Source organism: Microtus pennsylvanicus, chromosome 11, assembly GCF_037038515.1.
Source record: "Microtus pennsylvanicus isolate mMicPen1 chromosome 11, mMicPen1.hap1, whole genome shotgun sequence".
Taxonomy (NCBI): domain Eukaryota; kingdom Metazoa; phylum Chordata; class Mammalia; order Rodentia; family Cricetidae; genus Microtus; species Microtus pennsylvanicus.
The window spans coordinates 93,124,142-93,194,484 of NC_134589.1; the positions used below are offsets into that span (position 1 = coordinate 93,124,142).

At 49.0% G+C, this 70,343-nt stretch overlaps 3 protein-coding genes and 1 pseudogene across 8 annotated transcripts in view; 3 read left to right on the forward strand and 1 right to left on the reverse strand.

The window, feature by feature from the left end:
• The first annotated feature begins 987 nt into the window (after window positions 1-987).
• Window positions 988-1,824, forward strand: LOC142831635 (myosin regulatory light chain 12B pseudogene; annotated as a pseudogene).
• Window positions 1,825-9,894: 8,070 nt separating this feature from the next.
• Window positions 9,895-11,739, forward strand: LOC142831652 (large ribosomal subunit protein uL15-like). The gene is made up of 3 exons (XM_075941855.1): window positions 9,895-10,030; window positions 11,125-11,410; window positions 11,580-11,739. Exons 1-3 carry the CDS (start codon window positions 9,895-9,897, stop codon window positions 11,737-11,739), a joined length of 582 nt encoding a protein of 193 aa, XP_075797970.1.
• Window positions 11,740-12,301: 562 nt separating this feature from the next.
• On the reverse strand, window positions 12,302-28,937 carry Tfap4 (transcription factor AP-4). 5 transcript variants are annotated; one of them, XM_075941844.1, is made up of 7 exons: window positions 28,324-28,937; window positions 18,971-19,136; window positions 18,730-18,828; window positions 18,187-18,357; window positions 16,988-17,128; window positions 15,618-15,767; window positions 12,302-13,359 (listed from the first exon to the last, which is right to left on the reverse strand). In XM_075941844.1, the coding sequence occupies exons 1-7, from the start codon at window positions 28,410-28,412 to the stop codon at window positions 13,165-13,167; spliced, it is 1,011 nt and encodes a 336-aa protein (XP_075797959.1). In that variant the 5' UTR covers window positions 28,413-28,937; the 3' UTR covers window positions 12,302-13,164. The 5 variants fall into 5 exon arrangements, with proteins under 5 accessions (XP_075797959.1, XP_075797961.1, XP_075797958.1 ...); XM_075941846.1 differs by having other exon boundaries at window positions 18,730-18,780; window positions 28,324-28,730; XM_075941843.1 differs by having other exon boundaries at window positions 18,187-18,613; window positions 28,324-28,730.
• A 37,682-nt stretch (window positions 28,938-66,619) lies between these two features.
• Glis2 (GLIS family zinc finger 2) overlaps window positions 66,620-70,343 on the forward strand; it is a 22,204-nt gene continuing 18,480 nt past the window's right edge. Inside the window, exon 1 of one of the 2 annotated variants that reach the window (XM_075941888.1) lies at window positions 66,620-67,055. The gene's annotated coding sequence lies outside the window, so the exon portion shown is untranslated. The remainder of the gene's footprint in view (window positions 67,056-70,343) is intronic. The other variant, XM_075941889.1, reaches the window with a different exon arrangement.

Below are 70,343 nucleotides of genomic sequence, written 5' to 3' on the forward strand. Positions count from 1 at the left end.
ACCTCACTTTACCCTCACTGCTTCTTTATCAGCCCTATCTCCAAACACAATCGCATGCTAAGGTGCTAGGGGCTGGGGTTCAGCACATGACGTAAGGGTGTGAGACAACAGACATTGAAGACCTCCGTTTATACAAGGAACCTTCAGTAGTCAGATTCATAGATGAGAACTAAGTAGATGATGCGCACGAGGGACTGAGAGGGCAGCTCAGTGTTCAGCACTTGTCTGGCATTCGTGAAACCCAGAATTCAAGCAATGCTGGAAAAACATACTCATACACTTTGAAAACACTGCCACAGAACTGTGTATTATTAAAAATTATTAAGCCAGATGTAATGGCACATACCTATAATCCTATCACATGGGGGTAAAGGGCAAGGAGCTAAGAGTTCATAGTGAGCTATAGGCCAGTCTGAGCCCAAAGACCCTCTTTCAAAAATCAGGCAAGGCAGACAAGATGGTTCAGTGGGTAGGGGTACTTGGAACTGAGTTCAAGCCCCCAAAACCACATGGTATTAGGAGAAAACTTCTGTAAGTTGTTCTCTGACTGTCACATGCGCACCCCAAACAGAAATAAATTAAGATTTTTTAAAATCAAAATTATAAAACAATCTTCTAAAAAATTCAAAATAGTAAAAGTCTATCATCTATGCTTCCACAATTTTTTAAAGAGGCAATGGGGTGCCCTGTTTGGAAAAAAGAGACCAAAGGGGAAACTCAGCGGAAAATAAACTCTTAAATCTCAAATTCTCAAACAGACGTCATGTGGTCACAAGACATCCGACATGTCACGTCACCCACCACTGCCACTATCTCCAAACTCAGAACCTCCAGGGCCTGCTCAGCCTTTGAGAATCCTTGATCATGGCGATTTCAGCCCCGTTTTCACAGGCTGCCGGTCCCCATGTACACCTGCTCCTGACAGTCTCGGGCTGACATTCCAGACATGGAAAGGGGAGAAGTGTGCTTAAGAACAGGATGCGTGGTCCCTCCGCAGCCCTCCGCCGGTTGCAGTAGCCGTTCTGGTCGTCTCGTGCGTGTGTCCTCGGATCTGATTTAAACCACCACCATGTCCAGCAAAAAGGCCAAGACCAAGACCACCAAGAAGCGCCCTCAGCGCGCAACATCCAATGTGTTCGCCATGTTTGACCAGTCCCAGATCCAAGAGTTCAAAGAGGCCTTCAACATGATCGACCAGAACCGGGATGGCTTCATCGACAAGGAGGACTTGCATGACATGCTGGCTTCTCTAGGCAAGAATCCCACCGATGCCTACCTGGATGCCATGATGAATGAGGCCCCGGACCCCATCAATTTCACCATGTTCCTCACCATGTTTGGAGAGAAGTTGAATGGCACAGATCCCGAGGATGTCATCAGACACGCCTTCGCCTGCTTTGATGAGGAAGCAACAGGCACCATCCAGGAGGACTACCTGAGGGAGCTGCTGACCACCATGGGCGACCGCTTCACAGATGAGGAAGTGGATGAGCTCTACAGGGAGGCCCCCATTGACAAGAAGGGCAATTTCAACTACATCGAGTTCACGTGCATCCTCAAGCACGGAGCAAAAGACAAAGACGACTGAAGAACTCCAGCGGGAGCTCCTGTCACGTAACCCTACTCACTTCCTTTTCAGCTCCTTCCCCCACCTGTAGGACCTTCTGCATGCCACTTAGTTCACAGCTTTGCCTCTTTTGTAATGTATTTATTTCAGACTTTTCTGTCATTTAGCACTTGTATAATCAGACTGGAAATGGGGACAATGCTGTAAATTGTGTTGGAAATACCATGCGAATAAAAATCAACAATGTGAAAGCCCAGGAAAATATATATAAAAAAAAAAAAGAACAGGATGCGTGTGAGCCGGGTGCTGGTGGTGCACCCCTCTAATCCCACACTTGGGTGGCGGAGGCTGGCTGACGAGGCCAGCCTGGTCTACAGAGGGAGTTCCAGGACAGCTAGGGTCACACAGAGAAACCCTGTCTCAAACATCCACAATAAATAAATAAGAACATGATACGAGGGCCAGCGAGACGCCACCGAGCCTGACAACCGTAGAACCACATGGTGGAAGGAGAGAACCAGATCCTGCACGCTCTCTCCTCTCACCTCTACAGCGCTAACGTGCCCACCCACGTACACACATTAACACAAAATAAAAATGTAAAACTCAACAAAAAGAATGTGAGGTGAGGCTACTATGTTCTGGGGTCACTCAAGTCCCACTTCTAGTGCCCTGGAACAGGGATTAGCAGCCTCTCCTGTAAAGGGTCAGAGATCAAAAGGTTAAAGTTTTTCAAAAGCAGCCAGAGATAACAAAAACAAATGGATGGATCCCCAAAAGGACTCATCTGTGAAAACAGTCTGTGAACTAGTTTGAGGCTGTGATTTGTTAGCAATCATTTGGTAAGTTACCTGACAAAATACAAAGTCTGTATCTGTGATTACAGATCTGGGGCTTCTTGGCTTAGGCTGCCTCACTTTGGGGTTCAGAATCTGTAAGAGGGGGGTCAGTGAGAAGGTTCAGCAGGTTAAGAAAGGTACTTGCCAAAAAAACCTGACAACCTGAATTCAATGCCCAGATCCCACAGCGGAAGGAGGGAACAGACTCCTAAAGTTGTCCTCTGACCCCCACGGACACACCATAGAACCCACACAGACACAGCACACACAGAATAATAACATATAAAGTAAAAACTCATTTTAGGGCTCAATGACTAAGAGTACTTATTACTCTTGAGAAGACTTGAATTCAGTTCCCAGCAGCAAATCAAGTGACATCAAGTGACCTGTAACTTCAGCTCCAGGGGACCCAACACCTCTGACCTCCTGTGGCACACACAGACATGTGCATTCCCACCAGAGACATATAATCAAAAATAATAAAAGAAATGAATTGGGCATTGTGGCACATGCCATTAATCCCAGCACTCAGAGGGAAGAAGATCTCTGAGTTTGAGGCTAGCTGGTCTACAGAGTGAGTTCCAGGATAGCCAGGGCTACATAGAAAAACCCTGTCATACAAAAAAAGAATCATCATCTTCATTTTTTGGGTTTTTTTTTAAGATTTATTTATTTATTATGTATACAACATTCTGCCTCCATGTATGCCTGCAGGCCAGAAGAGGGTCAGATCTCATTACAGATGGTTGTGAGCCACCATGTGGTTGCTGAGAATTGAACTCAGGACCTCTGGAAGAGCAGCCAGTGCTCTTATCCTCTGAGCCATCTCTCTAGTCCATATCATCTTCATTTTCTTAAATTAATCTTAAAAAAAAAAGGCATGGTGGCACGCTCCTTTAATCCCAGTACCTGGGAGGCAGAGGCAGGTAGATTTCTATGAGGCCAGCCTGGTCTACACAGTGAATTTCAGGACAGTTAGGACTACATAGAGAAACCCTGTTTAGTTGATATCCATGGGAGGCCTGTCCTTTTCTGATGAGAAGAGGAGGAAGAATAAATGGGGGTACAGAGGGAAGGTGGGGAGAGAGAGACTAGGAAAAGAGAAGGGAGGAAAAACAGCAGTCAGGATGTAAAAAAATTAAAAAGAAACAAAAGAGCCGGGCGGTGGTGGCGCACGCCTTTAATCCCAGCACTTGGGAGGCAGAGGCAGACAGATCTCTGTGAGTTCGAGACCAGCCTGGTCTACAAGAGCTAGTTCCAGGACAGACTCCAAAACCACAGAGAAACTCTGTCTCGAAAAACCAAAAAAAAAGAAAAAGAAAAAAGAAACAAAAGAAAAAAGAACACGGGTCATGAATGCAGCACACAGAATTAACACCTAGTGATCAGAACAATGGATGAGAAGCAGGGTATAGAAACAATGGGAAAGGCCACACAATGCAGCAAGACGCACGCTAGAACTGTATGGTCCCTGGCACAATGTCTGTAGCTTGGTCTATCTTGAGCAGCTGACTTGGTAGACTGTCAGGCTCGAACATTCCTCAAGGATCCAGGAAATTGTCAGACCTTAACTTGGGCAGCATCTGCGTTTGCATCTGTTGCACATTCCAGGGGGGAGGGGCTGGGTAGAAGGGGGTGAGACAGGGTCTCAAGTATCCAGGCTAGTCTCAAACTGTATAACTCCTAGTCCTACTGTCTCCAAAACCCAAGTCCTGAGATTATAAGTGTCAGCCACCAAGGCCATCTTTGGCATCTGTTAGTATTTTATTTTCTGTATGTGTACAGGATGCTCTGACACAAATGTAGAGGTCAGTAGACAACTCTGGTGAATCAGTTCTCGCCTCTCCCCGAGCCCTGAGGGCTAAATTTAGGTCATCGGGTTTAATGCAACACTTTAACTCACTAAGCTATCTCATTCAAGTTGGGTTTTTATTATTATTATTATTATTATTATTAGTCTCATTGGCCACGTGTGGTGGAGCATACCTCTAATCCTGGCACTCATGAGGTAGAGGGTGGATCTCTATGAGCTCCATAATTGACAGGAAGACATAAAATTGGATGGATGGGAGGGGGGTCTCATACTGTATCCTAGACCAGTCTAAAACTATGTAGTCCAAGTCGCCTCAAACTTCTAGCACACTCCTGCCTCAGTCTCTGAGTATTGAGATTACAAGTGTGAACCACATCTGGCTAAAAGCACTCACTAAAAGGACTACTCCATTTTTCTTGGTAATTATAGGTTATCAATCTTAGAAGAATTCAAATTCCCGCCCAATAGGGGAACTATTTCCATAAAAACCTGACATATTCATTCAGCCTATTTGAATACCTGCTGTGAGAGATGTTTAACATTACAAAAAAAAATGGCTCCACTGTTAAATACAGTGAGGACTTAGAACCAGTCAATGCTGCAACTCCTTCCCACCTGTCATCTCAGTGTCTTACAGAAAAAGCACAGGGCCATTCCCTTGATGGCAAGGAACACCTTACCTGTCCAGCCTCGGTGGCATTTCCTTTTCTTTTTCTTTTTTTTTTCTTTGAGACAGGGTTTATCTGTTTAACAGTCCTAGCTGTCCTAGAACTAGCTCTTGTAGACCAGGCTGACCTTGAACTCACGGAGATCCAACTGCCTCTGCTCTGAGTGCTGGGATTAAAGGTGAGCACCACCACCACCTAGCACATTTCCTCTTCTTACAAAAGAACAGTACATTTTTGTCAATTCTTTATGCAGCCACGATTTTCAGAACATTATCACCAACACCACAAGGCAGATGTTACCAGGAGACACTTGTTGAAAAAAAACCTCTGTTCTTCAAAGAGTACACAGTCTCCATCCACTCTGAGAATGTCCGTCCACCAGCTAGGCTGTGCCCTGGAGTTAGCCTTGATTTGGGGCACATAATTCAAGAAACAATGTTGCAGCTGTCAGTCCTGGTTCCTTTTTCAGCAGCAGGGGTGTGTAGAAGGAGAGCCAATTTGAGGAGTTCATTCCTTTGCACAGTTGCCAAATTCAGTGCCAGCCTTGCCTACAGCCCCCAGTCCCACCCTCTTCTCTCAATCAGCACATGTTCTTGTCAATCAACAGAAAAAACCTGCAATTCATGAGGGCAACAAAAGAGAAGGGATAAAGCAGAATGGGGTCTGACTCCCATCTCCACCCAGGACTAAAGGACAAGGCAGGCAAGCAGAAGTACCTGTGAAAAAGACAAATGTCACACATTCAACAGCACTGATGAAAGCAGAGACGCTTGGGTTCAGGGGGATCGTAGGATGGCAGGGTGAAGCCAGGACCAACGTCTGCCGCTAAAGACACCATGGCCAGATGGCTGACTCCGAGAGGCTGCTCTACACACCATCTGGGGCCAGGGAGTCACTACTGAAGAGGTCAAGACCAGGGAAAGGCCCGCCTCTACCACTAGATGATCCTTCAAACATCTATGGAACCGAGGCATTAACCATGGCACAAGGGACACATATTTATTATGTGCCATTCTATACCAGAAAAGCACTAAAACAGTTGCCACTGGGTGGTGGTGGCACACGCCTTAAATCCCAGCATTCAGAAGACAGAGGCAGGCGGATCTCTGTGAGTTCAAGACCAGCCTGACAGTCTGGTCTATAGAGCGAGTTCCAGGACAGCCACGGATGTTACACAGAGAAACCCTGTATTAGAAAACAAACAAACAAACAACAACAACAACAACAAAAAACAACTTGGCACTAATTCATATAGCAGAATGCACCACATAGAAGAGAAGCAGGAAAAAACACAATATGGAAGGCTAAAAGGGGGAGTAAGGCTATATATTTAAATCCTAACATGTGTGTAACCACATGCCCAATTCAGTGTCTTTAAAATGAGATCAAACCACATGCTAGGAAGAAATGATAATATTCCTGCTACTAAGAGTCAACAGGAATTTTTTTAATATTTATTTATTTATTATGTATACAGTGTTAGTTTTCATGTCTGCCTACATGACAGAAGAGGGCATCAGACCTCATTATAGATGACTGTAAGCCACCATGTGGTTGCTGGGAATTGAACTCAGGACCTCTGGACGAACAGTTGGTGTTCTTAACCTCTGAGCCATCTCTCCAGCCCTCAACAGGAATTTTCTTGAGAACATCATAAAGCCAACAAGGGACAATGCAGTGATCCCTAACAACACTCTTACAGAAGAAACAGCACATTTCCCATGAGGCTTATTCCTAATGGAGACTCAAAATAGGGTCAGTGAGGGAACCAGGGACTGAGAATAACCAGCCCTGATCTCAAAGAAACAGCCACCAAAGAAGGCATCAATCACAGTTAGGACAAATCTGAATTATCACTTACTTGTGGGTATTTAGGGGGCAGTGTCTGTAAAAATGAACTTACAGAGCCCGAGAGATGGCTAAGCAGTTCAAGAGGTTCCAGAGGTTCAACTCCCAGCGACCATATGGGCTGGCTCACAGCCACCTATGATGGGATCTGATGCCGTCTTCTGGCATGCAGGCATACATGCAGATAAGAGCATTCATACACATAAAATAAACAATTTTTTTCCAAAAAATGATTTTACAATAGCTATGAATTAGAAACAATCTAGATGTCCACTTCCAAGTAAATGGATAAATAAATTATGGAATATTCATACAAAGAATTAGTGTTTAGCAATAAAAATTAACAAACTCATGCTGGTGGGCAGGTATAGGGCCGGTCCAGCTGCTTGCTGTTCAGTGAGACCTTGGAGTAGACACCTGTCATAGCCAGGACAAGCTAAGAGGCAGCAGAATGGGTACCCAGCCAGCCTGCAGTTACAGCTGCATCTCAGCGACCCCATTGTAGAGATGTCTGAAGAGAGGCCTGGGAAGATGAATCTGACAGAGCCAGTTAAGGACAAGATGGGTGTGCTGTTCAGAGTTGCTGGGACATTTACCCCTCCACGGGTATGTAGGCAGTAGCATGTCTGAGTGTTAATTATGTCTTTGTGACCAAAACGTGTCATCAAACCCACAAAACAGAATGCAAAACCCCTGACTGATATCACTGGAGCCTTTAGGAAGAAGATGGACTTATTACTAAATGATTCCTCAGTTTCCAGCTTAGGGAATTGCAGGCTCAAGAGGTTGTCTGTGGCGATAGAGGACAGGAAGGCGCTGTACTGCACTTATGTACAGACACATAGACACACACACACAAAAAAAGTTTTTTAAGGCCAGGCAGTGGTGGTGCACACCTTTAATCCCTGCACTCAGAAGGTAGAGACAGGTGGATCTCTGTGAGTTCGAGGCCAGCCTGGTCTATATAGCTAGTTCCAGGACAGGCTCCAAAACTACAAAGAAACCTGTCTTGATAAACCAAAATTGAAAAAGAAAAAAGAACTATTTTTTAACTAAATAAAGTAGAGCGAGTAAGACAGCTCAGTGGTAAAAGTACCTGCTGGAAAGCCTGATGACCTGAGTTCCATTCCCAGGCCTGCACAATAAATAATTGTAATTTTTAAAATTTATTTAATCAATTTAATTTGATTAACTGGATTTAATTAAGGTAAAGTAACATTCACAAGATGGTGGTGATGCATACCTTTAATCGCAGCATTTGGTTGGCAGAGGCAGGAAGTCTCTGAGTTTGAGCCCATCCTGGTCTACAGAGTTCCAGGACAGCCAGGGCTACCCAGAGAAACCCTGTCTCAATAAACAGATGGAGAGAGAGAGAGAGAGAGAGAGAGAGAGAGAGAGAGAGAGAGAGAGAGAGAGAATAGATAGATGATAGATAAGCAAAAACAAAATTAATAACAAAAGTAGCATTAGCTCTTATTTCCTTCTTGTTTTGTTTTTGTTTTTTAATTTTTTAAGACAGGGTTTCTCTGTGTGTAACAGCCCTAGCTGTCCTAGAACTACCTCTTGTAGACCAGGCCTGCCTCTGCCTCCTGAGTGCTGGGACTAAAGGCATGCACCATCACTGTCCGGCTCACTCTGTTTCTTGGCACAGGGTCTAATGTATTCCACGCTGGCCTGAAACATACTACATGGCTGAGGATAATCAATTCCTGATCCCCCTGCTTCCACCCAAGTGTTGAAACTAGGTGTGTTCACATGTAATAAACACGAAACAGGAGCTGGAAGAGATGGTTCGGCAAGCAATTAAAAGCAGAGGACTAGGTTCAGCTCTCAGCACCCACAGAAAGCTCACAATGGTCTTGAATTTCAGTTCCAAGGGATCCGATGCCCTCCTCTGGACTGCAGGCACCGTGCATGCACTTGGAGCATGCACATACATACATGTGAGCAAACTCAAACACATAAAATAAAAATAAGCAACTATTATAGATATAATAAAGCCTAAAAGTAAAAACAGATGTTGGCTAAACGGGCAAGGGCAGGGGCAGAGCTTGCCTAACATCCCAGCGTCCACCCGCAAAAGCACAGATGTTAAAGGTGTCACTCGCGCTCCGCTCCATTGTCCCTACACAAGAGAATACAGTCCAGTCCAGAGCGGCACCGTCGTCTCGCTCTGCGTCCGGGTTCGTCCAGCCGACCGGGCATCAGCGGCGCCCCGCCTTGGCTCCAGCGGAACAATGGAGGACACCCTGAGGTGACAATGCTCCAGGCATAATTAGCAGGAAGACGTGTGTCACCTATTTCTCGGCTGGACATTGAAAGTCACGCGTAAAGAGAAGTCGCGGCACCACCACCTGCTGGACTAAAACGGTCTCGAGCCGCCCACGTCCGCCTGTGGGCGGGGCCGGCAGAGCCTCCCGGCGGGAACGCCCCCGACCCTCCGAGACGCCACGAGGTGTGCGCGCTGAGAGGGCGTGGCTAAACCCGGAAGGGGCAGGACTCGAACGCGCGAGGACTTCCGCAGCCTCCTGAAGAGCCCGCCTACCACCGCGGGGCGCCAATGCGTTTCCAGAGTCGGGCTATTTTTCTTGGCTCCGCCCCAAGTCCCGTCTCTGGCCTATGGGACTAGAGCAGAGACCGGAAGGAGGCGGAGCCTCCGTCCCGCCAGAAACAAGCATCGTAGGCCCACAGCGCCCTCTGTTGATGCTATCAGGAGTTGCATGGAGCTAGTCCTGCCCACCACCTCATACCTAAGAGAAAATGAGGCAAAATGCTACCTAAAGTCACCAGACTCAAATGACTCTACATAACATTTTGCAAAAAGCAAAACTATAACAAAAATATACCAGAAAAACAACACAGACTGGGGAACACTGAAGAAGTACTAACTCCTATCTGATGGTGCATACTCAAAAAAACCAAACTCACAACCAACAAGTGTGAATTTCAGTTAATACAATTACAGTGTTGTGTGTGTGTGTGTGTGTGTGTGTTGTTTGTTTTGTATTTCGAGACAGGGTTTCCTGGCTGTCCTGGAACTCGCTCTGTAGACCAGGCAGGCCTCAAACTCAGAGATCCACCTGCCTCTGCCTCCTGAGTGCTGAGATTAAAGGTGTGCACCACCGCCGGTTTTTGTTTTGTTTTGTTTCTTTAGAGCCCATGTTGGCCCAGCTGCCGCCTGAGCCCTGGGATTTAAGTGTGCCATGGTCCGTGTGTGGAGACATGTACCTGGAAGACAACTTCCAGGAGTCAATTCTCTTCTTCCGCCCTGTGGTGGATCCCGGATCAAACCCAGGTAGGTTTGTAGCACCATCACCTGCTGATAGATCTTGCCAGCACCCACTATTTTGTTTTGAATACTAAATGAGTTTGGTGGCTACCAGGGATGGGGAGAATGAGAGCGACTGCTATAGGGAAAGGGCGCGTTTTGAAGCTGAGGAGATGTTTGGGATTAGATGAATTTATTAACATTGTGAGTGACCTAGGTTCACGTGTAAAATGAGCAACTTTATGTAGCCCAGGCCGGCCTCGAACTCAGAGATCCGCCTGCCTCTGCCTCCCGAGTGCTGGGATTAAAGGCGTGCACCACCACCGCCCGGCTCTAAAAGTATTTTTAAATGTTTAAATTTTTCCTGCCTTTTAATTGGATAAGTTCATGTCCAGAGACTTGCTGGGGGTAGAAATCGCCTCTTCTGCTCTGGTCTTAGTCCCACAGAGTGAGCATGAATGAGAAATGGGCCATGTTGTATAAAGTCACAAGGTAAAGAAACCTGAAGGGCAGTCTTCACTCCAAAAGAGACGGAAAGCCCTTGACCTACCATCATTTGCAATTTCCCAAGAAGGACACAGACTCAGAGGACGAGGCTGTGCTGTGTGAGGCTGAACTGAGCACTGGCAGGCCACAGCCGCTTACACAGCACGGAGAGAACACTGGCCTCAGCGGATGAGACTCGCCCTCCAAACCCTGGCCTGAGTAAGGCCATCTTGCAGCCAGCCTCCATGTTGCTGTTCCCTTGTGCCAGAACAGCAAAACCAACTCCTTCCCTGGTGGGGCAGTGTGTGCTGAGATCCGCATGCCCCCTTCCCCAACCCCCACTAAGAACAAGGAACAAATTTTCCTGGAGTCTGGGTTCTTTGGGGTGTTTTGTTTGGTCTTGACTGTCCTGGAACTCTCTGTAGACCAGGCTGGCCTCAAACTCCTGGAGATCCACCTGCCTCTGGCTGTGAGTGCTGGGATTAAAGGGGTGTGCCTCCACCTGGATTCTGGTTTATCTGAACCTGCAGTCACCTCTACGCTTAACGACTAGCCACTGCTCTGAATTAATTCTGCTGCATGTGGACAGAGAGCCACATAAAATGGGCATTGCCCTCTTTCTGCCACCGCCATACCATCCAGACTGAGGAAGATCCGGAAACTCCGGGGCCACGTGAGCCACAACCATGGCCGCATCGGTCAACACTGCAAGCATCCAGGAGGACGCAGGAACGCCGGAGGCATGCATCATCACAGGATCAGCTTCGACCAATATCATCCAGGTTACTTCGGGAAAGTTGGGATGAGGCATTACCACTTAAAGAACCAGAGCTTCTGCCCGACTGCCACCCTGGATAAACTGTGGACGCTGGTCAGTGAGCAGACCCAGGTCAATGCTGCCAAGAACAAGACTGGAGTTGTGTGGACACTGGTCAGTGAGCAGACCCAGGTCAACGCTGCTAAGAACAAGACTGGAGTTGTGTGGACGCTGGTCAGTGAGCAGACCCGGGTCAACGCTGCCAAGAACAAGACTGGAGTTGTGTGGACGCTGGTCAGTGAGCAGACCCGGGTCAACGCTGCCAAGAACAAGAGCTGCTCCCATTGCTGATGTCGTGCGATCGGGCTACTACAACGTTCTGGGGAAGAGAAAGCTCCCTAAGCAGCCTGTCATCGTGAAAGCCAAATTTTTCAGCAGAAGAGCTGAAGAGAAGATTAAGGGTGTTGGAGGAGCCTGTGTTCTGATGGCTTGAAGCCACTCAGGGAGGCCAATTAAATGCTAGCATTTACAAAAAAAAAAAAAATGGGCATTCACATGGGATGAGAGGAAAACTCAGCCATCCCCAGTGAACTCGGTTACTCTGCGCTGGACTGCCATGGGTCAGTCTTTGCACTGCTGGTGCCACCGCAGCGTGGAAACAGGTCTTCACCCACATCTACAGGGGGATCTGTGGACTGGGGAGAAGAGGAACGCAGGGGCACACACTTAGGCAGCGGTAAGGCTCATAAACCTGGAGAGCCTGAGAGCATCTGCGCTCTTCCTCTAGTAGTTAAAACCGTGGCTTAGGCTCCTGCCCTCCAGTGACGGTTGAGCAGTTCCCTCCACCCCAGCAGACGTCCCATTGTTGAAGAATATTCCAAGCCCATGGACTGAGGGCCCCAATCTCGTCATTGCAACGTCACACACCATCAGAAGTGTCATTATGTTCACACGGTCCCCTCTGGATTTGGAAGTCCAGAGAATACCCCTTAGTCTAGGCCAAACAGCCCAGGCCAGGGTCCCCAGAGCAGTACATCCTCAAGAAATACAGAATCTAAAAAACAAAGTACAAATTTTATTTTGTTTCTTTACAAAGGCACAATGGCCTCTTGGTATTTTGTTCCCTACCCCCACTTTCTTAACAAAATATAATAGCTTCTCCTTGGACACAAAGACCTCAAAATTGTGTAAAAAAAAAAAGAAAAAGAAAAAAGAAAAATTTAAAAAATTACAGAAACCAAAACCAAAATAAAACCAACAACGAACAAAACAAAAAGAGAGACAAAGACATTTTTGGGGTCAATGATGGAAACCCTAGAGGGAAGGCGGGAGCAGAGAACGGTCAGTTCTGGTGCTGAGGGGGGGAGGGGGGAGAATGGCAGCAGCAACCCCCAACCGAGAAACAACGCAGAGCCCCAGGTCCCCAGAAAGCCCCAACCCAGCCTGACCCCCAACCCATGTAAGTGCTTAAGAGAAAAAAGAAAACCAAACAGGAGGGAAGGGGGCTAAGACTGACAGTCTCGGGCTGGCCCTGGGGAGGGGGAAAACACCTTGGGGTTTTGTTTGATTTTCCCTGTTCTTAAAAACACGTTTAAATGGAAGGAAAACAAACAAACAAACAGAAAAAGCTTTTTGGCGGAGAGAGACCCGGCACCTCAGTGTCAGCTTCCCCGGCCCCAGGGCCGAGGCCCAGCCCTAGAGTCCCATGCTCCCACGCGTGCTATGCCACCCCAACCCTGGGACCTGGGCTTGGGTGGCTTCGATCAAAGGTCGACTTACAGTATTGAAAAAGAGGTCATAAAAGAGACCCAAATGACATCATAATTTTGTAAAAATTCCTCACTCATTCACCCATGTTTCTCCCTGTTGTTACCCCGGCCCCCTCTAACCCCAGAAGGGAGAGGAGGGCTGGGGGTGGTCAGGGAAGCTCCCCGTCCCCCAAAGGCTCCTCCCGGCTCTGGTCCATGGCGTCGCTGTCTGAGGCCTCAGAGTCGGAGGCGGTATCGGAGGTGTGAGCCTCTGCGCAGCTGCGGACGGACTTCACGATCACCGCTCGTCTCTGTTCCTCCTCCAGCTCCTGCTTGTCCTGGGTGCCCTCAATGTGCTGGATTGCCTGGACAGAAAGGGACAGTCCATTAGGTGACTCAGGAGGAGACTGGGCCAGCCAGTCAGAGTGGGGGCCCTTCGCCACTGCATTCTGTCCCCAAGACACCCCCCCCCAGAACTGTTCAAACTCAGTAAAGGTCTTTGCTGTTCGCGGTATTATTCAGTCCACTGGGCATATATACAGAAAGTTCTGGGAGCTGATAGTCTTTTTTTTCCTTGTTTCTGTTTTCTGGGTTGTTTTACTATTCACCAACTGATATTTTTTTTTTAATGTTGCTCACAGCACTGATAGGAGCCCAAGGACTACTACCCATATAAAGGCAAAAGGGGCTGGGGAGAAAATTCAGTCTGCAGAGTGAGGGCCTGGGTTCAGTCCCCAGACTCCAAAGTCAGGCATGTGGCAGGAACCGGTACCAAGCCAGACGGCCCTAACCGTGGCAAACAAACTCCAGCCACAGTCTCCTGTCTCTTGTTCCTGGGCTCCCCACCCCCACTTTCTTAACAAAATATAGTGGCTGCTCCTCGGACACAAATATCTCAAAATTACAAAATAAATAAATAAACCAAACCCAAAACAACCCCCCAAAAAGAGAGAGAGACAAAGACATTTGGAGGTCATTAATGTGAACCCTCATAATGAGAACATTGGGATCATATATATAAAATGTGAGACGTGCCGTACATATTTAAATACATCAACTGTATTTAGCAATATAAACAGAATAACTTGGCTTACAAAAAATGCATTGTCTTTTCTAGGAAGAAAGAAAATAAACATATATATGATTCTAATGTTCTCATATATGTGTGTGTATCATATATAGGCAGATATTCGCTCAAAAACGTAGACATCTTTCCTGTATTATGTATAGATAATTGTGTATGTATATACACACACAAACACACGCATGCAAGCACATGCATACAGATATATATACAAATCTTTTCTCAAAAATAAATAAATAAAACACTGGACATCTTTCCCCAGCGTCCAGTCCTCGCCCCTCATCAAGGAAACTTCTGTGCAACAGATAGAGACTGTTATAAAAACCACAATCGCCAGGCGTGGTGGCGCATGCCTTTAATTGGTGGCTGAGGCAGGCAGATCTCTTGTGAGTTTGAGGCCAGTCTGGTCTACAGAGTTCCAGGACAGCCAGGGCTACACAGAGAAACCCTGTCTCGAAAAAAAGAAAACCACAATCAATGTAAAGGCAGAGCTGTGGAGCCCGTCCCAAAGGACACAGCTCCACTAAAGCTCCCAAGCCAGGCTTGGGGATCATTGAAGAGGAGACGGGAAGACTGTTAGAGTCAGGATCAGGGAGCTTGCTAGGAAGTCTCACCAACGTGACCGCATAACCATGCGGTAAACAAAGACTACACCGACAAACACGCCAAAGTGGACAAGTAAGAACCCATGAGGCCTCACTCCTACACAAAGATTCACAGGCAACTAGGGAATCCTGAGAGCAGGAGAAACAGTCTTTCCAGGAAAGAACACCCCACTTGATTATCCAATACCAAATAGTCAGCCCGAAAACACATATACAAGTACCATTCTAGAGGCTGAGAAAGGTGTAATGTGTATGAAGGAAAATAATCATCCACATATATGTATTTCACAACAATTAATGAGAAAAAAGGCCATGAATTTGAAAGAAAGCAAGGGGAGTGTAAGAGTTTGGGGAGAAAAGGAAAGATAAAAGTGACGCAATTATAATCTCAAAATTAAAGAAGCAGGCAGTGGTGGCACGTGCCTTTAATCCCAGCACTCAGGACGTAGAGGCAGGTGGATCTGAGTTTGATGCCAGCCTGCATAAAGGTAAGAGAGAGAGTTCTAGACTGGCTCAGAGTTTCATCAGGAAGCTCTGAGAACAGATGCTTCTTCGAGCCACAAGAAGCACATGTGCCAACAAGCCTATAAACCTGAGTCTATAAGCCTTCTAACCCAAGTTCAATATGGTGGGGAGAGCCTGTTCCTCCTGTCCTCTGACCACTACACAGGTTCCATGGCATACATACACACATGATAAATAAATTTTAATTTTTTTAAAAAAGGAGCCTCAAGCTGGGCAGTGGTGGCACACACTTTTAATTCCGGCACTCGGGAGGCAGAGGCAGTAGATCCGTGAGTTCAAGGTCAGCCTGGTCTATAAGAGCTAGTTCCAGGATAGCTAGGGCAGAGAAACCGTGGGGTGGGGGTGGGGGTGGAGGAGCTTGTCCCCAGCAGTCAACTCCCATGAGCCACCCTCCCCTGAGCCCAAATACCTGCACAATGGTGTCCAGATTTTGCCGGGATGTAGAAACAGAATTGATGACTGAGGAGGGACCCATGGTGACAACATTGATGTGGTGGGAGGGTGGGGCTGGTGCAGGCACGATCACTGTGGGGTGATGGGTCGGGGCTGGAGGCAGAAGCTGCAAGACAGAATTCCTCAGTCTCTCTCTCCTGCCCACCAGCCTTCCTTACACATAGGGTATCTACGAGTGTGGATTTTACATGTCCCCCACAAAGTCCAGGAGGTACAGGCTTGGTCTCTGGCGTGGCAGTAACAGAAGACAGAAACCTGAGGGGTTGAGCCTAAGCTAGCGTGTGGTGTAATCACAGGAGTCAGGAAGCCGAGCAGGACAATGACAAGTTCAAGCCAATCTGGGATATAGTGAGTTCAAGGCCACATGGGAAACGTAGCAAGGCCCTCTCTTAGGAAAACAAAATAATAATAATGGAGCCTAGGGCTGGGTGATGATGGAGCGCGCCTTCAATCCCAGCACTCAGGAGGCAGAGAGAGGTGGAATTCAAAGCTAGCCTGGACTACAAAGTGAGTTCCAGGACTGCCAGGGCTGCCACACAGAGAAACCCTGTCTCAGAAAATAATGATAATAATGGAGCCAAGTAGAACTGGGCAGGAACATTCTGCTTCTTTCTCTTTTTCTCTCTTCAATTTCCTAGCCATGAGGTGAGAGGTTTGGCTCCTGCCATGATACAGCACCTCACCCCTGCTCCAATCAATCACAGTCTGAAGCCTTCAACACTTGAGCCAAAGTACCCTTTTTCTCTTTATAAATTGATTATTTCAGGAGCTTGTTACACTAATAGAGAGATGACAAGCAGGGGGGAGCTGCCAAGTCACAACCCCACCACACCTGGTGGCCCAGCGAGCAGCTTCGGTGCACCCTGGACCCTCTGGTCGCTCCACTTCCCTGTGTCAAGAAGCACTTCGGAATTTAGCAACTGTTCAAGGGTTTACATCCTGGCTGGGCATGGTGGGTGAGCTCTTAATCCCAGAACTCGGGAGGTAGAAGCAGACAGATCTCTGTGAGTCCAAGGGTAGCATGGTCTACATAGTGAGACCCTCTCTCAAAACAAACAAAAGGAGTATAGAGTCTGGTGCTGAGATGTAGCTCAGTGGTAGGATGCTTGCCTGACATGCACAAGGCCCTGAAGCCTATCACCACCATAAAAAAGAGCATAGTTCCTGGGTTGAGACAGAAAGGGTTCAAATTCCTGCTCCTGGGCAGGTTATCTGAACTTTCTCTGCCTCATTTTTCACAGCAATAAAACACTATTACAGTCCAAGCCTCAAAGGACCAGTGTGAGGATTCTGTTCTGTTCTAATGCACTCATGTCTCCCGCTAACCTGAGTCCGCAGATGCTGCTGTTCCCGCTCCAGCTTCTCCTGATGCAGCAGCCGCACCTGCTCCTGCTGCTGCTGCAGCTGCACCTGCTGTGCGATCACCTTGAGTTTTTCCGGGTACATGTGGGCCTCAAGGGAGCGCACCTGTAAGTGAATCGGCATAGCACTCAGAGGTGGGGCAAGACCACACCTGCCCAACCTGCTGCAAAGGCCACTTCTCACTAAAACTCCAATCCTGGGCACAGGGCGATCCTAAACCTAAAACCCTGGCAGAGAGCGCCCCCTTCAGGGCAGACCAAAGGCTCTTCCTACTTCACCTCTAAACTTCTGTCTCGACTGTTTCCCACCTTCTCCTTTCTTGTTTGATGGCCCGTTTGCTTTTGGAAGCCACAGAGCACAACCTGGGGAACCAGGTCAAACCCCTCCTGGAGCCTCAGCTCCTGTACAGTCTTTCTCAGCTGCAGTTTTTTGAGTGTGCATGCTGGGAGTCGGGACCAGAACTTACATACTAAGCACTCCACAACTGAGCCAAACAGCCCAGCCCTCCATTGCATTTACACCTTGCCAGGCTGTGATGGCGCACACCTTTAATCCCAGCAATCCAGAGGCAGAGGCAGGCATAAGATCTCTGTGAGTTCGAGGCCAGCCTGGTCTACAAGAGCTAGTTCCAGGACAGGCTCCAAAGCTACAGAGAAACCCTGTCTCGAAAATCAAAAAGAAGAAGAACAAGAACCCTTGCTGGGTGGTTGCACACTCCTTTAATCCCAACACTTGGGAGGCAGAGGCAGGCAGAGCTCTGTGAGTTTGAAGCCAGCCTGGTTTACAGAGTGAGTTCTAGGACAGCCTGTCTTGAAAAGGGGATGGAGAAATGCTCAGAAGTTAAGAACACTAGCTTCTCTTCCAGAGGTCCTGAGTTCAATTCCAGATCTGATGCCCTCTTCTGGTGTGCGTGAAGACAGAGCAGTCATATACATTAAATAAATAAGTATGTAAGTAAATAAATAAATAAATAAATACTAAAAAAGAAAGTCGTTGGCTAATGCTTTTCACTCCTATGCAGATGGAGACTGGAGAACAGAGCCTATTCCTAGGCCAAGTATAGAGTAAGCACTCTGGTAAAGAAATACTTGGAGGGAGGAACTGAACAGAATCCATCCTCTATGCCTGGGTATCACACTGGCCAGCAGAGGGCGCTGCCTCACCTGCTCTTCCAGCATCATCCGCACAGATCGCTCCTTGTCTAACTGTTGCCGAAGCTCAATCATTTCCCTCCTAAGGTCCTCAGCCTTCTCGTCCTCCCAGATGTCAGGGGAGCCAATGCCCTCGTCCTTGTCTTCTGCCCGTCGCCGCTTGGGGGATGAGCCACTCAGCTCCTGGGGACCCCAAGAGGTTGGTGAGTGAGTTAGTTGACACACCCATAACACATCCAGAGGTCCTGGAGCTCTCCAAAGCCACCCGAGACAGGTGGACTCAATACTGGAGAATCCATTCTGCAAATCCACCAAGTAGCCAAATGCCGGGAACAGAAGGATGGACTTGCTCTCCAGAACAGTCGCCTGCTTGCTCCAGAGCCTGCTCCTCTGTCCTTCACAGATGAAGAAACAGGCCCAGGCAAGGAGTAGGCGGGTTCTGTGGGCAAGATAAGAAGGATAGCCACCCATGCGTCCCGAGTTAGTGGTTTGGTTAGGATATGCACACACAGAAGAGAAAGGCAGGGTTTGCTGGGTGGGTTCTCCGTCCGGTACCTGGATGAAGCGCTTGAGCTGCGTGTTCTGTTGCAGAAGTCTCGTCTTCTCCTGCTCGAGAGAGAAGATGTATTCTGCCGTCTGCTGGAGAATGGCTGCCTGAGAGCAGGAGGGAAAGAATCACACGGCTGGTCCCCTCCCTGGGAGAGCGCGGCACCTCCTCCAAGAGAATCACACAGCTGGTCCCCTCCCCGCGAAAGCGCGGCACCTCCTCCAAGAGGCCCTCCCTGCCCCTGCCCACCTTGCTGAGTTTCTCGCCATCTGTGTGGGGAATGAGGGTCTTGAGGGACTGGAAGCCCGCGTTGATGCTCTGCATGCGCCTCCGCTCGTTGCTGTTGGCAATCTCCCGCCGGATCCGCCTTTCCTGGTCCCGCTGGGTCTCAGGAGTCAGAGGAATGTTGGCAAGGCTGCCAGGGAGAACAGGAGTAGATTCAGGATTGATGTCCTCTAAAGTTTACCCCCAGAGGGCCCTGGATATAACCTGCGTCACTTCTCTATGACAAACAGTGCCCGAGGGACTCTGGCAGGTCACCTCCACGATGATGTAGGGTTGTGCGTGCCCTGGGGTACCCAGGACTGAATCAGCTGTCCGTGGAAACGGGTGGTATGCTTAGAACCCATCCCTTCCCTGCTTTCTTTCCTCGAATTCTCTCCTCTAGAAGAGATTCTTAGCAATACCTGGGTTCCTAACATCTACCTAGTCGGGCCAGGAAGGCCCAGAAACCTGCAGGCTAATCCCTATGATTCTAATGCAAGAGGACCCCAGCCAGCAATCAGACACCCGCTCTCGGGACAGTTCAAAGCTCCTTGCAGTGTATCTGGACCACCTCCTTCAGAGCTCAGACTTTGCTACCGCAGTCTGAGAAGACTGCCTAATGGCACAGCTGCCTCCAGCCACCACCTCAGCCACTCTGAGCTGAGAATGTATGAAGGTCAAGACAGGCAGCACTCACTCCAGACTCCCTTGGGACGGGTCTGCTTTAACCTGACCCACTCCAAGGCACAGGGACTCTGCACAGAGAAGGGAGGCTCCCAGCATGCTGTGGAGGATGTCACTGCATGCTACAGAAGGCAGCCAGCAGTGGAGGGCCCAACGCCGCTGCTCCCGAGGGGTGGGCCTGTGTGTGGCCTAGAGGAGGTATACCCCCCTCCTCCTCAGCCCTCCCCTGCAACTCCCCCTCCCGCCCCTGGCCTGATGGCTTCCAGATGCTGTGCTCTCAGCAGAGGCCTTCAGCCCCACCCAAAGCCACAGTCCTGGCCTCTTCCTGAGGGGGCCCTCCCAGGGTGACCTGTTCCAGGCTAGAGCCAAGGGAGCATGTACCCCTGGGTCTGGGAAAAAAGGGCCTCCAACACCTCTCACCTCATTGATGTGGAGTCTGAGGCCAACGGGGTGCCAGATCTAACTCTCTTGCAGTGAGCTGGCTCCTGCCTCTATCCCCAGGGAAAATGGGCTGCTGTGCAGCCCGGCAGGGGACACATCTGCAGCAGCTGGAAACAGCTGAAGCCTGTCCAGCCCCACCCAGCCTACCCCATCTGTCCTGCCTCAGCTCCCTAAAGGACCCTAGCAGTATCCCTGCCCCTTCCAGGGCCTCAGCATCCTCTCCCAACAGAAAGGATGGACAGCTGGGAATGAGTTCCCTGTTGGCTACTGCAGGCGACTTGGAGGCAAAGCAGCTCCCTTCCCACTCCATCAAGCCAGGTCCCATCTGCCCAGGACCCCAGAGCACCCAGAATACATGGCCCCTTTTCCCTAGGTACATGTCCCCATAGGACCTAAAGGGGCCCAGGTCTCCCACAGATGAGACTTCCCTACTTAAAGCTTAGGGTGGGGAGAAACAGTGTTAGGGTGGAATAGCTGGAGGTCCAGCTTCCCTGCTTCTGGCCAGAATGCCTCCCTTCTCCTAGCCCCAAAAAGGGAGCAATGGGGCATCTGGAAGGAGACAAAGACTCCAAGCAGGACAAAGCCAGCAATGCTCCTCAGTCCTTGGGGTCTGGCCCTGACCACACCTCCTCTGGAGCCAGGGGGCCAGTGAGATGAAACACCACAGGACTTTGAAGGCAAGACTTTGAAGGATATGACGGCCCACGCATGAATGTCAGCACTTAGGACGCAGTGCTGAAAGAGTGTGTGTGTGGGGGGGGGGGGTTTGAGGCCAGCCTGGGCTACACAGGAAGACGCCTGTCTCAAAAAACAATGAAAGAGATGAGGCGTTTGGCACCATGGCAATATGCCAGTAATACCAGCACTAGGAAGGCAAGGGCAAAATTAAGTTCAAGTTTATCCTCACCTACATCGCAAGTTCAAAATCAGCCTGGGCTACATGAGACCCCGACTCAAATTTTAAAAGTGGTTGGTAGGAGGGAGGATGAAGAGATGGCTAAGCAGCTAAGAGTTCTTGCTGCTCTTCTACAGGACCTCAGTTCGGGTCCCAGAACCCACACCAGGTGGCTCCAAACTGCCTGCCCGTAACTGCAACTGTAGGGCATCGATACCCTGGCCTCTGTGGGCATCCTACACATAAACACTATAAATACATACGCATACACACATGAGAAGTCACAGAAACAAGTCACCCAGGGATTAGAATTCCCCACCCCACCCTAAGATTGATGCGGGAGTCTCCCCCTCAGCTCGCCCAGTCTCTGGGCCCCTGCTAGTGATGCCTCAAAGGCTAAAACTGATCTAAGACTGGGTCTCCAAACAGCGCTTATAACCAGCCTCAGGCTACCCAGAGGGCTAGCCTGTCTTAAGGGCCTCAGAATACCGGAGTGCAATTTTAAAAATAAATAAACGGGGTTAAGTCTGTGGTTCAGTTGATAAAGTGATTGCTTAACATGCTCAAAGTCCTAAATTCAATCCCCAGAACTCCATTAAAAAACAAAACAACAAAGCATAGTGTCACACATCTGTAATCCTAGAGCTGGGTATAGGCAGGAGGGTCCTGAGTTTGAGGACAATCTATGCTGTAGAATAAAACACTGTTGTCTCAGCCGGGAGGTGGTGGTGCACACCTTTAATCCCAGCACTTGGGAGGCAGAGGCAGGCGGATCTTTGTGAGTTTGAGGCCAGTCTGGTCTATAAGAGCTAGTTCCAGGACAGGCTCCAAAGACACAGAAAAACCAAAAGAAAAAAGAAAAAAAAAAAGACACTATTGTTTCAAAGAACCAGTGAGTAGACTTAAGGGCACTTGATTCCCAGGTAGAGGAAGGGACCAGCTCCAATAAAATGTGGCATTGGGACCCGAGAGCAAGGTGGAACAGGTTCTATACCATCCCCTAGACCAGCTGGCGAGCTTCCCCAGGAAAGGAGGGTCAGGCACCATGGAGAGTTAAGTGGTGACTCCTTTGTTGCTGCTCGTGTTTGTGACAAGGTTTCACTCTTACAGCACAGACTGGCCTCACAGCAATCCTCCTGCCTCAGCCTTCCGAGTGCTGGGATCACAGGTGCTATTATTGAGACCTCTTTCTCCCTGGCTTTCACTGCAGCGGTGAACCACAGACATGGTCCTGTGCTGTGTACAGTAGGGCAGAGCTGGCTCCAACTGGTGTGCCCTCTGTTAAGAGCCCACGCACAATCACAACCTGCACAACTAAGTGTGTGTGACTGACCCACAGGTGCAGAGACTCACTCTAGGTCATACTGGGTGGGCTGGCAGACAGGGTACAGCTGCAAGCAGTCCCCTGCAGTTTCCATCAACTTGGCTACCCCGGACACGCACTGACTGGGAATCTCACAGCCCTGGCCCAGAAAGAGTCCATCACAGAACTCCCATGAGGAAGAGATCTTGGCTACCAGACAGTGAGCAGGTCCCTAGCCCAACTCTCCTTGCTCAGGAACCAACTGCCGATTAACATGGTCACCCCCAGACTCAGCTCTGAGAAAGAAACTGTCCCTGCAAAGCTGCAATTCTTCTGGGGATTGGGACTGTCTCAATGACTCGTCTAAACAACAGCCAGGAAGCTCCAGCTGGGAGTTAGCAGGTGACTGCTGAGCAGGGTGGGGGTGGGGGCGAGTGGGTGTTCTAAGTGGTGGAATATCAGTAAGCTAGCCAGGAGTTCTAGTGTGTAGAGTGCGAGCTGACCGTGATTCTTTAAAGAAAAAAAAACTTATTACTTTTTATTTTATTTGCACTAATGTTTTGCCTGCATGCATGTCTGTGTGAAGATGCCAGATCCCCTGGAACTGGAGTTACAGTTGTGAGCTGCCATGTGGGTGCTGGGGATTGAACCTGGGTCCTCTGGAAGAGCAGTCAGTGCTCTTAACCGCTGAGCCACCTCTCCAGCTCCCTGACGGTGAATTCTGATTGGTGGAATGCAGATCAGCTATCCTGATCGCTAACCAACCCAATCGTCACTTCCAGGTGATACTGCACTAGAAAAAGGAGATTTTCTTGCACATGCCTGGAAGTTCCTTACAGCTCTTTCTTGGTTTTACAAAAGCAAATTCACAGTGAGTAATGACATGGAAAAGTCCTACCCCCTCCCAAAACTTCAGCGTTCCCTCTGTAAGCAGCGAAGACTGCTGAGACCACGGGCTTGGGGTGACTCTGGCCTGTGATGGCAGAGATCGCTGCTCATCAGGGATTGCTTGGCTTCAGGAATAAGAAACTGGGCCAATGGCCACGAAACGGAATTAGGCCACCCAGCCTTGGGTTCTAAGAGCAGGGTCACTGTCCCTAGTGAAGAACAGCAGTACCCTAACCAGATGCTCTGGAGCAGGAGACAGGTGGTGGTTCACATCTGGATCCCTGATCCTCCTTGCCCAGCCTAAGGCCAAGTATCCCATCACCCTCTAACTGGCCCCCACCAACTTTTTCACATGGCCTGAACCCATTTAGCATCCCTGAAACACACAGCATCTGCGATCAAAAGGTGGGAAAGGCCATGTGGAATTTCTCCCATACCCGGGAGAAGACAGAGATGACCTCCCACCAACGGTACCCAACACATTCATGTTTTCTCCATCACAGGCCCACTACCTCCACAGCCCTGACAGCCCCTGACCAACCTGCCACCCTCTCCTTGACCCAAGTGATTCCTGTCACAGGCACCTCTTCTCTAGCCTGCCCAAGGTACAGATGCCAACACCAGCTGACAGTTGCTAGCTGTGGAACCCTAGCCACTGAAATCTCCCCATCTCAGGTCTCCCCACGTTCATGAAGTGGCAATACTGCCTTATGCAGGATCATGGTGAAGTTGAATAGAATTCAAAGGAGAGATGGGCAGTATAACAAGAGGAAGAAAGAATGGCCTGTTTCCCTGGAGGTTTTCAGTACCCAGGTACCCAGCCTCTCGGGGAGCTGACAAAACCCTTCAGTATCCTGAATCAGTGAGCTGCCATGGACAGGGGTCAGGGATTACTGCTATATCCTTAGCCCCAGCATCAAGCTGGTGCTTCATAAATACATGATCAGAGACGAAACAAACATGCCAAAGTTATTTTCTTTTGTTTTTAGAAAGCGGTTTTTTTGTGTGTGTGTGTGTAGCCCTGGCTGTCCTGAAACTCACTCTGTAGATCAGGCTGGCCTCGATCTCAAGAGATCCACCTGCCTCTTCCTCCCCAGTGCTGGGATTAAAGGTGTGCACCACCACCACCCGGCTTTTATTTTTAAGAAAGCAATTTATTTTTTTCACAATTTTTTAATGTGCATTGGTGTTTTCTTATTCTTGCATGTATGTCTGTGTGAGGGTGTCAGATCTCCTGGAACTGGAGTTACATACAGCCAGTTGTGAGTTGCCATGTGGTTGCTGTAAATTGAACCTGCGTCTTTGGAAAAGCAGCCAGTGCTTAACCACTAATCCATTTCTCCAGCCCTTGCCAAAGTTTTTAATGACACCACTTTTCTTTTTTCTTTTAAAACAGGATCTCTATGTAGCCCTGGCTGTCCTGAAACTTGCTACATAGACCAGGCTGGCTTCAAACTCAAGAGATATATCTACCTGCAGGACTCCGGGATTAAACTCAGGTCATTAGGTTTGTCCATAGGGACCTTTACCGACGAAGCCAGCTTGTCAACCCTTAAAGGAGCCTTTAAAGAGTTTATAAGAGACACAGAGGAACACAGCTTGAAACGCCAGTACTTGGTGGGTAGAGGAGGGAGGATCAGGAGTTCAAGGTCATTTTAGCAACAATCAAGTTGGAGACCAACCTGGACTAAATGAGAACCTACTGTTTACTAAAGGGGGTGGGGGCGCTAAGGAGATGGCTCGGCCTTGTAAGCATCAGAACCTGAATTCTGACTCCCCGCATCCACATAAAGGCTGGGAACAGTGCACACCTAGGAGCTGGGGGGTGCGTTGGAGACAAGCGGATCCCTGGAGCCCCTTAACAGCCAGCCAGGGGCACCAATTGATAAGCTCCAGATTTGGTTCAAGACCTCTTCTAAAATACAAGGACAAGATGTTGGCTGTGGTAGTTTACATCACTAAGTCAAGCTAAGAAGGAAGCAGGAGGATCCCAAGTTTGAGGCCAGCCTGGGATACACAGCTGGGCTGGAGAAATGGCTAAGAGTAGTTGAGAGAACATTCCAGATGACCCAGGTTTAATTGCCAGTGCCCACACTGCAGCTCACACTGTCTGTAACCACAATTCCAGGGGATCTGATGCCCTCTTCTGGCTTCTGAGGGCAGGGCACACATGCGCTGCACAGATATGCAGGCAGGCAAAACACCCATACACATTTTAAAATATTGGAATTTAAAAAATTAAATAAAGAGTATAAGTAAACAAATAAGGTGGGGAATGTTAGGTCTCCAACTCAGGACGAATGGCTGAGGTGCCTATTTAATACATCGAAGGGGACGCTGGCCACCAGGTTCTCCCAGCATCTCTCCACCTGTTACAGAGTCGTCCTGGTTGGTATACCCCGCCCCCTACCCTAACCGCTCCAGTCCAATCCCTGGGCTAGGCTCCCCGCCTCCCACCCCCCAACCTCTAATCCCTATATAACATCAACCATTTTTGGCTACTGCCTCTTTGCTTCTCAGTCTCCAGGTTCCCAGGTGCTCTCTTTGCTCCCTCTCTCTCCTTCCCATGGCCTGGTTCAGTCTGGATCTTCCAGATGCCTCTGGCTGTGCTCTCCCTCAAATCTACAGAAACCCTTCGCCTCAGCCGGGTACGCGGAGCAGTCATATCCTCCTTTTTTTCTCATTCATCTGGTGCTGAAGAGGGACAACTGAGGAAGTCACTCAACTTTGACCTGTGGCCTCCACAGGCACACAGACATTTACACGGACAGAAACCACCTTGCACCTGCCTCTCAGAGTCTGAATTTCACCTTCTAGGCACTTCCTACATCCAGTTCTCACAAAACCATTAGGCAGCAGGTCCAAAACTTCAAGCCAAACTTGAAATGTGCTACGGCCCAGGAGGCTTAGGAGCCAGACAGGGAGGGGTGGAGCAAAGTCCAATAACCTGAGATAAACCGGAGTCAATCAATCCACCTTAAGGTCCTGCCCAGCCCACACTCCATCCTGGACAAGCCTCCCATCTGTGGCTCCAGCTGAAAATGAACACACACACAGAGGCTGGAGCTCCAGTGAACAGCCAACAACTGTTTCGGTGTAGGACAGGCAGAGAACCTGTGTACCTGTAGGCAGGTTGTGGTACTTCAATCACTAAACCTGACAACACTCGATGCTCCTAGGGAGATCTACTGCCTTCCTCCAACACAGGGCTGGAGAATGGGCAGAGTGAAACCTTCTCAAGCCTACGCAGCATCAGAACCAGAACCTAAAGCCGGATCAAGTTTCACTCCCCACTCCCTAGTCCAGCTCAGAGAAGCCAGCGCCACACAGCAAACTCGGGGTTCAAGTCTGCCTGTACCATTTGCTCTAACTGGTCCCTTCTTAGCTTATGTATCCATTTTTACAAAGAAACCAAAAAATAAATCAACTCACAGCAAGACCATTCAATGAGAAAATCCTAGCAAGAGAGTCCCCAGAATATTCACAGAGTCCAAGAGTTTGCTTGTTGCTGTTTTGTACCGCTGCTGGGTCCTCCAGGTGGGCCCTTGTCTTAGTGCCAACTGAGGGTGGGGAAGGGGACGCAGAAGAGGGCTGCCAGCTGCTCGATCCATCAACAGACCATCTATCCCCCGGGTATTGGCTCTCAACTTGAGAGTAAAGTGGGATACCTGCCCGGATTTTATACCTAGGCAGCAACCTGCCCCACAGGCTTTGCAGTTTACCAGCCCGTGCCACTCAGCGGGCTCCTCCTCCTTCAATCCCAGCCTTGCCTGACTGGGGTGTCTGAGCACGTGGCCCCAGCCCTGGGGAGCCATTACACTCCTACAGCAGCGCGGCAGGCAGGAAAGGGAGCGTAGGTTTCAAACTTAAGCGCGCTGGAGAAACCTCTCCTGGCGTGCACCACCACCATTCCCGCCCCGACCCAGCCGGCTTGAAAGGCTCAATGAACAGACGCCAGGGCCGGCAATAGATGTTCCAGGCATGACCATTTAACAAGAGTCCAGGGTGATTCGGCCACTGGTTGGCCGCGATTTGGTAGAGGATAGATCTGGGGCAACCTAAGTAGGGTCAAGCTCACTAAACGGTGTCTTGGGAGAGCGTGCAGACCTCCGACCACCCACCCGGTCAGGACACTCAACGCTTTGCATTTATGATTAAGGAACAGACATGGGACCGCAAAGTTTGCAGAGGAGACCCTCATGCAACAGGGTCTTGAACCCTAGAAGCAGCCTCAGGTACTCTTTTCCCAAAAGAACTCCCCCACCTGGCCTGCCTAGCCCACCCAGTTGGCTACGGTCGAGCTTTGTGCAAGTAAAGCGTGGCCCCGAAGCGCCTACAAGTCCCACAATGCAGCACCGACCCGGCATGGAGAACTACAGCTCCCGCGAGGCCACGCGCGCAGAGGTCCGCCTACTCCAAGAGGGCTGCAGAGTCACGTCCAGGCCTCGCTAGTAAACAGCGCCCGGGCGCGGGCGGGCGGCGGGCAAGCAAGCTAGTGACTGCCAACGTGTGGGGGACCGCGGCTTCCCTAATGGCAGCGCGGCCACTAATGGTTCACGTACGGCCCGCAGCCCCGGGCGAGTACGCCCCCAGCCCTGCAGCAGCCCTGTTCTCTGCAAACGCTCACACCACCCGGCTCCCCGCCCCCCACCCAGCCTGGAGCCGCGGCATGGCTGCATTGTAGCTGTCCTCAGGCACGCCCCGGACCCCCCGAAAACGTCCTTAGAAAAGGGTTCCCAGAAAGCGCGAGGAAGCAAGAAAAGGAAGGAAGCCAAAGCGGGCGGGGGGGAGGAGGAAGCGCGGGTGAAAGCCACCAGCAGCAAGCATGGCCGGGACTGCTGCAGCACCACGTGGGTCTGTTTGCAATTTACAAACGTCGCGACTCGCCCGCCTGCAGCGGACAAAAGTGGCCAGGGCCTTTCGGGGTCCCCATGTTCCGAGGGAAGAGGGTCCCCAGGCAGCGCGAGCCGGGCACATGAGACTGCAGCAGACCCGGTGGCTAAGAAAGGCGAAAGGCGAGCGAGGTCGGAGGCGCGGGCCATGCGTGCGCACACGCGCACCGGCCCGGGCGGGCTGGCCGGGGGCTGCAATGGGAAGAAGGGGTTGGGGGGGAGGAGCAGTACACACCTACAGAGCCCTCCTATCACTTCTTTCTCTGTTTTCCTGAAATGTTGCAAAGAGGGCACCTTCTGAGTGGGCACCATGAAATACTCCATAGCGATAGGCCCCCCTCCTCTGCACGAGCCAGGTCTCGCGGTCAGCCGGAGAATGCAAGATGGAAATCCGAATCAAAGGGCAGCGCCGGACGGAGGTGCAGAATCGGCCGGTCCCAGATGCTGGCGGCGGCAGCAGCGGCGAGGGGAGGGAGGCGGGCGGGAGGGGCGGGAGGGAGGTCTCTCCAGCCTGCCTCCCCGGGCGTGTGTATGTGTGTGTGTTTGCAGCTGATCAGATGTCTGTTTCAAGGCGGGAAACAGCTGGTGAAAACTCAGCACTCCCCCGGCCTCCTTCCGCGGAGTAAGGAATTGCATGTAAACAAAGGACTATTTGCAGCGCCCCCCCACGGGCGGCTGGATGCTGGGGCGAGAAGGGCGCAGACTCCTTGCGACCGACTGCAACCTGGGTCTGCAGACCTAACCCCGGGATCAGGGGTTCCTGGTCGCCAGCTAGCTGTGAGGGACACGGTGTGAATGGAGTGAGCAGCGGCCCGGCTACATGCGCCACTATGGGTGATGAGGTCCATCAGCTGACAGGTTGGCAAGCGTACCTAAAAAAAAAAAAAATGGCCAGCCACCGCGCGGGATCCCAGACTGTGCAGCCCAGCGTCCAGTGAGGACTGCCCAGCTCAGGGTCTATGTGCACCGCTGCCCCGGGGGACGTGCGCTGGGCGGGGCTGCAGCGGCAAAAGGAAAGCTCCCTCGGGTGCGTGCTCCGGGATTTTGCTTTTTCATGATTGCCACTGCACGGAGCGGAGCCGCTCTGGCGCGCTCCCTTTCGAGCCGACCCGGGCCCCCTGGAAACTTGCGTCATAGCCACCGCTTCCCACATGTAACTTGGGGCTGACTCTGACCACACGCCAGCCTCCTCCCTCCGTCTCTGCCTAGCTGGCTTCACGGCCCGGACTCTGGCTGGAGCCTAGAAATTACAAAGTGCGAAGGGTACAGATGGCAAAGGCAGGTGTGCAGGGCACCTCGGATGCTGGGGCTGTCCTAGGAAAGGAAGAGCAAGCGGAAAGGGAGGGAAGGGCGGAGGCAAGCCAAAACAGCAGCGGCCTCTGGGGGCAGGCTGCCAGCGCGGCCCGAAGATCCATTAGAGGTCTGGTGGTGGCTGCCAGAACCTATCCTGGCTCCTTCTCTACATTTAACTTTACGGCTTCGCGCGCAGCGGGCTGCAGCTTCTCATTCATGGGGAAGGCGGGGTGGAACTTGCTCCACCATCAGAGGGCGCTCTCTACTATGGGGGGGAATGGTGATCGGGGAAGGAGGGAGGGACACTTTAGGGGTGAGCTTCCGTCCTCTGTCACGCCCCCACCTTCCGGTCTCAGGCTCCTGGAGGGCTTGGCCCCAAGCTCAGGAAGCCCACGCCTGCCTTGGAATGTCCTCATTTCTGCTCAGCGCCTTTCCCAGCCCCATCCGCCTTTCAAGGTTCCACCCAAATCGCACCTCTTAGTTGAAATACTTCTATTAATAACAATTGTTAGTTATTATTAGGGAACATTGTTATTAGATATTACCAGCATCCAGGGCATGCCTAGTTAGTTTTGCGTGCATATTTATTAGTATTCAGATCAACCTGTTAAACAATTTCTCTATGTTTAGATCCCAGATCAATTAGCATTTAATTCCCAGGGAGACTTAAAATGAAGCACATCCTAGCCAGCTGTGCAGTGCACACCTGTAATCCAACATTCTAGCACTTGGAGATGGAAGATGTGCATCCAAGGATAGCTGTAGAGACTGTCCTTAGAAGAGACAGAAGGAAATGGAAGAAAACAGGAGGGCAGGTGAAATGGCTTCGTAGGTGAAGATGTTTGCCTTCAAGTCTGACGACCTGTATTCAATTCCCAGAACCTCCATGGGACAGGGACAGAACCAACTCCCACAAGTTGTCCCCTGACCTTGGCATGGGCACCATGCCACGTACATACATACATAAAATTTTAAGAAAATGGAAAGGAAGGAAAGAATATGAAAAGGGGCATCCTCGAATCCTTGGAAAGCTCAAGTTTTTCTTTAATGTGTATGAATATTTTGCCGGAGAATACATCTATGCCCCAGGTGTGCACTGGTGCCCTATGAGACCAGAAGAAATCATTAGCTCCCCTGGAACTGGAGTTGGGGAAGGTTGTGAGCACCATGTGGATGCAGGAATTGAACCCAGTTCCTCAGGAAGAGCAGTACTAATTGCTGAGTCATCTCTACAGCCCTTAGGTCTTTGCTTTATTTTGAGTTGGTTTTTTTTGTTGTTGTTGTTGTTGTTGTTGTTTGAGACAGGGTCTCCTGTATTCCAGGCTGGCTGCAAACACGTCCTCCCAAGAGCAGAGGTAATTACTGTGCACCACCAAGATTTTTATATCCGGCCACCCCCACCCCTCTATAATCAGGGTATTTCTACTTTCGGGTACTCCTCTAAACAGTAACCCCACCTGTCACTCTTGAGTAGATGTGACCTTGAGCTGAGCCAGGTTTGTCTCTCAGAGAAGAGGGAGTTTACTTTGGCCCCTTCCTTCCGAAAGAGGTGATCCTATGGAGGGGATAGTCTCTGTGGCAGACCCACAAAAACTAATTCTTGGAGTACTTTGAGATGTTGACATTTAAAAGCTGACATTCAGATGCTGGAGAGATGCCTTAGCAGTTAGGAGCATTTGCTAGTGTGCCAGAGGACCAGAGCTCTGTCCTGGCACCTGTCTACCTGTAACTCCACCTGGAGGAAATTTAATGCCCTCTTCTGGCCCCCTTAGATGCAAACACACACATGTTCCAGGCACATGCACAGATGCACATGTGCACAGGCATGTGCAGACACATGTGCACAGGCACATGCAGACACACAAACATGTGCAGACATGCGCACGGACACGTGCAGATACATGTACTGTGCACAGGCATGTGCAGACACACGTGCATTGCATAGACGTGCAGACATACACATATGCACAGACACATGCACATATGCACAGAAACACATGCAGGCACACATACATGTGCACAGACACATGCACATATGCACAGAAACACATGCAGGCACACATACATGTGCACAGACACATGCAGGCAGACGCACACATAAACATAATTTAAAATAATTCTAGGAGTGGTGGTTGCTCACACTTTTAATGCCCGCATTCCAGAAGCAGAAGCAGGCCAATCTCTGTGAGTTTAAGGACAGCTTGACCATGTAACAAGTTCCAGGCCAGGCAGCATTACACAGTGAGGATTTGCCTTAAAAAGAAAAGGGGGGTTGTGGGTGCTGGGGAAATGATTCAGTGGTCAACAGCACTGGCTGCTCTGCCAGAGGACCCAGATTTGATTGGGAGCACCCACATGGTGGCCCACAACCATCTGTAACTCCAGTTCCAGGGAATCCAGTAACCTTTTGGGCACCAGGCATGCACATGGTACACAGACATGTATGCAGGCAAAACACTCATACATTTAAAAAAAACAAAAAGTTTGAAAGCTGGCCATATGAGTCAGCAGGTAAAAACATTAGCTGCATAAACTTCATCACCTGATTTCAATCCCTGAACCCTATAGGAAACTTACATACACACTCATACCATGGTGTGCGTATGTATGCACACACACAGTAATACTAATAATAACTTTTGTAGGGCACAATAGTGCACGTCTTTAATACCAACACTCTGGAAGCAGAGGCAGATGGATCTCTGTAAGTTTGAGGCCAGCATGGTCTACACAGCAAGTTCTATGCCAACCATAGTTACACAGTTAGACCCTGTCCCAAAATAACAAAATCTTTAAATTTAATAATAATAAAGTTCAAAAGGCAAAAAGAAACCATGTTTGGTGGTGTGGGCCTTTAATCCCAGCATTTGAGGAGCAGAGGAAGGCGTATTTCTGAGTTCAAGGTCAGCCTGGTCTACAGAGCAAGTTCCAGGGCAGCCAGGGCTGTTATACAGAGAAATACAGAGAAACCCTGTCTTGAAAAAAAAGAAAAGAAAGCCATAGGTGAAATAAAGGGTTTGTGAATTATACCAAATAAAGCTGTTTTGGATGAACGTAGGTCATGCTAGGGAGTCAGCCCAGGTCTGCACATACTTAGCACACACTATATTCCCAGCCCACCCCCCACACACACACACACAAACCATAAAACATCTCTTAAAGCACTTTGACTGATGCCAGTCTAAGGAACCCTGGAAACAACCTCCTAGAGCAATGGTCCGGGTTGTCTTCCCTCACCAACCCAGGTCCCAGTTGTTCTGACAATGGTGTCAGCACCTTCCCAGGACAGACGCCGCCCTCGTTCCAGGCTGCTGGGAAACTGCTGGTGGTACGGAAACGGAATCACCAGGCATGGTGGTGGCGTGATGGTGCACACCTTTAATCCCAGTACTCAGAAGGCTGAGGCTGGTGACTCCCTATAACTTTGAGGCCAGCCTGGTCTACATAAGTGTAGGGTAACAAAGTGAGATCATGTTAAAAAACAAAACAGAAACAGGACTGGAGGGGTGGCTCAGAGGTTAAGCGCACTGTCTGCTCTTTCAGAGGTCCTGAGTTCAATTCCCAGCAACCATGTAGTGGTTCACAACCATCTAATGAGATATGGTGCCTTCTTCTGACATGCAGGCAGAACAATGTATACATAATAAATAAACCTTTAAAAAACAAAAATCTGGGGCTGGAGAGATGGCTCAGTGGTTAAGAGCATTGCCTGCTCTTCCAAAGGTCCTGAGTTCAATTCCTGGCAACCACATGATGGCTCACAACCATCTGTAATGAGGTCTGGTGCCCTCTTCTGGCCTGCAGGCATACACACAGACAGAATATTGTACATAATAAATGAATAAATAAATAATTTTTTTAAAAACCTACAAACATACTTACTGCAGTGACTTAGGAATGAAATTTCAGCACTTGAGAAGGCGATGCAGAAGTTAAGGCTAGCCTGCGCTACAATGGGAGACCCTGTCTCAAAAAATAGAACAAACAAAAATCCTATTCCTAGCCAGGCTGTGGTGGTGCACACCTTTAATCCCAGCACTCCGGAGGCAGAGACAGGCAGACCTCTGTGAGTTCAAGATCAGCCTGCTCTAAAGAGCAAGTTCTAGGACAGGCTCCAAAACAAACAAACAAAAGCCTTATGTCTCTGTGCATCTTTGAGGAGGTATGTGTACGTGTGTTCTGGTGCCTACAGAGATCAGAGATGTCTTGGCTCCTGGAGCTGGACTTAGACACGGTTGTGACCTACCAAATGTGGATGCTGAGAACTGAACTCGATCCTCTGCAAGAGCAGGGCATGCTCTTAACCACTGAGCCATCTCTCCAGTTTCTGCACATTTTCTTATTTTTATTTTGCAGCACTGGAGCCTCGTTCATCTACGCAAGTACTTTGTGACTGAACCACATCCCCCAGCTCTGCTATGGATTTTAATCCTGACGGAGGACGGATAGATTTTTCCAGTTTCTTTTTTTTTTAATTTATTTATTTACCTGGGTGTTTTGCCTGCATGTGTGACTGTGCACCTCATGCATGCCAGCAGAGTGTCTTAGATCCCCTGTAACTGTAGTTACAGACCGTTGTAAGACACCACTTGGGTGCTAGGAATCAAACCCAGGTTTTCTGGGAGAGCAACCAGTGCTCTTAACCACTGAGCCATCTTTCCAGGCCGTGTCTTTCCAGTTTCTCAATAGCTGCCCTACATGTATCCAGGGTACTGTATTTTGAGCTCCTATTGCTCCATACCATATTTCCACAAGGCTAGTCGGTTAGAATTGGGTCAGGGCTTGGTCTGCAGCTCAGTTAGTGCAGCACCTATGTAGCATGAAGCCCTGGGTTTGAGTCTTAGTGCCACACTCACCAATGCCTTCCGTCCCAGCACTCCAGGGGTGGAAGCAAGAAAATCAGAAATTCAAAGACATCCTTTTGCTTGAAGGCCTGTCTCAAAAACAAAACCCTATGCCCACATATCAATTATAATAAATGAATAGCTGTTTACCAGTGTTATGTGACAAAACTTTCCCTGGAGAGACACAGCACACACATCATCTGCTCACACTAGATAGGGAACCCCCAACAGACCAAAGTATAGATACCACCAAAGTCCAACTTGGGGAACCAGTGAGTTTTATTGGAGTTAATTACAGGAACAGAATTGACTCAAAGATGGTCGCATTGTCAAGACCCAGCCCAGCATAGAGGACAGCTCACAAGATCCAGGAAACCCATAGTGCACTGCACGGCCTGCAGACGGCTCAACAAGCTGGAGAGTGGCCTTTCCAAGTGATTCTGGACTAAGCCTCTTCCAGGCAGTTACACTGATTTCTGCTTCTCCCAGGCAGCTGGTCTGATCCTGAAGGGAGCAGGCAAACACACCTTGGTCTGAGTACTGCTATTTTGACTTCAGACTCCATTTTACCTGTAGGGTGAAATAAAGTTCAGGTTCCCAAGCCCTAGGGAAGCTGAGAACTTTCCAATGGCTGACCCACCTCCTCCCTAAACCATAGAAACAGTCGTTCTGCAGCTTGAGTTCTCTAGAAACAATGTGGTTGTTCCCAACAACAGAGGGAACAAATGAATCTGATTGGTTGAACTGAAAGGCTTGTGTTGTGTATCGGTTGACAATGATGGAACATTCAAGGAACCCCCTAGTCTCCAAATCCTGGTTGGTGAAAATTGTAACTCTAACTTGGCAACAAATGTTTGTGATTTTTATGCTTATAAACCCCACTTCTGCCCCTGCTTGGGGCTGTCAGGAGAAACAAGGCTCCAGAGTCCTTATACTGCAGCCCTGATCCATCAGTGACTTATGTGGTGAATATTAGAATACTTGGACCCGCCGGGTGATGGTGGCACACGCCTTTAATCCCAGCACTTGGGAGGCAGAGGCAGGCAGATCTCTGTGAGTTCGAGACCAGCCTGGTCTACAGAGCTAGTTCCAGGACAGGCTCTAAAGCCACAGAGAAACCCTGTCTTGAAAAACAAAAACAAAAAAAAATAGAATACTTGGACCCATAGGTGTCATCTCTCTCCTTCCCATGGCGCGTAACAGACTAGGTGCAACCCTCTCAAGAGTCTTCAGTGCAGCGTGGCTCTGCTCTTCCAAGAGGAACACTCAGGTTTTATTACTCACTCTGGCAGGGCAGGGCAGGTCATAGTGAATCTGATCGATTTCAGGGACTTCCTGAAGCTGTTTTGAGTTATGTTCCTGCTTAAGGTGCTTGCCTCCAGAGTGGAATGTCTCAGTCTAGGATTAAATTATTGCACAACAATCAGTAACATACCTAGAGTTTCATCATTTTCATGGGCCACAAACTATCATTAATTTTTTTTTAGATTTTATTTATTCATTATGTACATAGTGTTTGCTTGCATGTTTTGCCCACATGCCAGAAGAGGGCATCAGATCTCATTACAGATGGTTGTGAGCCACCATGTGGTTGCTGGGAATTGAACTCAGGTCCTTTGAAAGAGCAGCCAGTGTTCTTAGCCTCTGAGCTGTAGGGATAAGTCCCGCCCCTTAGGGGGCGTGTTCGCCTCGGGCTAATGTTTACCTAGAAATCTGGCGAGCATGCTCGCAGCGCTTGCTTCTGTTTCCCTGGTCTCCACAGGAACGGTGGTTCTGTAAGTCTATTTCCCCATTAAAGCTGTATATATTTTTACAATCTGTCTGCATTCATTTACGCCGTTACATTTTGGCGTCCAACATCAGGCTATTTTGCCCACACCCCAGCACGGTGGGGAGGGGGGCGGCGCAAGCTCGATCTTTCCCAGCCTTTGCGAGCAAGATTAGCTACCGGAGCTCAGGAAGCACGATTGGACTCAAGCTCGTAGCCCGCTAGCTAACACAGCAGGCTCCCGGGTGCCTTTTTTAGTTCATGACTCGGGCCCCAGTGCCGAGTCCGAGATACACTCGGCCTTCAGGCCCATAATATCCAGAGAGGCAGGCGGATCTCTGGGAGTTCGAGGCCGGCCAGGCGATGGTGGCACACGCCTTTAATCCCAGCACTCGGGAGGCAGAGACAAGCGGATCTCTGTGAGTTTGAGGCCAGCCTGGTCTACAAGAGCTAGTTCCAGGACAGGCTCCAAAACCACAGAGACCCACCACTGGCAGGAACCGGTCATTGCAGGTAAAAAATTTCTTTTATAAATAAAATGTCTGAACACGTTACCATTCAAGAATTTAACAGTTTTTTTTTATTGTAACATGTGGGAGATTTTACAAGAGGTGTCTATCACCCCACACCTATGGATCCTTCTGGGATTCGTAGTTTTCCTTGGCACTATATGGTTTGATAATAGAAATATGATAAAGTCTTTACAAGACGAATCCAGGATTCTTAAGGCAGAGGTTGAATGCTTAAAAACAATTAAGAATGACAACAATATTCTCAAGAATCAGTTTGAAGTTCTCCAGGAAGAGAACAGATCTTTGTTTAACATGATTCGATCAACTGAGCAAAATTTTAAAAAGGTACAGGCTGATGTTAAGGAGAAATTCATTACTATGGAAGAAGGAACAGCTGATTTGGATCATAAGTTTCAGTCCCTTTCTGTAGGAACTGAAACATTAGTGGCTTATATTAAGGAGAAATTCATTACTATGGAAGAGGGAACAGCTGATTTGGATCGTAAGCTTCAGTCCCTTTCTGTAGGAACTGAAACATTAGTGGCTGATATTAAGGAGAAATTCATTACTATGGAAGAAGGAACAGCTGATTTGGATTGTAAGCTCAGTCCCTTTCTGTAGGAACTGAAACATTAGTGGCTGATATTAAGGAGAAATTCATTACTATGGAAGAGGGAACAGCTGGTTTGGATCGTAAGCTTCAGTCCCTTTCTGTAGGAACTGAAACATTAGTGGCTGATAATAAAGAGAAATTCATTACTATGGAAGAGGGAACAGCTGATTTGGATCGTAAGCTTTAGTCCCTTTCTGTAGGAACTGAAACATTAACTGAGAGAATCAAAACTGCTGAATGTGACAATTGGATTTTGTCTAAAGCTTATGACAGATTGGCGGAAAGATTGTCAATACAAGAAGGCACGGTTTATGCCATAAAAATTATGACCAAAGATGAGATGTTATCTCTAATGGACAAACTTCATACTTTAGAATCCTCAATAAAGGCTTTGGAACATAATTCTGGACAGGAGATTCAGATATTGCAGAAGGCAATGGTGAATAGAATTGAAAAGATTGAGGAATTTCTAAATTCTGATGAAGAAGAGCAAAGGGTAGAAAGGCAAATTTTAACTACATCTGTGGGTAAATCTCTCCGGGACAATTTCCACAAAGCCCTACCTACAGCTCTACCTGCCTTTCCAGTAATAACAACAGAGAAGGTGATTGGTTCCAGAAATCCTAGGGTCATCAAGGAAGATACATGGAAGCCTGTCCGTATGAATGATCTCAAAGAAATTAAACAGGCTATCATGACTTTTGGGATGCAAGCCTCTTTTGTTAAAGAGATGCTAAAATCTTGGGCCACAACAAGCAGAGCAACCTTCTCGGACTGGCTCCAGCTGAGCTCTGCGGTACTTGAGAGTAGACCGCAATTGAAATGGAAATGCTTATTCAGGCAAGAGGCTAGACTTTTAGAACAAAGCAAAGGGAATTGACATTTCCCTAGATAAAATTCTAGGTGAAGGGCTCTTTTCTGACCCTCAGGAACAAGCTAATTTGGATGAAAACACACTCTCCATGTGTACTACAGCAGCCTTAAGGGCTTGGGACAGGGTACAAGACCCAGGACAGAGAATGGAATCATTTGTCAGAGTTAAACAGGGTCAGAGAGAACCCTTTAGTGACTTTTTACAAAGACTAACTAAGGCTGTACAAATAGGGATATCTGACCCAGAAGCAAGACGTATAATGATTGAGTCTTTGACTTATGAAAATGCAAATGTGGAATGCAAAAGGATTTTGGGGCCTTTAAAGCTCAGATCAGCGCCCTTGGAAGAATGGGTCTTGCATACACTGAATGTTGATACATTTAATTATGGCACTGAAGCATGGGTAGAAGAAGCAATTTCCAATGGTAAAAGGAGACACCAGAATACCAAATGTTTTTTTTTTTGTTTTTTTTTTTTTTTTTGGTTTTTTCGAGACAGGGTTTCTCTGTGGTTTTGGAGCCTGTCCTGGAACTAGCTCTTGTAGACCAGGCTGGTCTCGAACTCACAGAGATCCGCCTGCCTCTGCCTCCCGAGTGCTGGGATTAAAGGCGTGCGCCACCACCGCCCGGCTCCAAATGTTTTAATTGTGGCAAAATGGGTCATATGAAAAGGAATTGTAGACAACGGATTTTCAGAAATAATAATAATAATGCATCTTCTAGAAATAACAGAGGACTCAGCCTTCAGGTTTATGTAGAAGATGTGGAAAAGGCAGACATTGGACAAATGAATGCATGTCTACAAGAGATAGACAAGGCAACCTGATACAGAAGGGAAACGTGAGAGGGGGGCCTCACAGGCCCCCATGGCAAACATGGTTCAGTCATTTCCAGTTTCTGCAGAGAACATGCCTCATCAGGACAATTAGGAAGCCCCATGCCTACTGTTACAAGCAATAATGATCAGAAAGATGAGTTACGTGTGTCTTGGCAAACTTCTATAAATGATCCAAGACCTAAGCTGAGAGTGTGTGTAAATGGCATTTTTATTACTGGCCTGCTGGACACAGGTGCTGATGTAAGTATCATTACCCCAGAATCTTGGCATCCATATTGGCCTCTTCAGAATGTAAATGTTCAGCTCCTGGGAATTGGAACCCTATCTCGAGTAAGGCAGAGCACGAGATGGGTTGAATGTATAGGGCCAGAGGGACAAATAGGAAAATTAAGGCCATATGTAGCCAATATTGCAATGAATTTATGGGGTCGTGACCTATTACAACAATGGAATACCCAAATTAACATTGCTGCTACTTCTAGAGCCTATATTTCTGAGAATAATATTAAAAGATATTACAAATGGAGAAAACCGGCCATTCGGGCTGTACAAGAACAAGCAGTTGATGTCCCTTCAGAGATACCAACAGCCTTGCCTCTAAAATGGTTGACTGAGAAACCAATATGGACAAAGCAATGGCCTTTAGCTGAGGAAAAGTTACAGGCTTTAGAACAGCTGGTACAAGAACAATTAGATGCTGGACATATAGAAGAATCTACCAGCCCCTGGAATTCTCCTGTATTTGTGGTTAAGAAAAAATCAGGTAAATGGAGAATGGCGACAGATCTCAGGGCCATCAACAAGGTTATTCAACCTATGGGCCCTCTGCAATCTGGAATTCCTTTGCCCTCTTTATTACCAAAAGGACGGCCTCTCATAGTTATTGATTTAAAGGATTGTTTTTTTCACTATACCTTTACAAAAAGAAGATAGAGAAAAAATTGCCTTCACAGTGCCTACTTATAACAATTCTCAACCTTCGAGGAGGTACCACTGGGCCGTCCTCCCCCAGGGTATGTTAAATAGCCCCTCCCTGTGCCAATATTTTGTGAACCAACCATTGCAAATAATATGCAAGAAATTTCCCAAATCTATAGTATACATATACATATAGTATACATGGACAACATTTTGTTATCCGATTCAAACATGGATACTTTGAACAGACTGTTTGAAGAAATAAAGATACTTTTACCTAAATGGGGATTGCAAATTGCTCCTGAAAAGAGTCAGAAGGGAGATTCTGTTAATTATTTAGGTTATAAAATAGGTTTGCAAAAAATTAAGACACAAAAGGCACAAATTAGGAGAGATCGCCTACAGACTCTTAATGACTTTCAAAGACTGTTAGGAGACATTTCCAGTCTACAACCAGCTATTGGGATAACACCTGATCTAATAATTCATTTGAACAAAACCTTGGATGGTGATAAAGATTTAAACAGTCCCAGAGAGTTAACAGCTGAAGCAGAAAAGGAACTGACAATGATTGAGGAAAAATTACAACAGGCACATGTGGACAGGGTGAATCCAGAGCTCGATTGTATTCTTGTCATACTACCATCAAAAATTTCTCCTACGGGAATTTTAATGCAGAGAGATGATATTATCTTGGAATGGATCTTTTTACCACATAAACCAAGTAAGAAACTGAAAACTTATGTGGAAAAGGTCTCTGAGTTAATTATAAAAGGCAAGCTGAGACTTCGTCAACTAGCAGGCAGAAATTATAACCCAGCAGAAATTATAGTGCCTTTCACTGCTGATGAACTAAATAAATTATGGGAAGATAATGAACCATGGCAAAGAGCTTGTTCTAATTTTTTGGGAGACATTAATAACAACTATCCAAAAAGCAAGAGGCTTAACTTCATAAAGAGAACTTCTTGGATCCTTCCTCGAATCGTCCGTGGTGCTCCAATAACTGGAGCCCGTACATTCTATACTGATGCCAATAAATCAGGGAAGGCAGGTTACAAATCAGAAGACTTGGGTAAGGTGGAACAAAGTCCTTATGATTCTGTCCAGAAGGCAGAATTATATGCCATTCTTATGGTGCTAAGGGATTTTAAAGAGCCTATTAATATAGTTACTGATTCACAATACGCAGAAAGAGTTATTTTACATATTGAAACTGCTGAATTTATACCTGATGATACAGAACTAACCTCATTGTTTATCCAGGTTCAAGATTTGATCAGGAACAGGCTTTGCCCTATGTATATAACACACATCCGATCCCATACGGGTCTGCCAGGTCCTCTAGCACAAGGTAATGCAGAAATTAATCAATTGTTGATTGGCAGTGTGCTACAAGCCTCTGAATTTCATAAAAAACATCATGTTAATAGCAAAGGTTTGAAGAAAGAGTTTTCTATTACATGGCAACAAGCTAAGGAGATGGTAAAAAAAAAATGCCCTACTTGCTCTTTCTATAACCAAACGCCACTGCCTGCAGGGGCTAATCCAAAGGGCACCCAAAGGAATGAAATCTGGCAGATGGATGTGTTCCACTTTGCAGAATTTGGCAAATTAAAATATGTTCATCACACCATTGACACTTATTCAGGCTTTCAGTGGGCAACTGCTTTAAGTTCAGAAAAAGGTGATTCAGTAATCACTCATTTATTAGAAGTCATGGCTATCATGGGTATACCTACACAAATAAAGACGGATAATGGTCCTGCTTATGTCTCTAGGAAAATGAAACGGTTTTTTTGATTATTACAATATCAAGCATGTTACAGGTATACCATACAATCCTACAGGTCAAGCAGTCATAGAAAGATCAAATCGAACTATAAAGGATATGTTGAACAAACAGAAAGGGGTGGAAAACACCCCCAGAAATAGGTTACATAATGCTTTGTTAACCTTGAATTTTCTCAACGCTAATGAGAAGGGAACAATGGCTGCAGAAAGACATTGGATAATGGAAAAGACTACTGAACTAGATCAACCAGTTTATTTCAAGGATGTGCTGACCTCACAATGGAAGCCAGGAGATGTACTGCGTTGGGGAAGGGGTTTTGCTCTTATCTCCACAGGTGAGGAAAAATTGTGGATACCATCAAAATTAATAAAGTTTCGGTTTGAAGAAGAGAAGCCACTTGGAAAAGATAAATAACAATTCATTCATAAGGATGGTAAGAAATACATACAGATAGGTTGGGACAAGGTTCTTTTCTTATCTCCACAGGAAAATACTCATCTTCAAAGAAATTAAGGGATTCTGAATATTTAATTACTGATGGATGGACACATTTTGTAAGTATTAATATATATATATATGTCTTATTAAACATTTCTTTATAAATATGTAGAGCTGGTTTTGAAGTTGTACTCTGGCTCAGTCCCTCTTCAATTCCAAGCCTGTTAGTAAGAAAAAAACCCCAGAGTTTCTGGAGTTTCTGTCTCATGTTAAGAGACAGAAAGAAATATGAGTTTAGAAAACATCTTTGCTTTTCTTCATATCTATCATACTTTTCATTGAATATATCTATCATGCCTTTCATTGAATATATATATATGTATGTCTATATATGTCTATATGATTAATGTTTAAGTTTTTCACAATGAATAATGAGTTTTTCCTGAAGTGACATTTGAAGTTTCCAGGAAGAAGATGGGGCCCCATAACAACAACTCCACCTGGTTGATATGACATCATGATACTGATAGCACTACTACAAGACCTGCTTTGGGTACCAGCTGCACAAGACAGTTCCAACTTGGTTAGCTGAAATGGTGCACATCTTTTACAACATTCTGGCCAGACCTCCACAAAACACTCAGAGACTATTTGCAATTTTAAAAGACATTGATCTTGAAATTTAACCATCATTTTACTTTCACGGATCCCCCAGAAAGAACGTCGCCCCCATGATAGCTGGAAGTAATTCTAGAGGACGACGTCCCCTCTCCCAGTAAAGTTTGCCCCTGGGTTTAGGGACATCATTTAGGGGTTGGGAGGTTGGGGGAGGAATTTTATAAGCTCAGGGACCATTTTGAAAAAAAAAAGAAGGATGATGGGATAATAGATTTATAATTGTGAGTTACTGTTTTTAGACAAATATATTGGTATTGATTCTTGTATATTGATACAAAGTTAAATTATATTGACTATTGTATGCATGCTTGTTTCTACCTCTGTTTAAAACATTTTTATGTATTGACATATATTGTATTGATATATATTGTATATATTTACCATATTGCAGTGTACATTTCTACCTCTGATTAAGATACTTATATAATGTTTGTGTATTGATATATATTTACCATATTGCAATGTATATTTGTACAGTGTTTATATTTAGAGGTCATTGTCCTCATTTGTTACACAGTTGTTTATTGTCTTAGTCTTTAAGTTAGATAGATATTGAGAATTATATAGATTAATAGTCATCTAAGTTTGTCATTTATAATTAGACTAATCAGGTTCTTTAGATATATAGAGATTATACTTAGTATAGATAGATAATCTTCAACCTCTTCAAAGAGCTGTAGAAAATGGCCTTTAATCTAACTCAGAATTTCGTGATAGTGAGACACAATTGCTCCTGGCAACACCGCTCTATTCCTGAGAGAATGTTGAACACCAAAGACCCTCCACCTGGAGCCTTTCTTTTTGGCAGAACTGGCCTTTGGGCAGAGAAATGCCCATACCTCAACCACTGACAGAGATACAGAGCATGTATCAATGGATAAAACAGGACTGTCATATCCTGCCAAGACAGGGTAAGATAGTTTTGAAAAGTTCCTTGCCTTTAATAATGGTATGTCAGTTATGTTAGACCTTAGCCAAAGTTGGTTGACTCAACATTGCAAAGGAGACTTTAGGTGATTGCCCAGGTAGTCAGTTGTCTCTGTCAATTGTTGCACGTTTTGGATATATCTCGTTTGTTAAGTAATATTTATTCCCTTCTGAGATCTTTGATGGAGTTGAAGATTATATAATTGTAGTTACTCTCTACATTATTTAGGCTCCTTGAGATAGAATGTTTAGCAAAACTTTTGTTCTCAATATTGTTTGTTATATTTATTACTTGTTATTATTGTATATAGTTGTATTTGGTTTAGTTCTGTCTTATTTAGACAAAATAAGAGATGTAGGGATAAGTCCCTCCCCTTAGGGGGCGTGTTTGCCTCTGGCTAATGTTTACCTATAAATCTGGCGAGCATGCTTGCAGCAGGAACAGTGGTTCTGTAAGTCTATTTCCCCATTTAAGCTGTATATATTTTTACAATCTGTCTGCATTCATTTATACCGTTACACTGAGCCATCTCTCCAGCCCCTCATTAATTTTTTTTAGGCCACACTTAGGTCACAAGTCTAAGCCATGTGACTAAGTCAGACCCTGGGTTTGGAGTCTTGATGGATGAAATCGAAGTGTAGGCCTCTAAGGCTTGGGATGCTCCTCCAAGCCCTCTGATTGTTTCCGCAGACTTCTTCCTTTTGGCTGTAGAGCTGAGGTACCCACTGTCTCAATGACTGGTCCAGGGACTGCTTTCCCTAGTTTCAGTGTGATGACTTTTCTTCTACATATGTGCACTATATACAGTAGGAACAGGAGTCGGGGTGGGCACGGACCAGTTAAACCCTGCTATGCGCTGAGGAAAAACAGAATCTGTTGTGAATAGAGTGGACTCCAGCGGGGCCTGGTGGTGCACACCTTTAATCCCAGCACTTGGGAGGCAGAAGCAGGAGGATCTCTGTGAGCTCAAGGCCAGCCTGGGCTACACAGTGAGTTCCAGGACAGCCAGGGCTCTATAGACAGAGCCTGTTTCAAAAAATTCAAAACAGAGAAAACAAAAGCAAGCAAGAACAGTGGACAGCAATTAATGGAGCCAGGATGAGACGTGAAGGATGAAAACATCAATGTCTGCGAAAGGACCCGTGATCTGGGTGGAACAAGGGTCAATGCCCTTGTTGGCGTTAGGAGCAAATCCAATACCCCTCAATACCCATCACCTGGCCCAACAAAGCTGGGACCACAAACCACTAGGGGGCGCCTGGCACGCTCGAGGCTTTGTGGACAAGCAACCCGGGAACGTGTGGGGCTGACCTGACCGGTCTGGGCCCCTCTGGCATCCCCAGAACCCTTCAAATCCAGGGAGTACTCAGTTTGACTGAAGGCCTGAGTTCTGTGTATTCACCTCCATTTAGCTTCATCTCCGCCACCCTCAACGCCCGTCGCTCATCTGTATCTCGCCCTCTGCTGTGGTTGACGGCTGCGCCTTGTCTCTCTCTATCAGTCATATCCTGCCTATCCCTCTTTTGAGCATTTAGCCCCTCCCCTTACACTCAGACCCCTCCCTTAGCGATTCCTCCCCTTGGGAAAGTCTCTAGTTCTCAGTGTACCATCAGGCAATGCAAACAGGTTCTTGGGCTGCATCACCTGGTAGCAACCCCTTTTTACACATTCAGTTTATAGCTGCCTGCTAGACTCTCCCTGCTTCAGACAGAACGGCTGTAACTGCTTTCCTTCTCAGCTGGTTCTCAGGAAGTGGTGGAGCGCTTACAGTAGTTATAATAATTCCACCAGGAAACATCGAGTGTACTGGCTCGTGCTTGTAAACCCAACAAAGCTTGGGAAGTTGCGCAGAAAGGTCTTGAATTCAAGGGCAGCCTTAGCCACCTTAAGACCCGCCCCCCCGCCAAAAAAAAGGAAAAGAAATCCCAACAGTGGAGAGGACCCCAAAGTATATAACCAAAGGCTCAAAAGTCAACATCAGCCGGGACTGTGATGGGGCACGCCTTTAATCCCAGCACTCAGGAGGCGGAGGCGGCGGGGGGTGGGGGGGTGAGAGTGGGGGGGACGTCCAGAAGCCCCTAGATCCCGACGCCCAACTGCGCCCTCTCACCGTGAGAGAAGCAGGAAGGTACCTGAGTTACTAGTTCCTGTAAAAGGAAGTTAGCCAAGGAGCCAGTGGGGTGTGGCTGGAGGGCCAAGGAGGCCCACAGGAAACCAGAAGGGTAAGTGTTTTGGTTCAAAAGAAAGGTAGGGAGCTGAGCTGAGTGGTACAGGAAAGAAGCACGGGAATTGCTGCCTCCATTTCCCGTAGGCACCCAACTCATGGCGTGGACCAAGGCAGGGGACACAGTGAAATGCCAAGTCCCTTTTCTTTTTCTTTTATTTTACCTTTTCTTTTCTTTTTTTTTCCTTCAGTGCTGAGGAGGGAACCACAGCTTTACTCGTATTTGGCGAGCGAAGTGACACCCATGACCTGTCACGTCCATTTAATAACTGGAATAGAATGACCAGAACTGGTCAGGCTGGGAAGTGACAGGGCTGCTGTCACAAGCCAGCCCTGGGAGGGGCTTTCCCTGGGAGGGGACAGGCTCAACACCCCAAGGCATCCTGGGAGTCATATAGGTGCGGAGGCTTCAGCATTTGAGCACACCTGCGAACCCAATACCGCTCTGGTCGATTTTCTTACCAAGCAACTTGCTGTCCGTTGTTCCTGCTGACCAGTGCCAAGGTCTAGGTTCTTTCAGGCTCCTTTAGGGCACTGTAAAGTGCCCGCAAGAACACCTTCCACACTGTCTTCTGAGCTCACCTGGTGCTGGGTCACCAGCCATGGTCATAGCCAGCTGGCAGAGCAGGATCCTGCTGGGTGCAGTGAGGGATATGGGAGAGAAGTCATCACCATACGTGAAGCTAAAGTGCAAGGTGGCACATCATTTATGCTCCGTGCTGCAGATGTTAAGGCCCTGAAGCATTGGCCAATGAGGAAGAAGGAGGCAAGATGAACCCGAGTGGATAATGGTGCAAAGGCAGACACTAATATTGGTCGGCTTCGTCCTCACTCTAGACCTCAAGGCTTTGGACCCCTGCCGCTCGCTCCTAGTGGAGCTGGCATGGCCGCCAACACCTAAGGAGTTAACACCTGCCTGCTGCAGAGGCCGGGCAGCACAGGCAGCAGTAACAGCTGCAGTCTCTGTGTGCAGCCAGTCGCACAAAAGCTGAAGTGTGAGACGCTGACGCCAGGGGCAGGCCACGGAAAGACAGAGCAGAGCGGAGGAAGAGGGTTTCCCTGGCAGGAGCCCCAACTGGCTGCCTTGGCCCAGGCCCTCCCACACAGCTGCCCCTCCTGCCTGAAAGCTGGCTTCTATAGCATCCACTTCGGGCAGTTCAGAGTCATGGCCAGTATCCAGCACTGCTGACTACGGGACAACAGTTCTATACTGTGGATCTGTAAGAGGCCATGGGCTATGTTTTCTGCAAGACTGAAGAAGAGCCGGGCGGTGGTGGCGCACGCCTTTAATCCCAGCACTCGGGAGTTAGAGACAGGCAGATCTCTGTGAGTTCGAGGCCAGCCTGGTCTACAAGAGCTAGTTCCAGGACAGGCTCCAAAGCTACAGAGAAACCCTGTCTGGAGAAACAAAAAACAAAACAAACAAAAAAAACAGAAAAAGACAGGGATGTCTCAAGGGGTCTGACCTTAGAACCAGCATTGAGGTCCCTGCATATTGTGCAGAACTGAGACATGGGAAATCTTTTTTGTCACTCAAGAGAAACCCAGGCTTGGGTGCTGGCATATCTTTGCACAAGGTCGCTGGACATGAAGAAAGAGCCAACTAGAAGCTCAAAGTGCTAGGCATAGTTGAGCATTCGTCTCTATTCCCAGCTAATCCTGAAGCCACCTGTGAATAGAGACTTTTATTTATGACTCCAAGTTTACAGATGGAAAACAGAGGTTCAGAAACAGAATACCACATAGCCAGACTGCTGGCAAAACTTACCTACTGGGTTTATAGGACAGGTGGGATCATACACAGGGGAAGCACAGGTCCTGAATTCAAGAAGGTGAGGGATGAAACCAGTAAGTGGTTGGTGACAGAGGGGCCTGGCTTCTATTCTTAAGAGCTGATAACAGCATCCAGAGGAAACTGGGAGAGCCTGGGCCCAAGACCACATCAGGATCAGGAGGGACCTCTCTCACCCTCCATATCCCCTGGGACAATGAGTACTTTAATTTTTATTTTAGACAGGTTTTCACACACCCCAGGTTAGTCTGAAACTCATTCCGTAGCTGAGAATGACCTCGAATTTCTCATTCTTCTGTCTCCATTTGGCAAGGGTTTAGATGTGTGGGCCCTCACCCCAGTTTGTGCAGTGAGGATCGAATCCGAGGTTCTGTGCACACTAAGCAAGAACTCTACCAGCCCTACAGGTCACTTCTGAGCAGGTGACAAGCATCCCCTATAGAGATCATAGATACGTTTGAAGTCTGGGGTTAGCATGGCCCTGTTTGAAAACTCAGTGACATTTGCTGTGGGAAGCACTCTGCCAGTGTTGGAAATGACCAGAAATGCTTTCCTAAACATCCGCGGCCACTGCAGACTAGCCGGTCTCAACTTCAACGCCTGGCCTTGCTGTGTGACCTTGCCTCACTCAGTAGAACACAGTCTTCCTCGTCTGTAGGTAAGAGAGTGCCAGAGGCTACACTGCTAGGTTGCTGTGAACCTCTGCCTCCCAAGTGCTGGGATTAGAGGTGTGCACCACCACCACCACCACCCAGTCAGGGGCACTGGCTGCTCTTCCAGAGGTCTTGGGTTCAAGTCCCAGCAAGTGCATGGCAATTCCCTGCCTTCTGTGACTTCAGTCCCAGGGGATCCGATGCCCTCTTCTGGCCTCCTCTGGCATTACATGCAAGTGGTGCACATACACATCAAACAAAGGTAAATTTGAAAATTGCAAAAAAAGATAATAGGCAGCTTGACAATAGTGGTGCACACCTTGAATCTCAGCATTCTGGAGGCGGAGGCAGGTGGATCCTTGAATTCAGTGCTTACACAGAGAAACCCTGTCGTGGAAAAAAACAAAACCAAACAACTAAGCTCCATCCAGAACCCTCTCAGAGCCCTTCCCAGTCTGGCGGAGGACACTTGAGTCAGGGTCTTGACAGACAGCCCAGCCTGACCTCGGCTTCCAACGTGGTGTGTAGTCTCACTATAGCGTTATCGTTCTCCCCTCTCTCCTGGGGACCGAGCCTAGGGCCTCATGTTGGCTTCCTATTGCCCTACCGTTGAGCTATAGTCCCAGACTCCCAACCCCTTTTAAAGTCAGGATCGTGCTAAGTTATTCAGGTCGACTTTGAACTCACTGCAGAGCTCAGGAAGCCTTTGACTTGGCTCCTCCTTCCTCAGCTGACAGTGGAGTGCAGGCATCTGCCGGTGGGTCCTGCTTATTATTATTTTTTTAAAAAAAAATTGTGTGTAGGGGGGTATTGCAAGTGTGGCACACACGCATGAGTGTGTGGATGCAAATGCCCATGTGTAGGCCAGAGCAGTAAACTGGGTACCCTTTGCTATTAACTGTCGCCTCATTGCCAAAGACAGCCTTTCTCTTTGAACTTGAAGGAAGTTTGAGGTTTTGGCTAGGTTGGCTGGCCATTGAGTTCCTGGGAGCCATCTATCTCTGCCCCAGGATACTGAGAGAACAGGCACACTCAGCTCTATCCAGTGATTTACTTGCGTGCTGGGGATTTGAACTCGGGTTCACATGCACCATATGTTAGCCATGTTAGTCACCATATAGTAGATATATTAGAAGAAAGAACCGGCAGAAAGAATGTTAAAAAGAGATTTATTACACTGAAAGTTTACACAATACAGTCCGGGTAATCCAACAATGGCTGAGAATCCATGGGCTGGATGCCTCGGCAGTCCAGACTTGGTGTTAAAAGGCTGGAGAATTCCTAGAGAGCCGCTGGTTTTCAGTCCACAGTGGGAGCCTGAAGAAGCTGAGTTCTGATGTTAGTGAAGGAATGGATCAGATGGGCCCAGACACAAAGGCAATGAGAGGAAAAACAAAGCCTTCCCCTAGCACACCTCCTAGACAAAAGGCTCCACCTACGTTTGGGTGTATCTTCCCACTTCAACCTACCTATCAAAAACAGTCTCTGCAAAGGTGCTGAGCAGTTCTCTCTTAGCTGAACCCAGATCAACTGATTAACAATTTCCCTGAGGAAGAGCTCTTATCCTCTGAGCCACCTTCCCAGATTAACAACTGCCTACCCTGAGGAAGAGCTCTTATCCTCTGAGCCATCTTCCCAGATTAACAACTACCTACCCTGAGGAAGAGCTCTTATCCTCTGAGCCATCTTCCCAGATTAACAACTACCTACCCTGAGGAAGAGCTCTTATCCTCTGAGCCATCTTCCCAGATTAACAACTGCCTACCCTGAGGAAGAGCTCTTATCCTCTGAGCCATCTTCCCAGATTAACAACTACCTACCCTGAGGAGGAGCTCTTATCCACTGAGCCATCTTCCAAGCTCCCTTTTCTCCTTTTGTGGTTTGCTTTCTGCTTTGCTGGGGTTGGTACTCAGTGCAAGGTAAGATAAAAGTCCAGTTTCCAGGTCAGAATTTTTTTTTTTTTTTTTTGCTTTTCAACACAGGACTTCTTTGTAGCTTTGGAGCCTGCCCTCTTATAGACCAGGCTGGCTTCGAACTTACAGATTTGCCTGTCTCTGCTTCCTGAGTGCTGAATTTAAAGGCACGTGCCACCCCGCCCAACTCAAGGTCAGTATTTTAAAGATGTATTTATTTTTATTTTATGTGTATGAGATTTGGCTGAATGTACATATGTGCACCATATGCAGGCCCAGTGCCCTCGAAGATCAGAAGATCCTGGGACCTCTGGAGCTGTAGTTACAAGCGGTTGTAAGTGCTGAGAACCAGACCTGGATCCTCTGCAAGAGCAGCAAATGCTTTTAACAACTGAGCCATCTCTCCAGTCCCCTGGTTGGTATTTTAAAAGCTTAGAAAATTTGGCTGTCATAACAATGCCCTCTAATGCCTAGAGAGCTGTTTAATAGAAGAGACCAGCTGAACACATCAAAAGAAGATTTGAGCCGAGCAATGGTGGTGCACGCCTTTAATTTCAGCACTGGGGAGACAAGTGCAGGCGGATCTCTATGAGTCTGAGACCAACCTGGTCTACAGAGTGGGTTCCAGGACAGCCAGAGATACACAGAGAAAACCTGTCTCAAAAAAAAAAAAATGGAGGAAAAAATTGACACCCAGAAGAGGAATGAACAGAATGGATTTGGAAAACCCAAAAAGGCTAATAGCTAATATTCCATGCACTGGGGATGTGGGTGAGTGGCCAGATGGCTGTCAGTCAAACAGTAGCCATAGGCTGCTGTGTTGATTGATCCTGTGTCCCCATTAAGATCCAAACAGACAAACTGAACTCACAGCCAGCAGTGGAGACAACATTAAGCACAAGTGTGAATGGTGATAGGCCTTCCTGAGGAAGGAAGTGAGCACTCGGACTGGGAGCAAGGGCTTGGTTGGGATGCTGGGATAGGCTAGCACCCTTGCACCTGGGTATCTTAGAGCCATGACAAGGAAAAGGGCTAGCAAAGGTGAAAATCACTGACCCCAGGGGTTAAGAGTGTTCTTTTTGGTTGTTGTTTTGTTTCACTTTTTTGTTTTGTTTTTTCGAGATAGGGTTTCTCTGTGTAGTCCGGCTGTCCTGGTGCTCTGTAGACCAGGCTGGCCTTGTACTCACAGAGACCCACCTGCCTCTGCCTCCCTAGTGCTGGGATTAAAGGCGTGCGCCAGCACCTGCTGGTGTGAGTACTGTTCTTGCAGTGGACTCAGATTTAGTCCCTAGCACCACCTCAGATGACACACAACTGCCTGTAACTCCAGTTCTGGGGATCTAATGCCTGAGGCTTCTTTGGGCTCCTGCACTCATGCGCACACTCACATAGGCATAAACATAATTTAAAATAAAATAATATTTTTTAAAGTTTTATTCATTTTATTTTATGTGTATAATTTTGTCTGCATGTATGTATGTGCACCATGTGTGTGTCTGGTACCTTTGGAGGTCAAAAGAGGGTGTCAGAACCCCTGGAGTTGAAGTTACGAGGGTTGTGAGCCATCCTGTGGGTGCTAGGCTCTCTGCAAGGGCAGTAGATGCTAAGCCTTAGCCAATAAACCATCTCTCCAGCCCCCCAGGGAAATAAAATGTCACTGAGCCCAGAGACATGCTCCTAACACTCTATCTACTATCAGCAAATTCTGGAAGGTGCTCCACTTCAGGGTTTCAAAACAGTAGCAAAACCAGAAGAACCATTATTTTACAACTAAAACAGAAAGACAAACAAGACTTAGAAGAAGCCTGTACTTTTTACTCCTTGAAGCTTTAGACCAGTGGTTCTCAACCTGTGGGTTTCATATCAGATATTTACATTACAATTCGTAGCAGTAGCAAAGTTACAATTATGAAGTAAGTAGCAACAAACATAATTTTATGGTTGGGGTCACCACAACATGAGGAATCGTATTAAAGAGTTGCAGCATTAAGAAAGTTGAGAGCCGGGCGATGGTGGCGCACGCCTTTAATCCCAGCACTCGGGAGGCAGAGGCAGGCGGATCTCTGTGAGTTCGAGACCAGCCTGGTCTACAGAGCTAGTTCCAGGACAGGCTCCAAAGCCACAGAGAAACCCTGTCTCGAAAAACCAAAAAAAAAAAAAAAAAAAAAAAGTTGAGAAACACTGCTTTAGACTCTAATGGGCATCCCAAAGGCTCTGTTTGGGCACTGAGAATCCTCTTTGGAGAAGTCCCAGGTCCTGGAGCATCCTCCCCTTTCAGGCCTTCCACTAGCCTCCAGGTGTCCAGGAGGGAAGGCAGAGATCACCTGAATGCTGACTCAGTGACCCTCTAACATTGAGATCACACAGGTGTCTGATGGACAAGGGGCTGAGAGCCTCTAGAAGACCCCAGGTCCCTCCCACAGCCTTTGATAGAGCTTTAGGGTACAGAAGGGCCCTCCCAGGGCAGTCCCTAGCCTGCAGGCTCTGCAGCTTATGTGCACAAGCCAGGATCGCTGCTCTTCTCCCGCCCAATTCTGCCCCACTGCTTTCCTGCTGGGGAGTCAGACAACACAAAACTCTTCGGGTATCAGAAAGGAAGCTGAGCCGGGCTTGCTGGTGCATGCCACGTGCCATGCCAGCTGAAGCGTGAGGATCTCAAGTTCAAGGCCTGTCTGGGCTGCAAAGCAAGTTTTGAGGCTTTGTTTTGGAGTAAAAGGTAAAAAAAGGACTGGGTAGGGTCTGGAGACACAGCTCAGTTAATAGAATGGTTGCCTAGCAAGCATGAAGCCCTGGGTCTGATCCCAAGCCCAATACAAACTGGGTATGATCACACTTACCTGTCATCCCAGGCTACCTTCACTGCTCATGGCCATCCTGGGCTACATGAAACCCTACCTTAATTTACGAAAGGGGGCGGGGGCTGGGGGCTATCGCTCAGTGGTAGGGTGCCTGTCTCTAAGGCACAAGACCCTGAGTTCAACGCCCAGTACTGCAGTTAAGAGCACTGTCTGCTATTGCAGAGGACCCAGGTTCAAGTCTCAGCATTCACACACAGCAGCTTAAAACCACTTGTAACTCCTTTTCCAGGGAGATCCAACACCTGGCTGCCTAGGACAACAAGGACATATGTGGTGCAGAGACCTCCAGACAGACAGAATATCATACACATTAGAAAATTAATAAAATAATGGAAAGAGGGCTGCCACTGGTATGCACACACACTCCAGAACAGAAGCACTTCCTTGCCCGGTGGTGGTGGCGCACGCCTTTAATCCTAGCACTCGGGAGGCAGAGGCAGGCGGATCTCTGTGAGTTCGAGGCCAGCCTGGTCTACAAGAGCTAGTTCCAGGACAGGAACCAAAAAGCTACGGAGAAACCCTGTCTCGAAAAATAAAAAAAAAAAAAAAAAAAGAAGCGCTTCCTTGTAGACTGTGTACAACAGATGTAAGTCAGGGAGAGAGAGCTGAACATCAGTTTCACTGTACCTCCCCTGGGCTAAGCATGTGTTAAGAAATCTGGATGCCCTGTCCCATTCAGTCCTTAAGAGAACCCCAGGAAATATCATGGATGAAAAATGTGAACCGGTAAGAACTTAAGTCACGGACTTAGCTGAAGGTACGGCCCTGGCAGATAGAAGCTCATAGTTGAACACAGGGCTATGCACAAGCTCCGTGGTAGCAGCTAACAGAGCTGAGTGTCATTCATGGAAAGCTGCTACTCCCCTTTCTTGCTGTGTTCTAGAGGTGATGCAAGCTTTTGTGCTAGGGTGAGCTGCTGCCCACAGCATCCAATCACCTGCTTGGAGAAGTGGATGAGTTAGGAGCTGACTCAAGCTAAGGAGAGGCCAGCCTGGGATCTTGCTGGAACCCACTGAGATCTGCAGACCTGTGACGTCATGGTCTCCCCTTTGGAAGCGCTGAGTTGAGAGTAAAGCAGAAGTAGAAGTTAGCACTTCTCTGGCTGACACAATTACACAATCCTTAGGTAAGGTCTCTTTAACTGAGACCTAATCCCTCGTCCCCTCCCCAGGCCCTCCCAGCAGAGATTCTAATAGTGGCTTCTTCAAGGCTGGGACAAGGTACCTCTCCCAGATCAGGTGGGGGTCGGCAGCCTAGCACCCCTCTCCTACAGCAGTTCCAGGGCCGTGTTGAAACTGCTATTTAAACTGCCCCCCAGAGAATGAGCATGTGCTCTCCAGGTTACCCCTGGTCTCTCCTTCTCTCTTCCCCTCTCCATGGGCCACCCGGGAGTATTCTCATCTATTAAACATGGGTGTTTTTTAATTCAGTCTGATTTGGTCTGATTGGGATTATTTGTGTTGGTGGAGAGGTTCATTTAAGAAAATATTAAACAGCAGCAGAGGCATGAGTCTCCCCTCTGGAGCAAATCAGCCACACTGCAAAGGTGCAAAGGCAGAGGGCGTACTAAGGCAGCCAGTCTTCCTCTGCAAACCCTGCAGCCTCAGTCCCCTCCTTCTTGCCTCTTCTGAGCCAGATCAGGCTTTGGGTTTGCACCTACGGGTACTGGAACACACAGAAAGCCACTGAGCTGAGACTCCCTGATCTACCTGTATGACCCACCTCCAACACTGTCAATATAATGAGCTGCAGATGTTTTCAGCACACACTGAGCACCTGCCACGTGGAAAACAAAGATAAAGTTGTGTGATATATGTGGGCAGTGGGAACTGAACTCGGGTCTTCTGCAAGAGCAATATGTGTTCTTAACTACTGAGTTACCTCATAGTTTATTTATGGTTTATTTATGTATTTCTATAGAGTGTTTTGTCTGCATGTGCACCTGCACACCAGAAGGACACATCAGGTCCTACTATAGATCGTCATGAACCACCCTGTAGGTGTTTTGAATTGAACTTAGGACCTCTAGAAAAGAAGCCAGGGCACTTTTTTGTTTTTTGTTTTTGGAGAAAGGGTTTTTCTGTGCAGCCCTGGTGGTCCTGTAACTCAATCTGTAGACTAGGCTGTGTTATCAGGTATAACTACAGAATAGAATCTCCTTGGAGAGCTGGGTCCAAGTTTGACTGTACTGGCTCTCAACTTGAAAGGTGATATTTACACTCGTAAAAAGACAGAAAGAAGACAAACTGCTTGCAGTAGGTTAACAGCAGAACTGACACTAGTAGAGAACAGCTTAATATATTTTAAATCAGGGTTGGATTACATAGATAGTATTTTTTGTTTGTTTGTTTGCTTGTTTTGTTTTTCGAGACAGGGTTTCTCTGTAGCTTTGGAGCCTGTCCTGGAACTAGCTCTTGTAGACCAGGCTGGCCTCGAACTCACAGAGATCGCCTCCCGAGTGCTGGGATTAAAAGGGTGCGCCACCACCACCTGGCCATATATAGTATTTTTTGTTAAGAGAGTTAAAAGTACATACCAATTTAAAACATTAAAACTTATTACTTTGTAGTCTGGAATGAGATACAATGAGCAGACAATTATAACATTTAACAGTAAACATAGGTGCATTTAAGTTACATGTATGAACACACACAGAGTGAATAGGAATTGGGTAAAGTGGATGCTCTTGGTAGGCCCTACCAAAGGCATGCCACTGCACAAAACACACATGCAAAGAGTCAACAAGAAAAATTTAGAGACAAAAACATAAATAAATACCTCAGTTATGATACCGGTGAAGTCACTTGACCTCAGTTAAGATGGTGGTAAAGTCGCCTGACCTCAGTAAAAATGGCAGCAGTCACATGTTGTATGGAAAAGCCACAATTTTTGAGCTGCAGGAATTTTTTTTTTTTTTTTGGTTTTTCGAGACAGGGTTTCTCTGTAGCTTTGGTGCCCGTCCCGGAACTAGCTCTTGTAGACCAGGCTGGCCTCGAACTCCCAGAGATCTGCCTGCCTCTGCCTCTCGAGTACTGGGATTAAAGGCGTGCGCCCACCACCGCCTGGCCAGAGCTGCAGGAATTTTAAGTTTAATATTAAGAGAGACCTAGAGGTGTGATCCACCCTGTCGCTGAGCCACCATGCCACAAGCCGCAGCAGGGAGCAAAAGGCTGGAATTGAAAACAGCCGCCTTGTGGCTCTGACCAATCCTGTTGGCAGCAGTAGCGGTGGCAGGGACAGTTTGAAGAAACTCCTTCCATTTGCCTGTGCGCTGACAGTAGTTACAAAGCTCCCACAAAAGTGGAGCTGGGGGACACCAGTGGAGTGAGGGTAAGAGCTGAAGAAGTAGGGCGTTAAGGCCTGGGGTTTCAGGGTCTCTAAAAGGCTTCCATCCCAGGGGGAGGCTGGATTGAAGGACATGGATGGCTTGCTACCTATAGCTGAAACCGTGAAAACCCACACAACGGCGATACCACAGGACCTATAGGAAGACGTCTCCCCTCTATAGGCTGGGTGTGAATCAGTGGCAAACACTGCAGGGCCTGTAGGAGAGCGTCCTCTGCCTACAGGTGAGGTGCTAAAGCCTGACCGACTGGCTCCAGTCGGGGCAACTTAGAAGTCAGAGCGGCCTTTCAAGGCGGGGTGGTGGGAGGAAAAGAAAAAAAGAGAAAGAAAAATCTGAGGGACCTTGGGTCCCCAGTCACAGGACTGACCCCGGGTCATCCAAACACGATTTTAGCTAAGGGAAGCAATCCAGAGATGAATGTCGGCCAAGGGCTCAACCATAGCCATGAAGGCCATAGTTGGGAGCTGTCCCCCCATTTTTAGGAACACCAGAAGATTTCCGGGAGCTCAATGGTTAGTTCCTTGGGTTCGGAGAAATGGTTAAGCTGACCAGAATGGGGGAAACTCACCAACCGAAGCTGGTGGTGTGTATAGAAATCGCATTCAGGCAGGTAGAACAGAAAGCTGTAGTAAAGAAACCTGGTTCTCGCCGGGCGGTGGTGGCGCACGCCTTTAATCCCAGCACTCGGGAGGCAGAGGCAGGCGGATCTCTGTGAGTTCGAGACCAGCCTGGTCTACAAGAGCTAGTTCCAGGACAGGCTCCAAAACCACAGAGAAACCCTGTCTCGAAAAACCAAAAAAAAAAAAAAAAGAAACCTGGTTCTCGGTCCCAGGGCGCTACACATCTTCAGGCAGCCTGTCCACTGGCCAGAGGGAATGTGGAGAGTCTGGCAGAGTCACAGAGCACTATTGTTATGGTTTATTTAGTGCCTTATGAAGGAGAAAGGGGAGAAGGGATGAAGAGCAGAGAGGGAGAGAGAAACAAAGAGGGGGAAGGGGAGAAGGAAGAGATACAAGCTACCTCTGAGAGAAAGAGAGAGAGAGAGAGAGAGAGAGAGAGAGAGAGAGAGGGAGGGAGAGAGAGAAGATGAAAAGGGAGGGGCTCAGGCTGGAAGCTGAAGATTAGCTTGCCTCAGTGGACAGGGGAGGGAGTGGGCGCTAGTCTTGTCTCTTAAAGGGACAGGACAGACCGTGACAGGCTGGCCTTGACCTCAGAGATCTGCCTGCCTCTGCTGGGATTAAAGGTGTTTGCCACCACATCTGACAGCCAAGGCTCTTAACTGCTAAGTCATCTCACCATCCCCTTGGATAATTTTCTTTTTCTTTCTTTTTTTTTTCGAGACAGGGTTTCTCTGTAGCTTTGGTGCCTGTCCCAGAACTAGCTCTTGTAGACCAGGCTGGCCTCGAACTCCCAGAGATCCGCCTGCCTCTGCCTTCTGAGTGCTGGGATTAAAGGCATTTGGATCATTTTCTTAAGAGTTCAGTGAGAGGCCGGGCAGTGGTGGCACACGCCTTTAATCCCAGCACTTGGGAGGCAGAGGCAGGTGGATCTCTGTGAGTTCGAGACCAGCCTGGTCTACAAGAGCTAGTTCCGGGACAGGCTCCAAAACCACAGAGAAACCCTGTCTCGAAAAACCAAAAAAAAAAAAAAAAAAAAAAAAAAGAGTTCAGTGAGATAGTTCCTAAGCCATGGGATGCACACTTGGCAATTACATCCCTGTATAGGGTTCAGTGTTTTCGGCATAGCACAATAATTGTGTCCACAATCTATTCTGGAACATTTTCACCGTCCCCAAAAGATATCCAGACTACATCTGTAATCCTAGCACCCTGGAGGCTGAGGCAGAATGATTACTTTGAGTTTAATTAATTTAACAAATTACTCTGAGTTTAACTAATATTAACTAAAAATAATTGTGTTAGACTGCAGTGAAACCAAATTTATACTCTAGGCGGATCTCTGAGTTCAAGGCCAGTCTGATCTACAGAGTGAGTTCCAGGACAGCCAGGGCTACATGGAGAAAACCTATCTCAAAAAACAAAACAAAACACACCACAAAAAAGCAAGCAAACAAGACTATTGTCTGCTTTTCCAGAGGCCTTGGGGTGCTATTCCTGGTACCTCATAGCAGCTGACATCCCTCTGTAACCCCAGTTCCAGAGGATCTGACTTCTTCTCAGGCACTGCATTTGAGTGGTACACAGCAACACATGCAGTAAAGCTTCCATATACCTAAACCAAACAAAACCAAATCAGGCATGGTGGCTAACACTTTTAGTCCTAGCACTTGGGGCAGGGGAGGGGGCAGAGGAGGCAAATCTCTGTGAGTGCGAGGCTAGCCTGGTCTCCAAAGCAAGTTTTATGATAGTCAGGGTTACACAGAGAAATCCTGTCTCAAAAAAACAACAAATTTTTTTTTAATTTATTTATTTTTAATTTACGTGCCTGGGTGCTATACCTGCATGTATATCTGTACACTACATGCATGCCTGCTGCACTCAGAAGCTAGAAGGTGTTAGAGCCCCTGAAACTGGAATTGCAGACATCTGTGAGCTGCCACAGAGGTGCTGGGAGTCAACCATGTGGGTAACATTCCTACAAGGAGCAGCCAAATCTTAGCCACTTAACCATCCCTCTAGCCCCTACTATCTCATTCCATCCTTTTTCTAGTTGTTGTTGTTGTTGTCTGCTTATTTTGTTTTGTTTTTATTTTATTTATTTTTTAAGATTTTATTTATTATGTATACAATACAGTGTGCTGCCTCCATGTATGACTGCAGGCCAGAAGAGGGCACCAGATCTCATTGTAGATGGTTGTGAGCCACCATGTGGTTTCTGGGAATTGAACTCAGGACCTCTGGAAGAACAGTCAGCGTCCTTAACCTTTGAGCCATCTCTCCAGCCCATATTTTTGTTTTTTTAAGGCAAGATTTCTCTATATAACAGCTCTAGCTGTCCTGGAATATGCTTTGTACACCAGGTTGGCCTCGAGCTTATTTGGTTTTTGGCGACAGGGTATTTGTATGTTTTTTTTTTCTTTTTCAAGACAGTTTCTGGGGCTGGAGAGATGCCTCAGAGGTTAAGAGCATTGACTGCTCTTCCAGAGGACCCGGGTTCAATTCCCAGCAACCACTGCCAACTGTAGTGAGATCTGATGCCCTCTTCTGGCAGGCATGCATGTAGGAGAACACTGTATACAAAATAAATCTTTAAAAAAAAAAAAAAGGAAGGAAGAAAAAGTTTCTGTCTAGCCATCCACGTCTTAGAAGTCACTCTGCAGACCAGAGATCTACCTGCCGCTGCTTCCACCTCCAAACTGGGATTAAAGACGTGCACTGCCACTGCCCCGTGTGCCTAGCATCCCATTCTTGATGCCTACCTGGTCAGTGACGACCCACACAGAGACTCCAGTAGTTCAAAGCCTGGGTTACAGGAAGTGTCTCTAGAGCCAAATATTCCGAGCTAAGATGGAGCCCCAGACCTAACCTGACTTGATGACATTACCACCTGCTGTCTAAGGGGCCCCTGGCCCCACCTATATCTGTGCCACCCGAAGAAAGGTTGGCTGACTCATTCAGACACAAAAGTCTGGGGACAAGGAGCAGGAACTGAGAATAGAAAGTGTCTTCTTCCCCTTGGTTATCGTGCCCATCTATCCCTAGTGTTGCTGTTCTGTTTTTTGTTTTTTTTAAGTAAATATCCTACCTATGCTCCAGTGTCAAATTTGGGCTTGAATACCATCGATGTCTCTTTAACAGCTGTGTCCTCTCAGAGAATCGTATACCATCTCCAAGTCTCCTTTTCAAATAGGCCTGATAAGGAGTTCCACCGTGGTCCTCTCCCCCCACCCTCCGCCCCAGCATCTCAGTTTCCTTAGAGACGCCAGGCATGAGCGCATGGAGCAGCCAAGCTCCTCAAATGGAGGACCAGGCTGAGCTCCTAACTAGCCTAAGGGGCCAGGGTGGATGGCTGCACCAAGCTGGGGAAGGCCCCCTAGATAGGGCATAGCAGGAAAGGGCCTCTTTCTCACTTCCCACTGTAAGGAGCCATCAGCAGCGCAGGACTCCCCACCTCCCAGGGGCAGCAAGCACCAAGCCTTAGGTTTTATAAGTGATTTAATCTCTCCAGGCAGTGAGGAGGGATGTCTGGATGATCCGACCAGTTCTTCAGCTGCTGGTGGAAGACAAGGCCTGCCTGGCTCGCATTGCCTTTGTCAATGCTTCAAAGCATTCAGCATGCAGGCCCTTCTACCCACACCTTCTACCCTCACCACCTCGACCCTTCCCTGCCACCACCCTTCTGCCCTCCCTCTACAAAGCTACTTGTACCTGACTGCAGAGGCTGCTTAGGTGACAAGTGCTTTCCAGACAACAAAGCATCTCTAAGAAGAAGCACACCCTTGTTCTATGTAGGATGCTCATTGCAGCTGGCTGGTTCACAGAAGCAAAGGACCTGCCTGCCCATCTCTGGAGGTCAGTCTGGGCCCCCAACCCTAGCAACGAGGGTGGAAAGGGAGGACCAGCCCCGAGGATCTCTCTCTGGTCAAGGTCACCCAAGGTTCAGGCAGTGACGACAGCCATCAGTCTCAGTTCCCAATATCTATCTGCCAAACAAGTGATCTGGAGCAAGTACCTTAACCTCCCTGGGCCTGATTTCCTCCAGACAACAACAGGAGACCACCCACGTCCAGCTGTTCTGATTAATTAAAACAAACATAAAACACTTAGTATGTCACCTGCTCAAAACTATGAGCATTCTTTTTCTCTACTCCAGTCACACTGGGCAGCATCTTCGACCAAATGCATTCAGAAGGTCTGTTGTTTTTTTTGAGATAAGATTTCATGTAGCCCGCGTTGCCCTCCAATCACTATGTAGCTGAGACCAACCTTGAGTCCTGATGCTCCTGCCTCCACATTCGAGAGAGACAGGAGTACTGGTTTGCACGGCCAAGCCCGGTTTTATGTGGTGCTGGACAGTACTTTACCACTGAGCTACATCTCTAAGCCTCTTCTGTCAGGTCTTAAGTCACCTTCTTGGCTATTCTCTCCCGTTTATGTCTTCTTGTACTCAACAGACAACCTACTGGTTCGACTCTGTTGGGTGTTTCATTGCAACTGGAAGCAAACCCCAGGAAGACAGAGCTATTGTGGTTTTTTTAAGACGGTGCCGGAATGAAGGAATGCTAAGGCTTCTCCTGCAAGCCTGACTCTGGAGACTTGAGGGGAGGACGGACAGCGGGACAAAGCTCCGCCACACCTACCGGTGGCCACGAGCTCCTCCCCGCGCCAGGCCGTGGGGCACACCCAGGAGGTCACCTCTCGGGCGCGCCGGGCCGGAAGGAGGCCCCCCTCCGGCACAGCAGGAGGAGTGGGGCACCCAAGGCTAGCCACGCCTTCAGCAGCACGGCTACCGCGGTGTGGGCAAAGACAGCAGGGCTGGGGTCCCCTCCCGCTTCCGCCCCCAGTCGCCTTATTCGTATTCATCATATTCATGAGGGGAGTGGGGCGGGGCCCGGCTCGCCCGCGGTGCCCCGCCCCCGACCTGGGATCCCGCCCCGGCGGAGGCTCAGGCCCCAGTGGGGCGCCCCCGGCTTCCGCTTCGGGGAGGGAGTTTCCACTTGGTCACGACTCAAAAATGTGTCGCGGCCGCTCCTCCGTCGGTCGTCCCTGCCCCAGGGTGTGTCTGTGGGGTCTCCTCCCTGCGAGGGAAGGAGCAAAGAGGCCAGGGAAAGGACTGCTCCTCTCCCCTGGGAAAGGTCTGTAGAAATGCCTGGAGACCCGCTGCTAGGTCCCTCCTGGTGCCTGTATTAGCCTTTTTTTTCGTGGGATGGGTTTCAAACCCAGTACCTCAAGCATGGTAGGCAAGCATTCTACAACTGACCTTTGACCATATGCTTCGAAAGGAGACTATGATAGTTCTAATCCTCTAAGCAGTATTTCTGGCCGGCCCTGTGGCCTCTATGTGAACTACCTTTTAAACCTCCCAACAAGAAGCCAAAAACTAAATTTAACAGCTTCTCCAGTATTTCACTGATATAAGGTGTTACCACCCAAGAAGCTCATGGAGTGCTGAGGCTTGATGGGATGACGGAGAAGGCCTGCCAGGTGGCTGGTACCTGCCCCTCTGCCACACCCTTCAGCAATCGGGGCTTTCGGTAAGGCCCTTCAAGGGGAATGCTCACACACGTGAGGGAGAAGTCCCAGGGAAACCAAAGCACCAAGGAAGGGCAGACTTCTTATGTAAAATAAAGTACAGGCCCTGGGGACAGACAGACAGACATTCCAACCAGCTGTGTCACACCAGTGTGCCAGCTCAATGTTGTAACTGCGGGGTTGCATGTTCAGGAAGCCAGATGGCTGAAAGAATCCTCTCAGGGAATTTTCTGAGGGCAGAGTAGCCAGATGGAGTCCACCGCTGTTGTCCTTACCCTGCAGCATCCAGGGCCAACTTCTGACACAGGAGCACTTGAGGCGCGCGCGCTCTCTCTCAACTCTGCCAGACCTAGCCAGGTTTTAGGAGTGTGTGTCCCGGACATTTTCCCTTGGCCCTATAGGCGGGTGCTACTGAACTGTATAGCTAGGCCTAGGGTGGGCCTTACCGCTCACTCTAGGCCTGCTTTTTCTCCTGGAGAAGGGTGTGAGGAACAACCAGGACCACTTCCAGAACAAACACCCCACCCATACATAGGCAGCCCCAGCCCTGCAGGCTCAGTAGGGCCAGCACCAACCAACGGAGGGGAGGGCTGGATTGTTGGTCCCTGCTCACAGTGCGCACAGCACAAGGTTAGTAAGACATCCTGCTCTCATTCCTTCCATCACTGCTTTTACCTAGACCTTGCTCAGCATGGGCTATAGCTTCAGGAATAACTATAATAGCTACCATTTGTTTCCTATTCTCTTCCAGCCACACTGGAAGCCTTTTCCAGAAGCCTTCCACTGAGCTCGCAAAGCCCCATAAAGGACCCTGCAGACTGAGCTTCCACAGGTAAGGTGTGCTTGGCTACGGGCAGGAGTCAGAGTTTGAGACCTGTTTGCTCATCCTGAGTCCTATGGTCTCTCCAGTTTTTCAGCTTGGTGCCCCTAGAGCTGAAGTTATGGTTGTGAGCACCGTGTGGAATGGAGCCCAGAACTTCTGCAAGAGCAAGTGCTCTTAACTGCTAAGCATCTCTTCGGCACCTCGTTAATTTTTTGTAGTTGTTGTTTTTGTTTATTCATTTACTTTTTGTTTTTACATCCCAACCAAAGTTTTCTCTCCCTCCTTCCTCCCACCCCCATTTAATTTTTTTTAAGATTGATTTATTTATTATGTATAGTGTTTTGCCTGCATGTATGCCTGCCTACCAGATCTCATTGTAGATGGTTGTGAGGCACCATGTGGTTGCTGGGAACTGAATTCAGGACCTCTGCAAGAGCCATCTCTCTGGCTCCCCCACTCAATTTAATTCTTGAGATTTTATATATGCCAGGCTGGTCCAAAATTATCATATAACCTAGGATGACCTTGAACTTCTGCTCTTCCTGTCTTTGCATCAGCCTTTCAACTGTTTTTGGTGGTGCTAGGGCTGGAACTGGGCCTTGCCAATGCTAGGAAAATGTATTACCATTGAGCTCCATCCATCCTTAGTTCAAGACTCACTTTTTTGTTTTTTGAGACAGGGTTTCTCTGTGTAAGTCCTAGTTGTCCTGGAACTAGCGCTTGTAGACCAGGCTGGTCTCGAACTCAGAGATCCACCTGCCTCTACCTCCTGAGTGCTGGGATTAAAGGCATGCATTCTGGCCAAGACTCCTTTCTTTCTTTCTTTCTTTCTTTCTTTCTTTCTTTCTTTCTTTCTTTCTGTTTTTGTTTGTTTGTTTGTTTTTTCAAGACAAGGTTTTTCTGTAGCTTTGGTGTCTGTCCTAGAACTAGCTCTTATAGATCAGGCTGGCTTCGAACTTACAGAGATTCACCGGCCTCTGCCTTCGGAGTGCCGGGAGTGCCGGGATTGAAAGCGTACCCGCCAATTCCCGGCTTACTTTCATTAATTAATTAATTTTGGCTTTTGGAGACAGGGTTTCTCTGTAGCTTTGGAGCCTGTCCTGGAACTAGCTCTTGTAGACCAGGCTGGCTTCGAACTATTAGAGATCCTCCTGCCTCTACCTCCCACATGTTGGAGATAGCTTTCACTTTGTAGCCAAGGCTGCGCTGAACTCACTGTGTAGTGCAGACTGACCGCAGCCTGTGGTGATCCTCCCAAGTGCTGGATTTCAGGCTTCTTTCTTTAATCTTGTTGGTTTTGCAGGAAACGACCAAATTTTGTTTTGGTTCCTCCTCCTGACCCCAGGTAGTCATGAGGACACCAGCTAGGTCTTGGAATTGGGCAAGGCTTGCCATAATATAGGTCATTAGCCTATATTAAGTGTACCTCTGTGCTCCCAGATCCTCAGGATCCTGGGTCTGAGTTCTCCCTGGGAGCAAAATGAAGAAAAATACATTTTGAAGGTGAAGTTTCTTAGGGCCAAGTCTCCCCAGCTGGGTTGTTGGCCTTTTGTCCCTACAATTACACAGTGCCAGGTGTCCCACAAGCACTTGATATTATTTTTTCTTTTCTGGTATCAGGGATTGGACCAGAAACGTGCGCTGTACTACTGAGCTATACCCCCAGCTCCTCAATTAGCATTTTTTCCCTAAATTAAGATTTATACCAGCCAGCCAGTTTAGTCTCAGGACTACAGTTAGCCTGGCTGAGATACCGCGCTGGAACTAGGCTAACGGAACAGAACAGCTGAATGACAGATTCAAGACGCCGGGAGGGGGCGCTTTGCAGCCCTTCGCCTCCGCCTTGTGTCGTTCCGCTAGTGGAAGGATCCAGAGAGTCGGCCCTTAACAGCCCCCTCCTGGAAGCTTTAGGTCCCAGAGCTGGCCTTCTCCGGGTCCATCTGCCAGCTAATGTTTAACCGGCAGCACTGCGACATTATCCACACATGAGAAATGAGGTTGGGGAAGCACCCTTATCCTTGCCGTCTGCTCCTAGTGAACCGTCCTTCTTAAATCCCTTTCATGAACAGAAAGATCATAAGCACTTAGTATGCGTCTTCGTTCACAAATGTGACGAGCACCCATCGTGACTACATAATCGGTTAGGAGTACTGACTACGTGTCCATTTGTTTACCACGTTAGGAGCACCAATTACGTTTCTACCTGCGCACCAGATCAGGAGCATGTGCCAAGAGCAGTGCCTGGTGATGAGGATGCCCTGTGATCAAGACCCACGTCTTGATGTTGGCTCTGGTGCAGACCGCGGCATCAAATGCCCGAGTGAAAACAGAATTCCAAACCGGAGTCAGTACTTCACCTACTGGGGATGCTGATCTGAAGTGCCTTTTTGTTTCCTGTGCTCAAGTCCTGCTTCGGATCAAGAGGGCTGTCTTTTTGAACCCAGATTTGTCACCAGACAGAAGACAGGTAAGAAGATACTAGGAATCGCCCAAAGAAAACACTAAAGAACGCAAGCCCGAGCTTCCCAGGAAAAGGTGGAAAACAGCTTAGTTGCCGTGTGAAGCGTCATCCACTGACTTGCATCCACTTCTCAGTGACCAAATCATTGAACTTACTGATCCCAAATGCGGTGACCCCTGCGGCGCTCAGGCTGGGGGACACAGTTGTCCCGGCTGTTGTCACCAAGATACCGGAATCCTGCATTGGTTGCAGCCAGGCCTTGCGCTGCGCTTATTTCATCATGAGGGGAACTGAGGTTGAAGACAAGGCAAAGCTGGAAGTGTGGAGCGTGGCCTCGAACCTGTCATAATCAGAAAGAGCCTCTGCCCGAGCTTTCCTGGAACTGGGCTGGGCGGGGAAATCAGGGCAGTCTGAGAGAGGCATTCCTAGCGCCTTCCCGGCTGCCCAGGGCTCCGGGGCCCTGGCCAAGGTGACCCCACTGGAGGAGGCGAGGGTCCCCGCCCCTCTGCCGCAGCCGCCTCCTCCATCTTCCCGGTCCTTGGGGCTTTTCCTCCAGGCCGGCGCGCCCGCCCCTCTCCCAGGCTTCCCCAGGGGCGGGATATCTCTTCTCCCCCGCCCCCCCAGTCTCCCCCACCTCCCAGGCCACCTCCCGGCCGTGTCCTAGCGCTGCCCTCGGGCCGGGGGCGGGACCTCGGCGGGCGGGGGGGGGTCGAGGAGGACGCGAGCCTCGGCCGCGGCGGGGCTCCCTCCCTCCCTCCTTCCCGGTGTCCGCTCCCGCTGCTGTCCGCCCTTCCTCCCCGCCCCCGGCCCAGCCGGCCGCCCCCTCCCCCAGACGCGCACGCTCCGCCTGGCAGCTGGCGCCCCGGGCCTGGGGCCGCGGTGGCGAGAGGGGTTTGCAGGGAGGGCGGGAGCGAGTGAGCCGCGAGGGAGGGAGGCCGCCCCCCGCGCCCCTCCTCCTCGCCCTCCTCCACGGCCGACAGTCCCTCCTCCCGCCCCCTCCCTCCTCCTCTCTCCTCCCTCCCTCGCAAAGACATCCCCGCACGGCCCGGCCGCCGCGGCCACCTTCCCTGCCCCGAGCTGCAGATGTGGCGGAGCGGCCGGGCGCCGGGCGGCCGCGCCAGGGGAGCCCGCGCCCCGTGAGCCTCGCGCCCGGGCCCCCGCCCGCCCCGGCCCTCCCCCTCGCCTGCCCCCCGTTGTCCCCCGACCGCCGGAACCCGCAGCCGGAGCCCGTCAGCCCGGCCGCAGAGGTAGGAAGCCCCCGGGCGTCGCGCCGGGAGGACGCGGACCCAGCTGGGGTCTTGCCTACCACGCGGGGCCGCGGGGCCTGAGGGTCGCCTCCCCTCGCGCGTCCACGCCTCGCCCCGGGCCATTGTGAGCCCTCGCTGAGGCCCCTGCGCTCGCTGGTTTGCGCGCTCCCTCCCTCGTTCGCTCCCTGGCTGGATCCTTCGATCTCCGTCTTTTCTCCTCCCTTCCCTCCTTCTGTCTGGAGGCCGAGCCGAACTGCGGCCCGGCCCGGGGCGGGCACAAACTTCAGTGGGGAAGTTGGGCGGTCTCGGTGGGGGTGCGCTGTGAGGTGAGAGGGGGCACCCGGAGCCTGGGCATGAAGTTGTAAAGGGCATCAGGCAGCCGCCTTTGCTCACTGGTGCGCCCAGGTTGTTTGGAAGGTGCCCTCCCTGTCTGGGGAAAGTCTTCTTGCTGCCCTTAGCAAGCCCTGGGAAAGGCAGGGAGTGGGGCGTCCCTTGTTTCAGCACTGGGAGCTGGAGAACTGTCTAGCGTCTGGTCCACTCCTGCAAGGTGGATAGTAGCAGGTGAGGGACCTGGCAGGATGGGGAGGGTGAGTGATTGTATCTTAAGGGTGGGACTGGAGGAGGGGGCTAGGCAGGTGCATTCCCCTCCAACCAGGAAGATTCCTGTGCCTCCCCGCAGGCCCCCTGGGATGGGCCTGGAGTCCGGGCTGGCACCTGGACGCCTTGGCACAGTGCCCTGCCCAGTAGGGTACTCAGGCCACAGCAGGGTAGCATGCTGCCTGTCTGCCTATCCTGGAGGGCCCGCCCAGCCCAGCCAGAGGGTGGCCGGGAAGCACTGGTTGCAGGGAGTTGCCCAGCCCTGCCCTGGGGCCTGGGAAGCTGGAAGGGATGCTGGGAGGAGCCCTGGGCCCCCAGCCATCACAGCCCAAGATCTTGGCTCTACAGGGAATACTTGACACCAAGGGGGCAGCCAGGACAGCCAGTGGCCCTACCAGTGCCTGAGCTCCCATGGGTCTTCGTCTGGGCCAGGGTTAAGCCCTCAGCCTTGGTCCTCTGTGGCAGGTACCCTGCACAGCAGCCTCCCAGCTGCCCTGGCACCCTGGAGGGAAGGTGGGGCTGAACCAGAGCCTAGGGAGACAATTGATATCTTTGCTAGCTTTCTGAAGCCCCTAGGCTCGGGGAGTTTGACCACTTCAGCGTGCCCAACTCTCCCCAGGCTCCACTCTGGTGGCACAGTACCACAGCTGTGTCAGCCCAGCCCACACATCCCTCTCTAGTGACCTCAGAGCCCTCCCTCTCGCCTGCCTCCTTTTTTCTTCCCCGTGGGCTCAGGCTGGGCCTCACAGCTGGCCCTGGCCTGTAATGGGGGAGTGGTTGCACCTGGGGGGGGTCTCCTAAGACACCCCTTGCTGAGCCCAGTCTAGCCCATTTCATAGCCTATTCCCAGCTCAGTACGACCCTGTGTGCTGCCGCCAGTCAGGCAGGAGGCAGTGCCAGGCTTTGGTTTTGTGGATGGGGACCCCTTGGAAGCAGCCCTGTTTTTTTAGCTTTTCCCCCTCCCCCTTCTTTCCGGAGCTACCATTAGTGCTGACCCCCTGACCCCCTATGCCTGCCTGCCCTTCCCTGTCTGTGATCCCTGACCTTTGGTGTTAAATCCCTCCAGCTGGGGCTCTCCGTCCCCAGAGTGACCCTAGCCCCAGGCCCCCTGGGGCAACTCTCCCGCTCTTGGCTCTCTCTATGCAGGGACACCTGCCAACCCTCCCTCATAGATGGGGGGATGGGAAGCCAGACAATGAGTCACCCCACTTCCAGGCACTACTACTTTTGGGGTCAGTGGCTTTGGGGGGACTTGCTGGAGCCAGGACACAATCTGTGTGAAGGGTGAATGGGAAAAAGCTCCTGGCCAAAACACCCTGTTTTTGTGTCTTGGGTTCGAATCTTGACACAACCACTACCTTTTGGGTGCTCTTTAGCCCGGCTCTTCCTCTTTCCAGGCCTCAGTTTCCTCATCTGTAAAACCAAGGGTCAGGCAAGGTGAGCTTTCTGAGTCCTAACAGTAGGTTCGTCTGTCAGTGGGGGCAGGGAGGAAGGCTACGTCCAACAAAAGCTAACTCTCAATTATCCGTGGGTGGAGCCAGTATGAATAACTGGATGCCACAGACATCCCAAAACCTCATTTTAAACAATCGTGTAAACCTCGTCCCCACAAAGCTTTTGTTTCTAAAAAGCTCAGCTGCAAAAGGGTAGCCATAGCCATTTCTTCTGCGCCCTCTTTCCTTAGTGGGAATACCAGTGAGGGGCTAGAGGGCAAACTGAACACCAGGGCCCCTCCTTAGGGCCTGGAGAGAAGCTGGAGCTCACCTCTGCATCTCAGGCTCCCCTCCAAGGCTAGTCCAGCCTTGGCCCTGTGGAGTGGGAGGGTCCGCTGGCCACCTAAATTGTTCCAGGGTCTGTGCTGGCTCTGGTGTGGAGTGAAGAGTGTTTTTCCTCACGACATTTTCCCATGCACATTTCCGTCTCCCCAGCTGGATTCTCCTGGAATCTGAATTTCCCACTTAGGGGAGAGGGCGGTGCCAGTGCTGGGCAGGGTTTGGGGTTATCCCAGGATGAGGGAGGAGGGTAACAGCTGTGACTGGGGGACCAGATGTTGAGGCTGGGGCCTGCAGTTCTGCTTTTTGGGAGGCATTGGGGCTCTTTAGGAAAGAAGGAAGGCTGAGGGGGGGTGCGCTATGCTCCTGGCTGGATCCCCCATCTTCCTGTGCCTCTCTGTAGGTTCCTGCATCCCAGGGGAAAATGAGGTGGGCTCTTTACCTAAGTGAGAAAAATGGATCTCAAAGGACAGACCATCAATCAGGGCAGAGTGAGGGGCTAAACCTTTCCTAGGGCTGCCCCTAAATTCCTTCTCTGTTCACTTATGGTTGTTATTTGGAAACCATCCTTACAAGATGCTGAGTGGGGAGGGCCCTTTCCCCTTTCAAGGATGATAGGGACCCTGTGGCTGATGTGGGTAGGTGCTAAGTGTGAGGGACCCTCTCTTACCTGATACAAGGGTCTCTGGGGCAGAGCATTGGGGTTTCCACCCTCTGCTTAGAAGCCCCCTCCTTCAGGAGTTGTGCAGCATCCCCATACTGAATTAGAATCCATGCATGCATATGGGGACTCACCTCTCAGAGGACACCAGAACAGGTGACTGTCCCCGTTCCGGATGTGTGGACGGCAGCCTCAGCCGACTTGTGGGACACATCTACTGACCCAGTGTGTTTTTGAGGTGGCTTCTCTGAGCCCTAT

What these genes read in the sequence shown, in the direction of transcription:
- LOC142831652 (XM_075941855.1), top strand. Translation starts at nt 9,895, where the DNA reads ATGTTGGCCCAGCTGCCGCCTGAGCCCTGGGATTTAAGTGTGCCATGG. An exon ending in GGATCCCGGATCAAACCCAG is followed by an intron (nt 10,031 to 11,124) that starts GTAGGTTTGTAG and finishes CCACCGCCATAC; the next exon opens with CATCCAGACTGAGGAAGATC. An exon ending in AAGAACAAGACTGGAGTTGT is followed by an intron (nt 11,411 to 11,579) that starts GTGGACACTGGT and finishes GCCAAGAACAAG; the next exon opens with AGCTGCTCCCATTGCTGATG.
- Tfap4 (XM_075941843.1), bottom strand. Translation starts at nt 18,990, where the DNA reads ATGGCGAGAAACTCAGCAAG. An exon ending in ATGGCGAGAAACTCAGCAAG is followed by an intron (nt 18,829 to 18,970) that starts GTGGGCAGGGGC and finishes TCCTGCTCTCAG; the next exon opens with GCAGCCATTCTCCAGCAGAC. An exon ending in AGCTCAAGCGCTTCATCCAG is followed by an intron (nt 18,614 to 18,729) that starts GTACCGGACGGA and finishes TCTTGCCCACAG; the next exon opens with AACCCGCCTACTCCTTGCCT.